At 45.0% G+C, this 70664-nt stretch overlaps 7 protein-coding genes across 9 annotated transcripts; all 7 read right to left on the reverse strand.

Annotated features, from left to right (window-relative positions):
* Nucleotides 1–8793: 8793 nt before the first annotated feature.
* Nucleotides 8794–10124, reverse strand: hoxc4a (homeobox C4a). The gene is made up of 2 exons (XM_076166846.1): nt 9686–10124; nt 8794–9167 (listed from the first exon to the last, which is right to left on the reverse strand). Exons 1-2 carry the CDS (start codon nt 10122–10124, stop codon nt 8794–8796), a joined length of 813 nt encoding a protein of 270 aa, XP_076022961.1.
* A 10112-nt stretch (nt 10125–20236) lies between these two features.
* LOC143013311 (homeobox protein Hox-C5a-like) lies at nt 20237–22336 on the reverse strand. The gene is made up of 2 exons (XM_076166888.1): nt 21829–22336; nt 20237–20551 (listed from the first exon to the last, which is right to left on the reverse strand). Exons 1-2 carry the CDS (start codon nt 22334–22336, stop codon nt 20343–20345), a joined length of 717 nt encoding a protein of 238 aa, XP_076023003.1. The 3' UTR covers nt 20237–20342.
* A 1863-nt stretch (nt 22337–24199) lies between these two features.
* hoxc6a (homeobox C6a) lies at nt 24200–25347 on the reverse strand. Of its 2 annotated transcripts, none has more exons than XM_076166894.1 (2): nt 24954–25347; nt 24200–24513 (listed from the first exon to the last, which is right to left on the reverse strand). In XM_076166894.1, the coding sequence occupies exons 1-2, from the start codon at nt 25345–25347 to the stop codon at nt 24200–24202; spliced, it is 708 nt and encodes a 235-aa protein (XP_076023009.1). The 2 variants fall into 2 exon arrangements, with proteins under 2 accessions (XP_076023009.1, XP_076023008.1); XM_076166893.1 differs by having other exon boundaries at nt 24951–25347.
* A 10633-nt stretch (nt 25348–35980) lies between these two features.
* Nucleotides 35981–38148, reverse strand: hoxc8a (homeobox C8a). Of its 2 annotated transcripts, XM_076166877.1 has the most exons (3): nt 37713–38148; nt 36425–36427; nt 35981–36309 (listed from the first exon to the last, which is right to left on the reverse strand). In XM_076166877.1, the coding sequence occupies exons 1-3, from the start codon at nt 38146–38148 to the stop codon at nt 35981–35983; spliced, it is 768 nt and encodes a 255-aa protein (XP_076022992.1). The 2 variants fall into 2 exon arrangements, with proteins under 2 accessions (XP_076022992.1, XP_076022993.1); XM_076166878.1 differs by lacking the exon at nt 36425–36427.
* A 5303-nt stretch (nt 38149–43451) lies between these two features.
* Nucleotides 43452–45251, reverse strand: hoxc9a (homeobox C9a). The gene is made up of 2 exons (XM_076166876.1): nt 44708–45251; nt 43452–43696 (listed from the first exon to the last, which is right to left on the reverse strand). Exons 1-2 carry the CDS (start codon nt 45249–45251, stop codon nt 43452–43454), a joined length of 789 nt encoding a protein of 262 aa, XP_076022991.1.
* A 7118-nt stretch (nt 45252–52369) lies between these two features.
* hoxc10a (homeobox C10a) lies at nt 52370–56161 on the reverse strand. The gene is made up of 2 exons (XM_076166189.1): nt 54829–56161; nt 52370–53010 (listed from the first exon to the last, which is right to left on the reverse strand). The coding sequence occupies exons 1-2, from the start codon at nt 55544–55546 to the stop codon at nt 52733–52735; spliced, it is 996 nt and encodes a 331-aa protein (XP_076022304.1). The 5' UTR covers nt 55547–56161; the 3' UTR covers nt 52370–52732.
* Nucleotides 56162–62881: 6720 nt separating this feature from the next.
* hoxc11a (homeobox C11a) lies at nt 62882–65337 on the reverse strand. Its single transcript, XM_076166892.1, has 2 exons — nt 64563–65337; nt 62882–63184 (listed from the first exon to the last, which is right to left on the reverse strand). The coding sequence occupies exons 1-2, from the start codon at nt 65320–65322 to the stop codon at nt 62952–62954; spliced, it is 993 nt and encodes a 330-aa protein (XP_076023007.1). The 5' UTR covers nt 65323–65337; the 3' UTR covers nt 62882–62951.
* Between the last annotated feature and the right edge of the window lie 5327 nt (nt 65338–70664).

Consider the following 70664-nt stretch of genomic DNA (forward strand, 5'->3'; position numbering starts at 1 on the left):
TTGGTTTCTAACTAATTGATCGGCTCGTTTCAAACGGTTTATCCGCCTTTAAATAGAAGCATATGCTTCTAACTGTCGGGGTGTTAATAGGACTCGCTGGGAGCGGACAGACAAAGGCTTTGACACAAAGACAAAGGGGCCAATCATTAGAGATGTATTTCTATAGGACAGTTCCATGTATTTGCATTAATCAGGCATCACGGTGCGGTATAGCAAACGTCTCCTCCGACGTGTCAGACGAGCAAACAGCCTTTTTTTTGGCCGGTAAACATCCCGTTTGCTGCTTGTCTGTGTGGACAAAGAGCAGGAGGGAGAGTGAGAGAGAGAGAGAGAGGGAGAGAGAGAGAGAGAGAGAGAGAGAGAGAGAGAGAGAGAGAGAGAGAGAGAGGTGCACTATGGAGGCTTCACGCGCCAGTCTGCAAGCCCCAAGCCTGCGTGGATCGTGTAAACACACACTTACACACACACACTCAACACGCACACAGGCCAGGTAGCTGATCCGTTTAAATCAAATAGTGATTTCTACACTTTATTTGTAGAGATCAGTGATGAATATTTGGGCCAAACGCGGAGCAAAGTGAGGCCTAACGGAGTCCCACTGTGGAAATATCTCATCAAAATATAATTACTAAATCTCAACAATGTGAAAATTATGTAAAGTTGGCTAATAAAAAGAAGAATGGAGCTCTCACAGGTAGCCTGAGATTATTTAATGGTGTCTGCAAAGCACCTTTCTAAATGAGAGGCTCCTTCACGGTGACGCTGGTTGAGCTCCATGCGCCATAATCAGCTTCATTCTGAAGCAGCTCTGGATACAAGTTTCACTATAACAAAGCTGTGGAGCAAAGCCTCTTTAGATGTCTCTCAGCAGTGATGGATGATGCACTCAGGCGAGCAGAGGAGCCTTCCTTCTCCTCCGTCTCACCCCTGCCACCACAGCTTTTACCTGAACCTCCACGAATGACTCACAGCCTGCTTAGGATAATTATTATTTAGTTTGTTAAAGGTCCCACCAAGGACATAAACAACACACACTGACTTACTGGTAACCAGGAAGTATTTTTATTATTATTTTTGTAGCCACTATTATTATTATTATTATTATTATTATTATTATTATTATTATTATTATTATTATTATTATTATTATTATCATTATTATTATTATTATTATTATTCAAATCGTGCTATTATTGCTAGTAATAATAATAACAGTGATGATGATGAAGATGAGGATGATGAAGATACATTTTGTTTAATTGTACGTGTTTGGAGGCTTAAAATAAAAATATATCATCATAAAAAATCGATTCAGTCCTGATTGTGACCTTGAGTGCTTTCATCTTTTTAATGACAATAATTAAAAAGGTACTTTTGTCTATAGACCTCTTCAGTCAGTCACTACAGTGAATTGAACACGATTATTATTAGCGCCGTTATTGTTGTTGTTATTGTTCTTCAGGTGTACCGGGCCGTGTGTGTGTGTGTGTTCGTGCAGTGAATGAAATGGGCTAAAGTAATTAAATCCGCAGTGTTTTCCTTGCCTCACACCCTTGAACACACTCTCTGAATTGGAGATAGAATCTATGATATACTGGCTCAGCAAGACCATAATTTAGCTCCTCCGCGCCTCTACCACAATTCTCCGTGAACTCTGTTTGAACCGCCTCGGCGGCAATAAATCATTTTTCTCTCTCGCACAAAAGCGCGCTGGTCGCTCTGGGTGTCAAGCTCTTACCTTCCTTTCTCTCTCTCTCTCTCCCTCTCTCTCTCCCTCTCTCTCTCTCTCTCTCTCTCTCTCTGCCTCTCTCTCTGCTGACACAAACAAGCAAAGGGACCGTCGATAAACTTTTATTTTCCAGACTAATAACTTACACTAATGGCTATTGGAGGATCGGGAATGTGTGTAACTAACCACAGGACTGGAAAATCTCAGGAATGTTGCACTTATTAGAATATTTCTGAAAACGACATGCTGCTAAAGCTTAAAATCTTGATTTGTTTGCACGCACGGATCTGCGTGAGTGCGTGTGTGTGTGTGTGTGCGTGTGTGTGTGTGTGTGTGTGTGTGTGTGTGTGTGTGTGTGTGTGTGTGCAGGGCGCTGTAGATAAGAGCAGGCTGAGAGAGCTGAGGGGAGAAGACGTTAATGGGCAGAGGATGCTGTCGGTTAAAACGGTGCATACAAATGGCGCTGTCTTGGCAGAGCAAGGGGAAGATTTATGGGCCCGGTGCCCTATATTGCTGTAAACAATGCAGAGTGAAATGAAAGGAGCGGAGTTTGCAGACTGCACTTCATAAGTGAGGAAGAGGCGCGCTGTCAGTTCAGCAGAGCGGCCCTGAGTGTAGCCGGAGCGCAGAGGGTTAATGTGGGCCTGCGGGTCCCAACTGGCCGCTTCAGATGAATGGAAAGCGTCAATACAAAGAGCGGAGGACCCGAGTTACCATGACAGAGTGCAGAGGAGAGCGAACAAGGACGCAGAGGACCACATAGACCAATAGAATATTTACATTCTTAAAATAATGATACTGCTTTATAAAATATAAATTAGACACAATAGTCCTATTAAATCATCTGTCTCTATACTGCCTTACACATCATGTATACAATGTGTACTACTTAAAATAATTTATGGCACAGCCTTCACACTAATATCATATTTAGATTGAATTTTAACTCTAATCTGTAAATCAATTATAATGACATGAGTGCAGATGAATGTGTGTGTTACTGTGGAGAGCACAATGGATGAAGGGACAACAATGCATGAAAAGGTTTTAGGAGTACAGAGTACATATTTGCTTATTGTGGCCTTCTGTAGATTACACAGTATAGTACTATGTGTAATATTATAAATAAAAAGTATGTATGTATAAATACCTATATATAAATATATACATATGCATGTTACACATGAAATGGGATTCAAGCATTTAGATATGTGTAACTGTGTACAGTATATCATTTGTGACATATACATCACAAACATCATTTCATATTCATATACAGTGTTGACGAGTGCCTACATGAATAATTAATTTATGTACCAGTGTAATCATGTTACATGTTTGTAACCACGTATAGTATGTAAATGTAACACACACATAACACTTTCTGTGCATCTGTATGTAAATGTGTGAATATCTGCCACAGTGTATCACTGTAAACATGTTACATAATATGTTTACTGACAGCATTGTGATCATTTCTCTACATGAGGAGACTGCAGGCTGGTGGCTGCTGCATGTGCATCAGTTTACTTAACAGAAGGTCAATCGTAACATACCATGTATGATATGTATACAATCTGAATATCTCTGATTATATCTGTAATTATAAATGAAGAATATTTAGCAGGAATGTATTATTTCAGATGATGTTTTGTTGTTGTTTTGATGCATTTCAGGCAATAAAAATCAAATTGCGTGTGTTTCATAAAATTAATGAATTCTTCATTTTGATTGAATATTACTGAGAATGCAGAATGAAAAATATTTACAAAAACCAGCTGAAATTTGTATTGTACGTTTTTGCAAATTTCCATTGCAGCATGTAACCATGGTGATGTAACTCATGTATACTGCACACTGTAACAATGCATCTAACACCATATGGAACAAATCATTCAGAGCAGCGCCAAGAGTTCAGTTCTCTTTCTGCCTCACATGTGCAACTGGTGGGCTGCACACACACACATACACACACACACACACACACACACACTGCAGAGTGAGTTTGGAGAGCAGATGAAGCTTCACATTATGGTGGATCTATAGTGAGCACAGCCTCATATTCAGATCACCTCTGCTGATGCAAAGTGAGTAATATAATGATAACTCAGCGCTGTGGCTGCCTGGGCCTCTGGTGATGACTTTTATTCCTATAAGGTGCTGGGAGTAGCAGCATACAGGCTAACAAAGAGGCGTTATGATGTCATTTAATTTTATCCTGCCATCATGTTGTCAGCTGGGGCATCCCAGGGTTTGATCCAAGCTGTCTGATCTGTTTGCCAACAGTGGCAGTATATCATTCCAACATGTCTGATGGAGTTTTAAAATCTAGTTCTACGTTAATTCATTCCAAAATTTAAATTCCCTCTCTCTCAACACATACAACACACACACACACACACACACACACAGAGACACACAAAGGAGAGACATGGTGCATCTGCTCCCTAGAGTGAAGTGATGGGAGGAAGATTTACGGATTTATGACACACCCTCCTCTCTGGTCAATGAGAGAGAGAGAGAGAGGGAGAGGGAGAGAGAGAGAGAGAGAGAGAGAGAGAGAGAGAGAGAGAGAGAGAGGGGGGGGGGGGAGAGGGAGAGAAAGGGGGAGAGGGAGAGGGAGAGGGAGAGAAAGAGGGAGAGGGAGAGAAAGAGAGAGATAGAGAGGGAGATGGAGAGGGTGAGGGAGAGGGAGAGGGAGAGGGAGAGGGAGAGGGAGAGAGAGAGTCCCTGGAAAATAGCAGTGTGACCCCTGTTTCAACTCTGAGCCTTTATGCAGCTGCCATGGCTGCCGTTTAAACAGACTATACACCATAATACACTCCACACTCAGAGGCACAGCCAGAGTGTGTGAGCGAAACACACACCTGAGACAGACAGAGCCATAATAAAGCAGGTAATAAAGCACAACACCGTCACAACAGAGGATCACTCCTACTTCCTATGTGTTCTCCTTCAAACAGGAGGATGGGCTGTTTGGGTAGAGTTTATATATCTGGGGGGGGGGTCGAGAAAGGGAGAGAGAGGGGGAGGAAGAGAGCGAGAGAGAGAGAGAGAGAGAGAGAGAGAGAGAGAGAGAGAGAGAGTGTGTGTGAGTCCTCTCATAAATCACGGGCAGCCTGCAGCGGTGCAATGTGAGCTGAAAATCACGCGTGATTCAACAGTCTGAGGTCCACACAGCAGCCAGGATGTGTGAGTCTGAGTTAGTGCGAGGGAATTTAAACAGAGGAGATAAAATATAAAATAAAAACATAAATTTGTTCAAAGTGGTGATGTGAGTTACGGGGCGCAGAGAGGCAGATTAAAGTGGGAATGTGGGAATGCAGGAGGTAAAGTTTCACAGGGACTCAGAGGATAAACATGAAGCTGCTCCGCTGCCATGGAAACACGTGGAGCTTTGAAGTCACGTCACGATTATTCACGAGGTGACAGAAGAGTAAAAAGCACCAAATACAGCCTGATAGTTTTTCCTTAAATACTGTAATGACTAATGTCAGTAAGTTTCCATTACAGAGACACCAAAGGACGTAAAGACTGATTCATGTCTGAGCTCAGCGTCACAACCATCACTTTAATCACACGGAAATTACGCACGAGATTATACGAGATTTAACGTGGTTTCCTAATCAAAACAAAGATCACGGTGTCCTGTGATCTGGGAAGAAACGTAGAAGTGTTTTGGAAATATTTCCCCATCAATCTTGGAATTTTGGCCAGAATACATTTATTATAACACAATTAATCAGAACATTAACCGAGTCAGACTTTCCAACTCGTGACGCCTGTGAGACATTAACACATTTGTGGGCATAAGCCTCACAAAATGTCAACAATCAGTCAAGTTCTCGATGCCTCTTTTTGTGTGTTTGGTTTTGTTATTATCACAGTGATTTCTGTAACATATTGCAGCTTGTGGTTGGACAGAGTAAGAATCCATTTGTCAGCAAAAGGTTACAGGCACATAGGCAACGTTTCCTCTCTTCTGAGGATCGTTTACATGTGGAGGAATATTTAAGTGCAATCCAGGCGTGGAGTGTTTGGAAAGTTGGCAAAGTCTAGAGTTAGAAACAGAAGGATGAGGCCAAAAACTAATCACAATGACCAACTTACCCAAAACTGTCAGAACCCTCTATAATTGGCAGCTTACTTTTAAACTCAAGTGCTGACCTGAGACCAGTTAGTCCCTGAAGCCTCACAGAGTCAAGATGATGCTGTGATGACTGATGGAGGCCGGAGGTTTCATTGGAAATGCAGGAATTTTGATGTCTATTTGGGGAATTTTGGTGAAATTCTAAGGTGAAATGATGAGGGGCAGTGAAAACAAAAGTCCCATCTGTCATACTGCACTTTAACAGACAGAATAACAACTATAAACTTCACAAATGAAAGTCTGAAAAATGCATTATATAGTCAATATTTTACCCACAATTCTTATTTTGGCATCCAGGTGCTCAGATGCTGCACAAGAAAGTCCTGCAGGTTTGTTGGGATGGTTCAGGCCTGTACTGGGTCAGACTGAAGACCAACAAAGGGGGCAACACATACACTGCTACAGGCCTCTATAGGGGCAGAAAAACCCACAAAGAAACCCGGGGTCGGGGGCTGGGGTGGTGGTGGGAAGGGGGGTACACGCACACACACACACACATACACAGAGCCGGTGTCAGGTCACAGGGTGGGAGAGGTCGCCCCTCCAGACTGGAATGAGCCTAATGGGACAGAAAATGTGTCCTCGAGGTGAACTCGGCCTTCTCCCTCCTCGGCCCCCAAACTTCAATCAAGCACCTTTTCAGCCTCGCGACATGGAGGCGACAGGCCCGAGAAAGACGCTGCGGCTGCGGATTCATTTCTCCAATCTGTCCGCCAACATAAAGGCTCCGGGATTCATTTTTCAGCGACGTCTCCCCGCCATTCTCCCCTTTGGCTTTGCAAACCGCCACCGCCACCCAAAAAGAACCGTTACTTAACCGTTTTCTGCCACGGGGATTCGAACGCAAAGTCACACGTAAATCTTTCCCGGCTGTGTCTGAGAGGGACCATGGATGTTTGCTTTGCACTTTGATGTTTGCTTAGATGAAAATTGTCCGTTGTTTGTTATTTTCCAGCACATTCTCAGTGCTCTGTAGTGAAAGATTGATGATGAAGAATACTTCTGCCTTTTGTGCCGCTCGCCCCCCACTAAGAGAGGCATTTTGTAAAGTCTATTCATGTCACCATTTCAATAATCTATCAAATTCTTGCGTGTCTTTTTCGGGGTTTAAGTAACGTTTAAACTTTACACACAAACACACACAAAATGCCAAAACTGCATTGGATTTTAAAGCTAAGAAAATGAGAAGGCAAATTAATAAACAGGGAGAAGAGAGAGAGAGAGAGTATATATATGTGTGTGTGTGAGTGTGAGTGTGTGTGTGTGTGTGTGTGTGTATGTGTGATGTATTTATCAAATGGCTGCCTGCATTCAGTGTAACAGGCCTACAGTGGTAAACAGTCGTGCAGTGTGTGTGTTGGTCCTCTTCCAGGACGATGACGTTGCCAGTGAGACGCACTTAGCGCCTGTTTTTGAAACAGAAGGTTCTGGATCATGGGAGCAAAAAGAGGAAGAGCGTTATTCCCACAAGCAGGAAAAACAAGATGATAAAAACATGATTCCTGCTTAGCCTGCACGGTACTGAGACGCTGAGCCTGATTTTGACTTTACACACCACCATCATCATCATCACCACCATGCTCAATGAGATTTAACGAAGACCACATGACGCATCACATTCAATCTATCTGCAATTCACGACTTTATTTTTGAACATGTGAAAAGTCAGTATAGTCGCTTGGAGCAGTGGACTAGAAAAAGCATCATGGCTACTAGTTACAAAATGAATAAGAAGAAATTCACAACAATCTATCAGCTCATCTCTAACACATTGCGAATGTCCTCTACTACTCGCATGCAGCTTTTCTGTTGCAGTCAGTGCAGAGGGCCTCAGCCTGCATCAGCCACAGCCTCAGCCTCAGCCTCAGCCTCAGCCTGCATCAGCCTAAGCCTGCATTAGCCTCAGCCTGCAGTCAGCCTCAGCCTGCATCAGCCTCAGCCCCGCACACTCACATGCACCGTGCACATGGAATTCCAGTTTGCAGATTTCAGAAATAAATCCAGACCGTCATGAGTGAGGTCTAAACACACACACACACACACACACAACACGCTCACACTGTGTATCTCTCTCTCTACACACACACAACCACACGCAGAGGATTGGCTGAATTTACTCCGCAAATGTCTGTACACATTGTTAAAGACGCCAGGATGAGCTGCAGGAGCATAAACACAGTTTGTAGACACAGTGATTCTTGTTTGCACACACAGCATCTGTACACACACACAATCAAATCACATCCCCTCGTATCCAAAACAATAGCAGACCTCAGCTCGCCTAGAGAATGAACTTCGACCAAACGTGTATAAAACTAGTAGACACTCACTGTTTTATTGACCAATATGATTAGCACAAGTACACTAAACTCCGTTTATTGCATTTCACAATAATCTGCTTTTTAACGGTCTAAACACAACATCAACATCACAAAACTAAATAGTAAATCAAAAATCCTGTTTCTGAAGTACACGAGGTAATTCACACATTATTATCCTAAACATACAAGTTCAAGATCAATGGTGTGTTCCAGCTTTTTATACCAAAAATAACTATTATTATTATTATAGTGATTTCCTTCCAGTGTTGTTTGAAATAAATAGATTGTGCATTTCACCTTCATGGGCATCAGGGCTAAAGAACGGCCCACAATAACATTTGGATAAAATGTATATTTTTTCTACTTTTTTTTCCTTCATTCAAAACATTTTAATAAAAAACATCATTTTAATTGCGCTTCAAATAAATTAAACCCTGTGTCACGTAAAAATAATCCATCGGTATTCGCAGTAATCCATGCTATATAACATGCATTTTATATAACTTTGGACTTAAAGGAAACCGCACAAGATAGCTACGAAAACAAAATATATAATAGTTCTATAAATAAGCAGTTCTTCGCCTCTCCGCGCCTTATAACCTGGTAATATCCTCGCCATGCTGCTGGGCTCCGGTGAGTTCGTCGGGGGCCCCAGTGTTAGTGGCCGAGGCAGCGGCAACAGCGCCGGCTGCTGAGGTTGTGTTGGCCCCGGAGGAGGAGGAGGAGGAGGAGGAGGATCTCACTTTGGTGTTGGGGAGCCTGTGATCCTTTTTCCATTTCATCCTGCGGTTTTGAAACCAGATTTTAATCTGTCGCTCGGAGAGAACCAGGGTGTGCGCGATCTCGATGCGCCTCCGCCGAGTCAAATAGCGGTTATAGTGGAATTCCTTCTCCAATTCTAAGACCTGCTGCCGGGTGTAAGCTGTCCGAGACCGCTTGGGCTCCGTCCCGTTGTAACTCGAGTTCACTGGGAAAAAAGGAGAAGTGGAGAGAAAGAAGGGAGGAAAGGAGGGGTAAACAAGAATGGCCTGGAGTGAGATATGTGCAGAAAGATTTATTGGAGAGGAATGTTTAGCTGCTGGAAGAATCTAAACGGGGAGTTAAGAACTTCTCCGCGTAATGAGAGGACACTCACATCCAACTATGGGCTAAATTATTAATGCAAGATTACAAAGCTCAATCTCTTTTTTTTCTTATTCATTTCTCCCCCTCTCTCCCTCTCTCTCTCCCTCTATCGCGCAATACATAACAGCAGAAGCCACATGGTGATACGGCTGCCCTGAGTATACCTCGGCTATAAAATTTATGGTGGGTGTAATTACCAATGCCGAGTCGTAAATCCGCCTCAATTGTGCCATTTCAAAGGCTTCCCCGCTATCGGAGCAGGGGCTGGCAACGAGCTGGGAGTCAGAGGGGCTGACGGAGGGAGGGAAAGAGGGAGAGAGAGCGGCGTGAGGGACATAAACACACACACAAGTTGCCTACCAGTGCTGACGTGAATCTTCTTCATCCACGGGTACACCACGGGCTGCTTGGACGAGGCGGCGCTGTTCGGATGCTCCGGGGTGGCTTGGTTGCAGGCGGAGGCTGCGGCCGGCGGGGTGGCGGGGGACATGGACAACTGTGGGGTTTCACATGACGCAGGCTGCCCTTTGCCTGCCAGCAGGTGCGCGGTGTGGGGTATTCCGTGTCCCCGTGCAGGCGTGTCGGGTTCGGGGATGCTTGCACAGTTAAACTGGCGCTCTTGGTAGCCCGCCCGCGGAGGATATAACTCTTGGTGGTGATGCTGGTAGCCAGTGTCCCTTGCGCGGCTGTAATATTCTGGACTATGCTCGGGGATGTAGTTATTTTGCGAATATTCCTCGCATGGAGGAAATTTCGGATCAATGTAGTTAGACTCCATCAAATACGAGCTCATGATCATTAATTTCTGGAGTGGAAAATAATTTTTCTAGCTTTGTCGTTTTTCTGCTCCATAAAGCCCTCCTACTTGCGAGCAGCCCTGTAAAGTTACTTTTACCACGTGACCCTGTGGCCCAATAGCAGAGGAAGAGGTAGTTCCCGGATAAGGAACCAGAGGTATTTAGCATACCTACAGTCGCCATTGTGGGCACAAATCTCGCTCTCTCTCTCTCCCTTTCTCTCTCTCTCTCCCTCTCTCGCTCTCTCTCTCCACCCCCCTTCTCCCTCTCCCTCTCCCTCTCTCTCTCTGGTTGTGTTACCAAGGTAATTGATCTTGGGGACAAAACTAGTAGCTAGTTGCTGACCAAGGAAAAAATAAAACAGGCAAAATCCGCTGGTCTCAATTATTCAGAGGGACAATGGGAGATCCACCAAGGATAACGCACAACAATAGAAAACACTCATTTTGTTTGCCTGTATGCAGCATGTAAAGGTTATCTGCTAATTAATGAAGGCACAGTATATATGCGCCTATATACTGGAGCAGCTCTGCTATGGCACAGATCATGGGCCATTAATACTGACATATAGAGCTGCATGGCATCATTGTTGGGCAATAATCATTACACTATATCAGTACAAATCTGTGTTATGACTCTGGGGGTCAGGGGTGACCTGGGGCCAAGGTGCTATAGGAGCTTTAGAGGAACTTTGTGTCAGTGTGGTGGATTTTTACTGATAATATATAATTACAGAGCAGTAAATGGTGAGATATCTGCCTAAATCTGCTATAATATGTTTCTGTTTTTGTTAAATGGTCTCAGTTTTTCTATTGTCTGGATTATTTATGCATTTTAAAATATTATCCATCTCTGTTAGCTGTCATTTTAATGGTTTTAATTGTGATTGTTGTTTATGTGTGAGTTGCTCTTGTGCCTGAGTTGTGTTAATGCCTCACCTATTTTAAGATTGCATCCTGCTGTATCAGGATATTCTTCATTTATAAGTCTCTGGTGTCATGTTTACCTTAGCATAAGAAGGAGTGACCGAAATAAGACAAAGGGAGCTTTATTTTGGAAAATTCTCAGTAAAAAGAAGCAAACAGGGACAGAAACTATGAGTAATCAGAGTGAAAACTGAGAAATTGCAAGAGTAAAACCAGTGGATCAGCTATAGTTTGTGTCACTTTGCATACAAAATGAAAAAGACAGAACATAAAGTACCCTGAATAATACAAATGCAAATACTACTTCACTGTTTGTCAACCTTCCAATTTATTGAGCGAGCATTGTGATCACATCCCAAACAACAAAGAACAAACAGTCAAGAGACCAAACCACTGTGATGTCACTGACCAGACATGATGTCACAGAGTAGACTATATCACAATGCTACAATCTCATAACCATGACAACCATGGAGCAGCATCCTCATCATGCTTGAGTCCATGACAACAGAGTAACTATATGATGTCACAGACCGAGAGGGACTGGAGCAAAGTCAATCTGGTGAGCGAGTATACAACCATTCTGACGCCTAAAAGTGGAGCGTTGCTGTATAGCAGAGCAAAGGTTTGGGCTTTTAATGCACCTTTGCACCACGATAGCCTGTAAGCGTAGAGGACAGGCTGCCCCCCCCCACACATACACACACATACACACACGCAGGGAAGAAGCCTGGATGGTGGATTTCCAAAAATAGACCAAATCTACTAAATTCAGACCAGTGTTCAAATTGTTTCATGCCATCAATTCTGCACATTCTGCTCTGTCAGAATCACTGCTGCTGGCTCTGTTCTGCACAGCTCCATTTCTCCTCAAGTCTTTGGGTTGTACTTGAACGAGGACTACAGGCTTTGTTATATTAAAAACACATCACAAGAGAATCTCAGGAAAGCTGCAAACCAATGACAAGGAGAGGCCGCTGCACACATCTTTTGTGTGTGTGTGGTTGTGGTGTGTGTGTGTGGTGGGAGGGGGGGTTGCAGACTTGACACTAACACAAATATTTCCACCATACACTCTCAAGCCGCCAGAACAGATTACACACAGATAAAGCGTAGAATACACACGCTGAAATGATAAAAAGTCATCAGCGTTTGCAGATGGAGCCTCCAAAGTGGATGAGACCCTGAACATCAGCCACACTGTGGAGGAGGATGGGATTCGACCTCTGCTTTTAGATTGTAAACAGACACTGAGCAGCTGCAGGAAGTCCTCTAAAGTCACAGACATAGAGACAGGCAGGCAGACAGACAGACCAGCAGACAGACAGATGAGCTGAGATCAGATTATTATTATTGTGTTTTAATGTGCAGATGATGATGATGATGATGATGATAATAGTAGTAATAATAATAATAATAATAATAATAATAATAATAATAATAATAATAATAATAATAATAATAATAATAATTCCAGTGGAAAAATCTATTAATATCTAGCAGCTATCAGAGCCACACTGAACACACACACACACACACACACACACTGAAATTTCTAACTATTCTTCCATTTTCAGTGCAATAATTGCACAATTTCGCAGTAAAAGCGCCGTGCAGTGGCATATTACTGCGGCTCTGCTGTTTGTGTAGAATGCGCTCGACATTTCTATTACCCCGAGCGAGGATGTTAGAGGCGTTTTATAGAGCAATAAAAGCCGTAAATCAGTCACTTTTAAACGACCCCTGGTTCCTCGCGTGTTTTACAGGGTCTGACACACTGGTAGCCACACACACACATGGCTTTACTCCCTGCACAATCTATGGCTCCCTGCACTGTGAATACACTGTGACTGGGTTAGTGCACTGCTAGTGTGAGCTCCCTCTGTGTGTGTGTGTGTGTGTGTGTGTGTGTGTGTGTGTGTGTGTGTGTGTGTGTGTGTGTGTGTGTGTGTGTGTGTGCGTGTGTAAAAGGCAGACAGACGCAGAGGACACGCGTGAAGAAGAGGATCCGTGGGGCTGGCGTGGCATTTCAGTTGCCCATGTATTCCTGTAGAGACGCATTTGCGATTGTTTATACTCCACACAAATTCGGTTCTACAGGGTACATATAGACAACTACTGTGTTTGCGTTTCGGGCTGCACAGATGATTTCTCAGGCAAACATCTTGTACAAGCAGATTAGCAGCGGCTCAGAGTGGATTTGCATGCTCCCGAGCAGTATGATAACAATAAAACAACACAGCAACAGCACAGCTTTAGAATGGAAATCCTACACGGAGCATGCGCAGAAGAAGAAGAAGAGGAGGAGGAGGAGGTGGAGGAGGTGTAGGAGGAGGAGGAGGATGCTGCCAGGCTCAGTGTTAGGATCGATCCCTCCCTCAATGCGTTTAGAAAAGAGCACTTTGACATCTTTTTCTCTAGATATTCCTACATAAAGCACTTTGAGCACCCACACACACACACTCACACACACACACACTCTCACTCCCTCTCTCTTTCTCTCTCTCTCTCCCTCTCTCTTTCTCCACATTGTGCCTTTGAGGTGGCTGCTCCTATATGAATATTCAGTCACAAACACGCAGCATACAAAGGGACGGCGTGACAGCACACATGAAAAATAAGTTTCCATTGTTCCCGAGCATTTCTCGTGGCCGCCATATTACCATAGTGACCGCTCTGTAACCCCTTCTGCCTGCCACTCTGGCGGCTAATGAGAACAGCCTCCGTGAAAAATGTAATATCAGACCTGCGAGGCTGTTTGGCTCTTATTAAAAACAGCAAACACGCTCCCAATTGTGAATCGATGGAATTGATTACAGTCAGGGATATGGGAGGAGGGAGAGGGGGGGAGGTGTCAGAAAAGATCTCAATCTTCATATTTTGGCTGCGTGGATTGATTGTTTTATTAAAGGAGAATGGAGAAAATGGCGATTTAAAGGCACAAAAGGGAGGAATAAAACAAGAACACACACGCACACGCGCACGCGCGCGCACACACACACACACACACACACACACACACACACACACACACACACACTCACACCATCATGTTCGCCATGTTCTGTTATTGATTTAAAAGAGGGAAAATCAGGAGAACCATAACAATTGTTTTCATTTGATTTTGTCTGATTTAAGGAGAAATGTTATTGCTAAGGACTAACAGAGGAAAAACAAGCAAAAAAAGAGGAAAGAATCTGCATTTGGCTGTGAGATTTTGATTGGAAGTAAAACCAGAAAGAAATCCTGTTAGTTTTTTTCATCGATTAATTTGGTTTGGTCATTGATTAAAGGAGGAAAATAATCATCAACAACAACAACCACAGAATAATAGAAATTGTGTTCACTGGCATCTATCATCGATCTAAAGATGGAGGAAAGAATCAATAAAAATAGAAACCAGGTTCATTTAGCTCCACCGTCGTAATCAGGAGGAAGCAACGACGACACGACGACACCACGAGTCCTTGAGTCGCTTTGCTTTTGGACCCCAGGACTCGCTTGTGTCGAGTCCCTCCATCGAGTCCCTCCATCTAGTCCCTCCACCGAGTCCCTCCTCGCCCTACATGCGGACGCATTTTCATAAGAGTGAGACAGGCTGACCTGCGGTTCACCCCGCGCGTTTGACTGCCTCCAATAGTTCACTGCCAAGGATTATTGATGGAGAAACAGCAATGAATTCTTTCTCCCCACAAATGGCTTTCAGATCGGGCACCGAGTTCAATAACTAGTTATAATGTGGAAGTAGAAAAAATGAGGCCCTCGGGCGGAATAATTTGATGTTTCATTTGTTCATTTGAGGAATAGTTAAGCTTTCCTGCCAAAAAAATAACAAGCATACAAGCGTGTTCACACATGTACGCGTGTAAAGTAAATAAATCTGTGGGGACGTTGAGTGTGTGTGAGTGTGTTTTAATTTGGTGGCCCATGCAGCATTCAGCTACGATATGAAAACCGTTACGATGCGCTTTTAATCAACCTCTTAACCTAATAGCCTTTAGCGTTCAGACTCTCCCCAGGTGTAATAACGTTAAGCTGTATTGTCCAGTTTAAAAGTTGTAATGAAGTGCAGACAGGCTGGTTTGGGTCTGAATGCAGCGGGGGAACAAAGGTGATTTTACGCACAAGCCCCATAGAAGCCATTGGCTGCTGCTGAGCCTCGGTTCATTATGAGCAGCGAGCTTACAGTGGGAAACACAATCCACGCGTGGAATATACACGAGTGCAACAACTCGACACATCATCTGCAGCTGTGGATTGGGTTTATTTGTTTTGGGTTTTTTTTAAGTTACATGGGATTCTTTATACGAACACCAAGCAGATCAGGTCAGACTTCAGAACCTGAATCTGAACCCGGATTCGTTCAGAATGGATCAGTACAGCTACTACAGGTGCACAGATGTGTAACACTTACTGAGATTTCCACGGTCCCACTCATTTCCACCGGATGAGTTCTCTGAAAAATAGAGGGGAAACGAAAATTAGATCAGGAGAAGGTCCGGGGTAGAATTAATTAAGATTTTTTTGGGATCCAGAATTAATTGGAAACTACAATATGTCAGGATTATATAGTGCAACATACTTTTATTTTATTTTATTTTATTTTATTTTATTTTATTTTATTTTATTTTATTTTATTTTATTTTATTTTATTTTATGTTCACCGATCGAACCTTTATAATGTTTATAAAATCGTAAACATCAAAGTTGAAAGGTACAGATGTACTATTTCTATAAGTAATTCGTTCTGTACAGTTCATACTTGCTTCATACTTGCTGATATCTATGAATATGCTACACGCAGACGTGATCAACAAATGGTTACACAAAAAAATCGAAAATCATATCAATCAGAATAATCGCAGAATTAATCGTGAATAATTTGATATTTTTCCGGGTTTGAGTGTCTTTTCAGGTAGAAGGCTAAACTGTATTGACATGTTAGTCTGCTCTGGTATGGAGGGAGGCGCCCTATAAAGCAGCAGAGGGACCGAGGACAGAAATTTAGGACATTTGGGTCATTTTGAGACACTTAAACCTGCATTTACGATCACTCTGGTGTTTCCTTCGGCGAGTGTCTCTATGAATAGAAACCTCCTGGACCTCAGGGCGGCTGAATTATGGCGAACAGGCAACAGAAAAATCACGACTTTGTCCTCACATTGTAAATAATTTTTGGCTAGGGAAAGAAATTTAAGAAAAAAAAAAGAATAATCCCGGAATGAGAGTTTATGGTTCTTGGTTTGGGACTGAGACAAAGGGGAAGTCTGTGCTCACCCGGAAATGACCTCTGCGGGTTGAATAATGATGATGTCAGACCCACAGGTCAGAGAAAAGAACACACGGCGCACAAAACGGATGTTTACATTGTTTGACTTTTACTGTAGAGATACTTGATCGCTTTGAAGTGCCGCCGCTCCACTCTGATCTGATTTAAACTAAGTGTGTCAAAGTGGAGAAGAGGAGGAAGCAGGAGGTGAGGAAGAGTCAGACATTCAGCTCCTCACACAGACAGAAAGACATGAGCTCACGCGCTTTAAACGGCAGGTTATCAAATATTTGTAGTTATTTTTCGAGATTTTAATAAAGATTTGATAGCAGTTTTAGAGGGAAAGCTATCTTATTTATTGAACTTTAAACTTAAACCACAAGAATATAAAATAAGTAACTACGTCTTCATCAGTATAAAGCTCGATATGGGGAAAAAGTCCAGAAAAAAAGTGAGGTGATTGCTGGACGAAAAGATGAAGAAGGACACTGATCCAGTTAGGACACGTTGCCCCCCAAACTGCCCCCTCCTCACCCATACACACACACACACCCATGCACGCTGGAGCGAGTCACACACTGCCCCCTATTGGAGGAGTATCATTGATCACACTGAACTCAACACACCTCAAACAACCATGCAGAAGTCTGTGTGTGTGTGTGTGTGTGTGTGTGTGTGTGTGTGTGTGTGTGTGTGTGTGTGTGTGTGTGTGTCCACAATGATGCTCCAATAGCTTCAGAGTTTGCTCATATTCAGCTTCAGCGTCAGAGGGAACAAAACATCAATTCAGTTAAACTTTGCCAAACAAGACTTAATATCAAAATTATCCATTTAGGGATTAGGGTTAGGGTTGGGGTTAGGGTTAGGGTTAGGGTTAGGGTTTAGGTGGGTTGTCAAACTTTAGGGTTTACCCTAACGATAACCCTAAGGTTTAATAACAACAACAACAATAGAAATAATAATACAACCTTCCTCTCTCTCTCCTCTTCCCCTCCTTCTGCATAGAAAATGATCTCCAAAATATCCTACAATTGTATGCACAGTGTCATGTAAAATGTTTGCTTCAATAAAAACAAATTGCAAAAAATAAATAAAATTATCAATTTGCAATTCCACGCATTGATTAAGGAAATAATGGCGTTTCTGTGCCGCGCTGCTTTCTATGACATATGAGCCATTAAATGATCTGCTTTATAGAACAACAGAAAATTATCGAGTTTAGAGGATCACATCCCCTCATCAGTCTGCAGTGATCGATTCATACACACGACAACAAGTAGGAACAGAGCGCGAGCACGGCGCTTTTCATTTTACTGTAAAATACACACAGCCACCTTTTATAAAGCACACACACACACACACACACACACACACACACACACACACTGGAGCTCTCGTATGGTGCAATGTTTACATTCAAGGTTGGAGTTCACGAGAATTCCAGCTGCAGTTTTCATTTACAACCCCACAGATTCACACAGAATACAAAAGTCACGTTTTAGTTGCAATAATTCCCCTTCATCTCCTTAAACCAACGTCAGAAAGTGCACGAGGACTGTGTGTGTGTGTGTGTGTGTGTGAGAGAGAGACAGTGAAGGGAGGGGGGGTTTAGGGGCGTGGATGCTAAATGGATTTTGATAGTTGTTCTTCCTGACTTTTCGTTTTGCTCACGGTCAAATATTTTTGCGTTACTAGGATCAACTGCCAACACACACACACACACACACACACACACACACACACACACACACACACACATACACACACACACACACACACACACACAACTGTTGAAACACTTAGAGGACTCACATCTTTGCACCCTTATGCACACTACTTATGCCATAAAACATACAGATAGAGTAAAGTTAATACAAACAGTATTAATTCTTATACGTATGATTCAAATAAGCATGCAGGTGAATCATGAAACATTCCCATTTCAATCTGACGCACTAGCAAACCTCTGGAAAATCTCTGAATATTCCAGCTGTTATTACTACAATAAAATCTCTTATAAACCTCCCATCGCCTTCCTGCAGCTAATTTCCAATCAAATCCAACTTGCAACCACGAATTCCGACGCTAAATCAAACAGCTTTTCTTCTTTTTTTTGGCGTATATCTGCAGGTGAGATATTCGTGCGCACTATCAGGCCTGCGTGCAAAGTCAAAAATGGACTTACGGGCGGGCAGCAGCGTTTCTCCTGTGGGTCCCTGCAGCGCTGAGTCCGGGGGAGCAGCAGAGAGGAGTTGCGTCCTGCTCACTGCCACAAAGCTCCTTTCTTCCCCCGCTCACACGAGGGCGAAACCGGCAGCTGCGATTCCGGACAGTTAAGATTATATATGATGTGTATATATCGAAGGTTTGTCAGCTCTTCCAGGCCATAAAACCCACTTAAATGACACCACGTGTTCCCCGCGCACCATTCACAGGCCCAGCTTGGGGCAATTGGCATATGTAACCTTGTAAACTTTAAAATACCCTAAAAGAAAGACATAGAAAAAAAGGGATTCGATACATTGTCCATAAGGTTATAGGCCCAACAGCGCGCAGGGAAAGTGGACGCTGTGTGCGCTCACCGTGCTCCCCTCTAAGCGTCTATAGGAAGCTTTTATTTTGAAAGGTGAGTCGATTTTTATTTGCTAAAATGTAAAACGTTAAATGTTAAACTGCATTGCGTAATAGCACAGATCTGGGGCCATGTGCGCGTGTGTGTGTGTTATATTTGGGCTGCTTGAGAGCGCGTGGGAGGCTTCTTAAAGTGGCCATATGGCCTCAGAGTGACGCGTCAGTCTGCGGCCGCAGGAAGCCCAAAGCTTTGCTCCACGTTGTGTTGTCGGCGAATGTTATCACAGCCCAGTAAGAGGCTTCCGTCCCCGGCCAAACAGGAAGCGCGTCTGCGTGTGGTGGAAAAGGGGCAATAAAGTTTTATGAGGGGCCTTAAACTTCAGTCCGCGTTTGTCAGTGCAGGGATTCCAAACCGGGACTGACGGAGAAACAGAAACAAAAAAGGGGGGATTCTGTTTTGAATGGCAACGAATGAGTAAATAGTTTGGTTTGGTGCGAGGAGAGTCAGCAATGTGAAGAAACGCTCAAATCTCTGCGGCAAAATAAGAGAAGTGTGCTGAGGAAATGCCTTTACTTTAAATGATGAGATTTTATTGGTTACAATCAACAAATATGCCATCCATCAATTATTCTATAGGCCTCGTGTAAACCACCGTCTGTAAGCTTACCAAGGGAGGAAATGGCTCCATTGCACATTACAATAATATCACACACAGATTGCTGAATTATACATAAAGATTTAGATTCACAAGGAAAAATGACAACAAGGTTGATGATGCGTTCAAAGTCACAAATCTCACATTCAGCCAAAGACCCTAAACTGCAACACAGGAGAGTCAAACTAAAAAACAAGGAACGTAAAGACATTTTTCGTGCTTCATCTCGGTTCGTTTTGTACCCGAGCCTGATGCAGCCCAGGCCGGGATCATGCCCGGGATGATCCGGGCTCTCCTACGCTCTTATCCTAATTACAAACACACATTATCAGTGATGCTGTGCAGCCTCCCGGTGCGCTGCAGACCGCAGAGCCGCAGCGGCGTGAAGGGGCTCGGATCCCCTTCAACCTCTCCCTCTCTTGTCTTGTCCCTTCCGTGCGGCAAAGTGAGGATATCATCGCAGCAAATTAATTTAGAAATGTAAACCGATTGATCAAAGTGAGTGATATTCAATACATTAGGTCCCAAAACTGCAGCGAGTGACACATAATTGGTGATGAAGCACACAAGAGCGGTGTCATGATGTCATTGCTCCTAGCAGTTCATCCGGAGGTCAGGCGGCTCTCTCCCTCTCTCTCTCTCTCTCTCTCTCTCTCTCTCTCTCTCTCTCTCTCCCTGTGTGTGTGTGTGTGTGTGTGTGTGTGTGTGTGTGTGTGTGTGTGTGTGTGTGTGTGTGTGTGTGTGTGTGTGTGTGTGTGTGTGTGTGTAGTAGTATGGTGGGCTCGGAAGGTGCAGCTCTTATTCCTTCACTTTGATCTTTGAGTCCTTCTTCCACTTCATTCGTCTGTTCTGGAACCAGATTTTGATCTGCCTCTCGTTCAGGCACAGGCTGTGGGCGATCTCTACGCGCCGGCGGCGGCTCAGGTAGCGGTTGAAGTGAAACTCTTTCTCCAGCTCCAGAGTCTGGTAGCGGGTGTAACTGGTCCTGGACCGCTTACCCTCCGATTCTAAAGTGGCATTAAAATTGGTTAGCGTTCAGGCATGAGCATTATTATTATTATTATTATGTAGAATTAGTAAAATTCTGGGTCACTCATCTCATGAACAGCAAATTAAAGCTATACCTCTACTGAAATCATGCAGACAGTGGAGGGAGGAAATCACCTGAACTGGCTAAATCCATTCAAATATAAATACTTGACTTATATTACATTACATATATATAAGAAAACCAATAACCTATGAGTTACGGTTAGTGTTATATTATATCTGAGTCTATTTGGAGCTTAAATCTGTGGCCAGTTTAAGCCAATATTAAGGACTCAAGTTTTAAATCCTCCCAGGCCCCCAAAAGAGTCAGAATAAAGTTAAAGAGTCATCATAAAAATCCGTGATCCTGTCTTAAATCTGTTCCTATACAGTAATACTCTAATAGATTGGACTCAAGAGTGTGTTGGCCTGTATGCACACACGCTGCGTGACCTCGGCCTGACAAACGTCAACACAAGCAAGTTTCACCTGATTTTGGAAAATACAATGTGAACCAATCGAGGGATTGGAAATTGGGGGGATTTTTTCCTCCTTTAATCTGTAGTTTGGAGTGACTGGGTGTGAGGCAGCAGGCCGCCAGATTACTGGACTTGGATGTAGCCCTGATATATTTTATTTACCAGGCCGCCTTGTGCTCCTGCGTGAGTATATGAGAGACAAAACAGGGGCTCAGCGTCCATCTGCAGCCTTTAGTCAACCAGTGGCTCCAAAGCTGCAGTCCTATTCACATCTTTAAGAGGTGAAAAGTTCACGATTGGGTCAGGCCATCGGTGTGTCCCAGAGTTCAATTTAAGGCTAAAGCTTGTGTGACACACTCTCTCTCTCCCACACACACTCACACACACATACACACTCACACACATACACACACACACAGCCTTCTGGGGAATGTAAAAACATATACCAAGAGTGAGAATATAAACGGTGCAAGGCAAAAACTAACACCAAGACGTGAATTTGTAATATTATTTCATAGTTTTATCACAGTGTGTTTCTCTTATCCAATTATACCCCCATAAATCACTCCGCGGATCACCTCTTCACCGTAACAGAGCAGGTTTACGAGCAATGGATGCCTTTGTCATAAAATTTATGACCGCGAGTTTTTATTATTTCCTGCGTTTGGCCTATAAAACTCAAGAGGGAAAGTGGAAGGAGCGAAAAGAGGAAGAGTAGCACTGAATAAGAGGGGCGAAGCGTCCTAGTGGCACTTTAGAAAGCAGACAAACTTTACCGTGGCTCATGTGCAGTTTGGTCATCCAGGGGTAAATCTGCGGCCGCGGTTCGCCGTCCTGACGCTGGCCCGCGTTTTGGTTTCGTTTGGCCGATTGCGCCCTCTCCCTCTCCGCGCTCCTCTCGCCCTCCTGCTGGCTCCTGTTGCCGCCGGATTTCGCGCTCCTCTCCGCCGGCTCCCTGTCCGCGCCTAGCCCCGGCAGCAGCGCGGTAGTGCCGCAGCCGTAGCCGAGACCGCCCGGGTCCGCGGACGAGCCGCCGGTGAGCATGGTTATCTGCGCTCCCGACGGAGGAAGAGTATCCGCATTGCCACGCAGACTAGTTTTCATCTCCTCCCGCTCCACAGAGGTCGTGGGGACGGGACAAGTGAATATCCCGCTCGCATTAACACCCTCATAGCGGCTGGACGCGAGCCCAGAGAGAGAAGGACCCTGATCGAAACTAAACATAGTGTTAGAAGTTGTCTCGCTTGTTTGCCTGAGATTGGAGCTGTCAACATAAGAGCTCATGTTCAACTATGAGCGACACTTTCTTGCTAAACCGAACAGCGCGGAGGGAATTTTGCGCCAGTTTCCTTATTTTTGTTGATCATTTCTTTGCTTTGTTGCCTCTTTTGGAAAATTCACAGCTGTCCGCGCTATAAAAAAAAATAATCCAGGATTTATAGGTGGAGTAAAGGCTTTGCTATCTTTTTTTAATTCTTGATCCGACGCGCGCTGCCCAAATATGGGGTATTTGTGTGGGATCACGTGCGCATGTTGGCCAGTCATAAATTGGCTTTGATACTCAATGGGGATATTGATGAATAGGGGAAACGTGTCCGGTAAACTTTGAGCTGTCGGGCTGTTGGGAGACCAGGCAGGGATCCGAGCAGGAAAAGAGGGCAGGACAGTAAGACAAGAGCGTCATCTGGTGTCTGGTATGGGGCAGGACGGTCAGGGATGGACATGGATCCCAGCCCCTGGCACCGGCACAGCGCGAGCCCTATGCACCAGTACAAGCACAACAACACCAATATCATAATAATAATAATAATAATAATAATAATAATAATAATAATAATAATAATAATAATAATAATAATAATAATAATATAGGGTGCGTTAAGGGGTAGTTGTAAATAATAGTATCCGGTTGTTCAAAGTTTATTGAAGCAAATTGTCGACAGACTTGGGGGGCTCAAGTCTGCGCTCATGCTCTTATCTGTCTAATTATTATGTGACGGGTTCGAATAGGAATATATGGAGGCTCCTTTGTGTTCCCGGTGCCAGTCTGTGCCAATATTTAATCACTTAAAGGTCAAAACCTTCCCACAATTCCGGGTCTTTGTCTATATTAGCCTCTGTGCCCTCCCCCCTTTCTCTCACACACACACATACACACACTCTCTATTTCATTTTCATCTCCCCCCTTCCCCAAACCAACAAAGTTCAAAAATAAAAATATGATTTTGATTCCAAACTTCCAAACACAGTGTGTGTGTGTGTGTGTGCGGGGGTATATGAGTGTGTGTGAGGCACGCAAACACACGACAAGACAAAGGTGAAAGTTTTACAAATATTTTATTCCATGATACACAATTATGACAAAAAACATGAATAGGTAAAGCCCAAACAATAGTGAAAGATCACTAGAATACAAATATCTGACGAGGAAAGCCAATGTGTCAAAGGAGTAAAGGGCTGAAAGCGCAATGAAACGTTATGAAGCGACTATCAAAGCGGCTAAATACACAGAAGTCCTCACAGGATTTACATCAGATGGGAATATTTGGAGTATATACAGGCGTGTGGGTCGTCGTGATCGTGTTTTATCCCGTGCAAATGTCCCGTGAAGACACTTTCATGTCTGATTCAAGTAAATGCTACGGTGTGTGTTGTGATCAGATCAGTGCCGCCCGCTGCTTTCTCGTCCTTCGTCCTTCCGTGGAATGTTAATGTACAAATACTGGAGTCACAGCCCGACCAGCACGTTGGGTTTTTTGGGGGTGAGGTGATCAAAGAGTTCACAGTGATGGATGGAGTGTGCGGGATTAATACACGGGGCTCTGTTTTCCACCTCTCCGCCAGATAGGAAATAACGTTGTAATTAATACTTGGTTGGTTTTATTTTGGGGATATAAGGGTGACGTTCTACGGAGACAAAGTGCGCTCCGGTGTCACACGTGTGGTTGAAATAATCTGGATTTCTAAGGCTTAACACTCCTGTGGTCAACATGGGAGATAAGTGGGAGAGGAGAGCTGCGGGGGAGCCATCATGCAGTAGAGTCGCTCTCAGGTCCGTGTCGGTTGATCTCTTTTTTTTTAGGTAGTTATGTTGGGTTTTCATGGTCACCGTTCGTCTCTCCTTCCTTCATTCCGTCCTTCCGTCCTCTATTCCTTCTTTTTGTCCTCCTCCTCGTCTTTCTCCTCTTCCCCTGCGCCACTGCGTTCCTCCTCCTGGGAGCCTCCTGTCTGTTCGCTCCCCGTCACTGTGGAGGTCAGGTTGCTCTCTTTCTTCCATTTCATGCGTCGGTTCTGGAACCAGATTTTGATCTGCCGCTCCGTCAGACAAAGCGCGTTGGCGATCTCGATGCGTCTGCGCCTGGTCAGGTAGCGGTTGAAATGAAACTCCTTCTCCAGCTCGAGTGTTTGGTAGCGGGAGTATATCTGACGTCCCCTGCGTCTGTCTGACCCGTAGCCCACCCCTGCGAGGGAACAACACACACGCACAAAAGTCACCCATTTAATCCACTACAAGGCGAGGAAAGTCACACATGACATAAATAAAACAGACTCGGACTAAGTTAGATCTGAGTGTTTAAGAATCACACGTGGAAGCTTAAATCCACACAGTAAAATAAGCACATTGGCGCTTTACGAGCCTGTGATCTCATCTCATCTGCGCGGCTTTTATCTCCAATAATCAAAGTATCATAAGCTTCTTTCTGCCTCACGCTTCTGGTCATAGACACTATTTCATTCCTAAAATGAAAGCTGTTTGTTTGCACATGTAAAGGCCCGTGTACAAGTCTAGGGGATACAGTAATGCTTTATGGGGCCATAAAAAGTAACTTACTCTCTTGGTAAGACATATCGTAAAACTGGCCCATTTCCTTAATTTATTTGTCGTAGTAAAACTCACCGCTGTGTGAGTTCATTCGCTGCATCCACGGGTAGATCGGGATGTTGGTCTTCTGGTCCTGGGCTCCTGCTCTCCCCTGGTCCAAACTGTACTCTTGAGCAATGTGGCTTTGTGTGTTAAGTCCCATGTTTGTTTGCCTGCAGCTGGGCAGCACGTCCTTGTCCTGGAGAAACACGTTTGATCCATATTCGTACTGAGCCCTGCCAGAGCCAAACACCACGTTATCTTGAGGGGAGTAGAAAGGTGCATATATCCGATTCTGGGTCACAGCGGCACCGTACGACGAAAAATGTCTGACTGTGTCATAGGTGGTGGAGTTGAGGGGAACGTTAGGCAGAACGTCTTGACCACCGGATAAATGGCAGGAGAGCGACGGGTTTGCGAAATACGAATTCATACCTTGGTTGTAACCCTCTGCAACTCTCCCACTTCTTTATCGGCTCTTTTCTCTGTAAAGCTCCTTTCCGCCTCTTGTCAACCAACCACACCTTTTCTCCCAGCGCCGCTTTTTTCCACTTTCCGTCTCTCAACCCGGACCGTGGGCTACTTTGACGATTCAATATTATTAATTTCCAATCTCCGGTTAAGACGCACAAACGCGAGTGTTATAGCTGAGGCTTGCCTCGGTGAGAGACAATATGACAACGTCAGCTGACCGGTCTCCACCAATTGAGAGGCAGGAGTTGAGGAGAAACTGTAGCTTTTAGCTCAGAGCTTGAACATTAGTGCTAAATGCCGATAAACACAAGGCAGAGTTGGGCAAAGACACCGAGCAGCCAGGATGAGACACACACACAAGAAATGACACAAGTGAACTTAATGGGACGACGTTGTTAATGTGAAGAGTGACGCAAAATGTGCCAAATGCCATTCAATGCGGGAGATCAAAGTGAGCACATTTGCATAAACTGCTTTATGGACACATGTGCACATGTGTCTTAAAGGGTCCATACCGGGAAATGCAGATCAACTTTATTTAATATTATATATGCTGCAAAGCGTTACCTCTGTGTGTGTGTGTGTGTGTGTGTGTGTGTGTGTGTGTGTGTGTGTGTGTGTGTGTGTGTGTGTGTCTGTGTGTGTGTCTGTGCGCGCGCGCGCGCGCGCGTGTGAGAGAGACAGAGAGGGAATGTGTGTGTGTGTGTGTGTGTGTATGTGTTTGTGTGTTTTTGTGACTCGCTTAATTTTCATTTTACAACACCACTGCGGAGGTCCAGTGTGTCCACGTTGTGCGCCCCGAGGACGCGCAGCTTTTACGCGGCGGCTCCGTGTTTGTCTCTGTCACGTCTGCGCGCCTATCTAACATACTGTTAATGTTTCCATTGTGTATGAATTATCTGGCATGTGAGCAATTTCAATGCTTTTGCTGTGGACTGGGGGAGGGTGGAGGTGGTAAGAATGCGTTTATGGTCTCTGCTCACTGAGGGCAATAAAGCAAGTGACGCTCTCCAGCTCACTAACAACAACTATCTCTGCAGCAAAGCCCTGCAACCCGAGCAGCGAGACCCGGGCTCAGATATGAGAGCAGCACACAGCATGAGAGGGGGAAAACGGCGCACACACACACACACACACACACACATCCAAGCCGATCTATGAAGATATTTCTGCCACCCTCTAGAACAATCCAATCATTTATGCGACTGTCCGGCTCACGTCAGGCACAAGCCTCCATAGGCCAGCAGTGCCCGGTCCTCATGCTCTCTATAGGCTCATTCCTCACAGGTACAGTCTCTTCAATTCATATAGCAATAAAGAAAAGGACGATGGGGGTTTTACGCACAGTGCAGAGTGAAAATATAGGGTTTTACGCACACATGTTGCAGTCAAAATACTGGATTTTACGCTCACATTAAGAGTCAAAATACTGGATTTTACGCACACGTTAAGAGTCAAAATACTGGATTTTGCGCACACGTTACAGTTGAAATACAGGATTTTGCGCGCGCAGTTTACAGTCAATATCCAGGATTGTATTTATACAAATACATTGTGTCAGAAGTACTTATGCAGACGCTCCATTCCTCATTCTTTTTTCCTGTTCAGATAATTCCACATTCCTCTGACACACACACACACACATACACACCCAGTGGAAAAGGGAAACCAGTAATTATCTCAGCCTAAAATGATGGGTTTGGAAACGACTTTAGAGTTGTTCCGCAAAAGTTAAACGCCTGTATAGATTATCTCTAAATCTATAAAACCTGTAAATCAAATAATCCGATGGAGGAGCGCTTGATCACATTTACTAAGGGACTAGAGTCACATTTTTTAAGCGTTACAATTTAATTTAAAACAGAAAATAAATCCAGGTTGTGGTTCACATTTTCTCTGTACTTATCGCCACAGACTATGTAACGGATATCCAAATGAATCAATACGGTTATTAAAATGTCTCTTCAAACGCTGCGGCCTATTGGTCCAGATCATTGATTTCTAGATTAGGCTGAATACTCGCAGCCTGGACGTGGAACTGTTTGCTCTGTTGTTTGGGGTCCTGAATAGCCCATAAAAGAGACAAGAACAAAGAGGAGGAAGTCGCTGGTGCCATAAAAGTTTCCCTTCACCTTATTCGTGGCCATATGTGACATCCGCATAGCGCAAATTTGGGGCAAATCAGGCGCAAAAGTTGGAGGCTATAATGACCCCGCTGGTTCCTCTCATAGAATTATATTATTGCTGCTTGCTGGGATATTAATGAATGATTGTATAGGCGGAAACAGCACATGAAAGAATGAAACAAAAAGGTGCCAGTTATGAAAGAATGACATCAGGGAGGCGCCTCACAAAGGAGCAAATATGGAATAAAACCTCTTCAATTATAATATAATAACAGAAAATAGCATAGAAATAAAGCGCGCGAGTGTGTGTGTGTGTGAGAGAGACGTGTTGGTCATTTTGTTTTGTTGCGTTCTGCGCTCGTGCTTGTTCTGTTTGCGCGTGAACGGTCGAAATAAAGATGTTAAAAATAACAATCCGCACTTCACTTCAACAACAAAATCTAATGAAATAATCTGGATTTTAAATTGGATTTTATGGCCGCTCATTAACATCCGGCGCCCCTCAAATCCCACTGTGACTCGGTGTAGTTTAAGGTTGTAAAACGCAGGCTGAGCAGTAAAGCTTGTGTGTGTGCATGCATGTGTGTGTGTGTGTGTGTGTGTGTGTGTGTGTGTATGTGTGTGTGTGTGTGTGTGGACCGGGGAGAGGCTGGAATGCCAGTGTGCAGAATTAGAAAGAAAGGTCATTCTTTCCCCGTGTTTTAGTGTTTTATTGCGGCCCGTAAGGCAAAGAACATGCGAGGCTCTGGGAGGGAAAGAAGAAGGAGAAGGAGAAGCAGCCGTTTGGTTTCCACACGATCTGTGAAGGGAAACGGCGCCTTAGAGCCACGAATGAAACCAGAGAGGAACAACGTGGAAATTATAAATATAAAAGAAGACACGAGTAATAAGAGATGAAAGTAATATTGTATAAAAAATTTAGTAATTAAGAGTAAATGCTGGAAAAATGTAGCAAGATGCAATGAAGCTGAAATGAAATGATCCCAAATATGTGTCCTTATTATTATTATTACATGTGTATATTATTATTTTCATCATCATTATTATTACTATTATTATTATAATTATTATTGTTATTATTGTTATTTACATGTCCCCTTTACATTTTAATTCTAAGGCCTATATGACTTTGATCAGAGCCCCGCGCGCCTCTGCGTGCGCGCGCATGTACGTAATGCGCCATAATATTCCACATGTAACTCCAGCTCCCCATATGGAATCTGTACGTCTTCCACATTATGTCCCTGGATGTAAACACGGGAGATGAGGAGGAAGGAGGCAGCCTGCTGAGCCCTTGATGCGTTTCTCCTCCTCCTAAACTTTACTAATAAGGAGTAATTCACATAGTAACAACGTCAAGCCTCCTATAAGCACTTTACCATCGTCGGCTGGTCCAATTAATGTCCGGAAGTGTAGGACTATGTGCTCGTTAAGCACTCAGGAAGCTGTTGCCCAATGAGCGCATGTTGATCCACACATCATAAATTATGACCATTAGTAGGCAAAACTTTTACCCTGTCAGGGTTTGTAAAGCGGGGTTCTAAATGTGGTGACGCGGGCAGATTTGTGACCTCGTGGAATTTGATGCGAAGCTGTGTGCGCTTTAAAAAGATCCGGAGAGAAACAACAACAGACTGCATGATGTTTGCTTTCATTTTATAGGAAAAGTTGCACACAGCTATCCAAGTGGTATTAAATCTCTCTCTCTCTCTTTCTCTCTCTCTTTCTCTCTCTCTTTCTCTCTCTCTTTCTCTCCCTCTCTCTCTCTCTCCATAGTGTCGAGCAGCAGAGAACTCGATCCATTGCAGCAGCAGCAATGTTTCATAGAAAGGAAACGCAAACAAAGGGGCAGCAGAGGGTTTGAAAGACTTTAAAGGAGAAGCAGAAAAGCCATAAAACCAATCATTCCATTTTACAAGATTGAGACGGAGCAGCGCGAGGAGACGTGAAGCCATGACGTCAGTTCATCACACACACACACATACACACACAAAATATATTTCTGTCTGCAGACACACTGACTCACACATAATGAGCATTTTACCGAGCTGCAGAACCCGCGTGCTGTGACTGCAATAAACATTACAGCTTAATATACACACAAGGATACACACCACCATCACACACACACACACACGATGAGGATTTAGGAGGCCTCTGGATATTGTTGCATTAGGCTTTGTTTGGGATGCAATAAAGTTCAATTCACCACCACTCTCGTATTTCTTTTCACACACTTCCCCTAACACACACACACACACACACACACACACACACACACACACTGCTCTGCTGTGAATATTGTCAAATCTTTGGGTTAAACACATGTGTGACATATCTGGACAAAATTTGCTCACAGACTCAAACCCCACGCGCCTGTGATTAGTAAATCACACACGTGTGCTGCGTTCAGTCACGTCGGCATGGCAACCATGTGTATGTTGTTGCTGCTGTTGCTGCTGTTAAAATTGATGAGAATAATGTTAATGTTGTTTGTTTTGTTGGTGGTGTAAATAAAATGCAGGGCTGCATCTCATCACCATGTCGTGTGTGTGTGTATGGTTCTGTTTAGCACAGATCACCTCAGGATAAATCACAGACACATCTCTCATTCACTGGGTAACAACAACAGATCACACACACACACACACACACACACACACACACACACACAGAGAGAGACACACACACGCCCCTCAGTGTCACCGCCGAGGCATTTGCACTTCCTCGCTGGCAGCCGCGTATCAGCCGGACCAGCTGACATCCGCAGTGAGCCTCCACTGAACCCAGCGGCCATAAACAACAAGGAGCAACACCCGCCCACTTCCACAACACGCGGCCCCACTGGTCGCTAGGGGGCACTGCCGGGAGCTGGTGTGTACGTGTGAATGTGTGTCAGCGCGTGTGTGAGTGTTTGTACATACGCGTGCGTGTATGTGTAGGTGTGTGTGTGTGTTTGTGTATGTAGGTGTGTGTGTGCATATGCATATGTATACGTATACGTATAGAGCTTTGCACAAACAGGATATACAGGAATCCACGTAGAAGAAGAAGCAAAGGGGAAAGAGGAGGGAGGGCGAGGCAGCAGCAGCTCTGTGTTCAGCCTGTCACTGGCTGATCAGAGGCCTGTGACTGATTACAAAGTTTGTGTGTGAGTGTAAAGCAGAGCGTCCTATAGGGCAGCAGCCTATAGAAGCCAGAGCTGTCAGTAAAGCATTACACGCTGATGGAGGAGCCATCTAGAGCGGCCGCGCGTCACAACACAGGCCAGCGGCCCCATCAGGGTACAGGTCAGGTCAACGTGGGCACCAGCAGCTCTCCCTCTCTCACACACACGCCCACACACATTTTAGCACAAGTCACCATTTCAATCCAGCAAACACAAATACAACCCGCACATATCTGAGTCAAGGTGTGTGTGTGTGTGTGTGTGTGTGTGTGTGTGTGTGTGTGTGTGTGTGTGTGTGTGTGTGTGTGTGTGTGTGTGTGTGTGTGTGTGTGTGTGTGTGTGTGAGATGCCATCTTACCCCACATAGCTCCTCCGCGGGTTGTGGTCCGGGCGCAGCAGCAGAGGGGTCACGGTGGAGCTGGCGGGGATTAGACCAAGACGCCGCGCATCTCCCTTGTTTCTCCGGGTCTAGCCGCCTTGACACTCCGGTGAGAAGGATCCGGAGGAGGAGGAGGCTGGGAAAAAGTATTTTATCGCCTCGCTTGCTGGCTCCTTTTTCCTTCTCAGTCGCGGCTTTATTGCCTCCGGGGAGGGGAGGGGAGGAGTGGGGGGTGGATAACCGCGGGGCAGCGGCTGGCAGAGGCGGCGACTGTCCCGAAGCTCCCCCGCTGTCAGGAAGTCGGAGACCGGGTGACTGTGACAAGAAGCACCGGCGACAGCACCGTGCGGTGTTTTCACGGGTTGTGAGAGGGAATAAGAGGTTCTACGCCCCGGCTTACGGCTGCTGAGAGAAGGGAAGGAGCAGAGAATAGACAACAGCATAAAGTTCATGTTCATAGCGCCCAGGCCACGTGGCTGCGCTCAGCCAATCACAGCGAGGATCCAGTCGTAAACTTTTATTACTCAGCTGTAAATTTCTCCCTTTAACAACCAGGAATGTTTGCACCCATCTTTCCTTTTCCCTTTTTTCGATCGCACAAAAACTAAAAAATGGCCTCACCATAACGCGCCACAGATCTGTTGTGATCTGAAGTCATAGAAAAAGGCGCAAAACGTCGACGTGCGTCAAAAAATAATAAAAAATATGACAGTTCTCCCCTGGTGGACGAGCTGTGTGGCAGGATGTAGGAGAAGACACGAGGAAAGAGGAGGTATAAAGGAAAGGAGAAGAAGGAAGAGGAAGAGGAAGAGGGGGGGAGACAGGGCTAATTACACAGCTACACAGTTACTCTGGTTTAATTCCATGTTTCAGCCGCCATTATCAGGATGAGCGTCGCACCAACATGAGCGTGAACATGATGTGTGTGATCAGGTTTAGTCATGGAAAAGCAGGTGAAGAGGAGAGAAAAGAGGCGAATCGGGTATCGAACCCATGACTAGAAACGAGCTCAGATATGATCCAGAGATGCCAGGAAGAGCAACACATAGAAACGCAATAAAAGGACAGAAATGGGAATTTTTTTTTTGGAGCAGATGAATTGTGTCAAAATAGAGCTGAAACAGAGGGTAAAAGAATAACAGCAGATCACGTGATGCAACAGAAGCAAACAGCATTAAAATATAGCCAATAAAACAACAACACCACGCTTTGAAATAGAAATAAATCATCAACATGTAGTTGAATTAGAGCTCATATCGCATCACACACACACTCTCTCTCACACACACACACACGGCTGTGCGGTGCGTGTCCCCTGTCAGGACCGCGGCTCCACACTGAGTCCCAGCACATAAAAGCTAAAGATGTGGAGCCATCCGGGCCGCGTCTTTACACCGCCAATAAACTTTACAGCAGCTACACTAAACTTTATTGGGAATGTCAGCCCCGTGTAAAAGCACACACACACAGACACACATAATGGCCCCGTCCGCTCTGTAGAATGGCTGTCAGTGCCACCGACACTTCCGGAAATTTCTAAAGCAACACCGCACAGGCAAATAAAGGGGAATAAACACCCCCCGAAAAATAACAAAAGCTCAGGCTTTAAGGGAAACAGGAGCAGAAAAAGGCCCAAGCAGTGTGTGTGTGTGTGTGTTCAAAACCTGGACTCACTGCAGAATAACAGTAATAAATGAATTACAAGAAGGAACCTGTAAATAAGCCTATATGTAGATGTGTGTGTGTCTGTGTCTGTGTGTGTGTGTGTGTAATATCAGATCCATTATGCAGCTTTTTGCTCGATTTATTCAGACAAAAACAATTTTTTTTGCACATTTAGACTCAAACAGAAGCCCCCCTGTTAGATGCTTCAGTCCTGTAGAGTCTATCTGTGTTTTCTAATTCTATGAGTTGATTTGGAGGATACCCGGCACGATTTCACACACAAACGTTGCTAAATTGTAATTTTTCTCTTCATCGAATAAGTTGCTTGACTGAAAAATTTTCTAGGCAAAAATAAAAATAAAGAAAAGAAACTACAGACGGCAAAGAGCTGAATGAAGCGAATAATCTGTTATGTTGTTGTAATAAGTTGCAAAATTACATTTAAAATGTCCTAATTCTTTCCAAGGCCATAACATGTTAACCATATAATCTACTTATAGATAAAAGCTTGAAAAGAAATAAATACTGAGTTTACTGGAGATCCCTGCCCCTCACACACACACACGCTCACACTCCAGCCTCTATAGCGAACATGTCGGACATCCGCTCTGTCCCATATTGACATGAGATCAAACAGCAGCTGACAGACAACATAACTGAGGCCCGTAAACACACCGTGATGACAGTTGCATACATAGGAAGCGGCTCATTTTAATAATGTAAAGCAGCTGAGGAGCCACGCTGCTCTTCACATTAAAAGCACAACTACTCTAATCCACTTTTTCTTTAATGTTAAATTTTGCTTTAAAATCAAAGACTTCATAAGGCAGGAGATCAATTTAGAAGATCTGAATAAGAAGGATAGAGTCTCCATTAATCGAACATATCGGTGAAACTTGTGTGACGGGTTCAGTGGCCTATATTGTGGTGCGTTTACGGCCACAAGCTGCTGTTCGTGTATTTTTGTGTCAATTGATCCAAACGGTTGTGTCTTGTCTATTAAAGGCCTGGTGGACACGATATGGGCTCAGTGCTGCACTTGGACTCGCTGTGATTCGTGTCGGTTCCCGGGCACCGATACCAGCACCTTCCATGGCACACACACACGGAGAGACACACACAGACACAGATAGAAACAAAAGCCTCCCAAATGCTTTGCCATTATTTAGGCCGATTAATATGAAGACGCCGCGGCAGATGTTTGTTCGTATCATCTGGACCACGCAGAGCCCATCAGTCATCTAGAGCTTCATTAAGAAGAAGCTTCCCGTCCTCCCAGAAGAGAGGAACTTTCTTATTAAGAGGATGAATCAAACCGGGCCAGACTTCGCAGAGGGCGCACGCTGTTAATGGGATCCGCAACCTTTCCTTAAAAGGGAACAGGGCGACATTTGTAAACGCACGTCTGGCTTTTTGTTTTTAATAGAGTAAGTTTGAGAGTGTTGATGATGAAAAGTGGATTTAGGAGGCGCTTCGGTGCGTGATTCTGACCTCCCGCCGCCCAGCCGAGAGACGCTTCTCTGGCTCAGATGGGCACCGAGGAAGACGCGCTTTGGCATTTCTCCATAAATGAGCGCTTGTATGGTGAAATCATTAAAAAAAAAATAAAATTCCTGCCTATGGAGACTTCTTAGGGTTTCCATGGCAGCAAAAGTTTGGAACAATAAACCAGTGGAGCGATGAAAAGGGAGTGAAGCGATGGAAGCCGATCCAACATGAGTGTGTGTAGTTCCGATAGGCGCGTCTGGGTGTGTGTGTGTGTTTTTTTTTTGTTAAGTACAAAGTGAGGAGAACATGTTTGTTGTGAGCCATCTTGTTTATTCGTGATTTTACATCCACAACAATGGCGAAGGGGAAGGAAAAGGCGGGGGGGGGGGGGGGGGGGGGGGGGGGGGGAGAGAGACACATACACACACTCTCACACACACACACACACACACAAATCCGTCTGTCACAGGAGAAACACCAGGAAACGAGCATATCTGTTAACATCAATATAGAACAAGACGTACATAAAGATTATATTCAGTGCAAAAAACAACTACGCTATATCACCAGCACGTTAAAATAAGAATCCCTCACTTTTTTTTTTAACTCGTTTGTAATTGTAGCAGGTATTTATCAGACACAGTCTCATGTGCGTAATAGGCAGTTTTAGTTGTTGGGGGACAAAAATAGCTTTTAAATTCAAAAACAGAGCCTTAAGTGTGGAATAGAAATTCTGCATATAGGCCGAAGCTCTGAGTTTAGTAGGTAGTGCCGTGGTACAATCTCAACATGGTGCGCTTGGCTTGGAGCTAATCGTCTTCCCATGAAAGAAAAGAAGAAAAAAAAAGAAAAAAAAAAAAAAAGGTCTTCAACAAGTGTATAACTGGTGTGTGTGTATATCGGGTAAATGCTACATACATAACTTAATCATATAAGGTTGATAGATATATATAACAGTTTCAAAATAAAGAACCATATGAAATCTCTATAATCAGAAATCTCTATTGCAATTCCCCCAGGTTTAGGTAGCATCAAAGGGTTTCAAACGATTGCATTTCCCTGGTCATCCTATATAGAAAAGAACGTCTGAGGAGCCATTCACACCAAAACGAGTTAAACAGGAACAGTAACAATTATTAGAAGAATAAAACGTGGTGGGTTTGTTGACACGCGCGCACACACACACACTCACACACGCACGCACACAAGCACACAGGCTGGCAGCCCAAACGGAGCGGCGTCTAAAGATGATGGTGGTGATGAACACTCAGTGGGACGTATAGGGCGCTTGGACGGTCCCGTGATGGGGCTTTTTTTTTTTTTAAGTTTTTTCTTTTTTTTTTTACACGTATATTGGGGCTATTATCTATTTACAACACGTTAGATCGTATTGGGGGCTGATGCGCTTTTTCTGTTACAGTTACTAAAAAGAAAAAAGGAAGGTTTCATCATCAAAAATGTCAACGAAAGTTATATTTTTTAAAGGAAGTATTAGCTAGAAGCCGTTTCCCCGTTTTTAACATGCGCTTTTTTAACGTAAAAGTCTACAGGGGCGGATGTGGGAATTTCGTGTTTTTTTTGCCTCTTTATGACAGTAATACGGTGGGATTCCTGTCCTCTCTCGACAAAATGAAAGGGTGGAGGTCATAAAGTCGACCCTCTCTGCCTCCTTGTGACTCTTCCTCCGTTTATGGGACCTCGCTCTCCCTCTCTCTCTCCTCTTTTTCAGCCATATAACCATAAAAAAAGAGGTCGACCATAAAAATCACTCCTTGGCCTCCTCTTTCTCTTCCGCCTCCTTCTCCTCGGCCTCTTCCCCTTCACCGTCCTCGTTGCCCTCTTCCTCGGCCTCGGCCTCGGCTTCGGCCTCAGCCTCGCCTCTCTGGCCGGGGAACTTGTCTTTGTTGTTCTCCTTTTTCCACTTCATCCTCCTGTTCTGGAACCAGATCTTCACCTGCCGCTCGGTGAGGCTGAGGGCGTGAGACACCTCGATCCTCCTCTTCCTCGTCAGGTAAGGGTTGAAGAGGAACTCCTTCTCCAGTTCCAGGGTTTGGTAGCGGCTGTAGGTTTGCCTGCCGTTCCGCCTGCCGGGGGCTTGAACGAAATAAAGCCAGAGGTTAGCAGAACTGACCACGGCCACTAAAACATGCAGATGACTGCTAATTCACTCCACATTTGGCCTTTTCTCCTCTTCATGAATACTAATAACCAGCTGCTCAATTTATCCACTCATATTTACTGCAATCCAGAAGGAAGATCCTTCATCTGCTGGTTAATCTGCTTTAAATTACAGTAATATCTCATAGATTACCCAGGAGAATCCCTGTAACATTGAGATATTTTAGATGATCATATTTCTGTTTGTGTTCTTTAGGTGGCGGTTACATCATTATCAGCAGAAGTGACAAGGACTTTTTTTTAGGTGAGTATCAGTTAATATTGTAAATATGAGCAAAATGTTCCAGGAGAAATCCATACATTCAGACTGAAGGTGGGAATTTAACTCACAACCTGACTAGAGATTAATATGATTTTCCACATTTGCAGCTGGGGTCTATATATGCAAGTCTTTTAGTCACACACACACACACACACACACACACACACACACACACACACACACACACACACACACAAACAAACACACACACACACACACATTCTCTTACAGTGACACAGTGAGGAAAATGAGAAAAGGAAGATCAGGAGAGAGAGAGAGAGAGAGAGGTGAGCTCTGTCATAACAGATGAAGGACATGATGGCTGATGTTTTCAAATCTATCATGGGCTAGAAAGGGATCTGTGCAGGTGTGTGTGTGTGTGTGTGTATACATGTGAAGTCAATGCGGGTTAATCTGAATAATGTAGAGGTCACAAGTGGACCTCTAGTCTGGGCCATATTGGGCCTGCGTGGCTTCAAAACACCTTAAACGTTGTGTTCACAAGGTGCTCAACCTTCCTGTCACTGCTGCTGCTGCTGTTAGTGTGTGTGCCTGTGCCTGTGTGTGTATGTCTGTATGCTCTACCTCCATAAATTGTAAACTGTGACTCCCCTCAGAGCATTTAGAGTTTGTGAAATATCTTATGAGAATGATAATTGACTTCAAAGAACTGCTGTCATGAGCTGTGATCAGCAATTCGGCGCTAAGAGGCACTTTGACGTGTGAGCTGTATGGACATGTGGCTGCAGAGGAGCAGCGCCTGTGAACGCGCCTGTATGTGTCCTATCATGTCCCTGCACTTATTTCGCTTTATAGCCCATACACACACATATACACACACACACACACAGACACACACACACATACATACATACACACACACGCTATAACTGCTATTGCTAGGGCATATTTACCACGTATATGCACACATAAACATACATAAACACACACACACACACACACACACACTCACACACACAGCGAGAGACGCACATGCGCGCGCACACTCACTCACGCAGGCAGAAAGAGAAAATGGAAATAATGGTTCGATTCTGACCGTGGGGTCTCATCCAGGGGAACATAAGACTGGGAGAGGAGTTTTGATTTAAGTGGCCTTGTCCTTCTCCGGGGTTAGAGCTGCTCGACGATTTACAGTCTGGGTATTGCGCTAGGCTCGCGTCTTGCTGGGTACCATAAAGCGTTTGCCTCGGAAGGGCTTCGTATCCATAAAATTTGGTGGCGTCCCCGTGGCAAGCCAGCGCGCAGGGGTTCTGCTGGTATCCCGGGTTGGAGATCCCCGTGGTCCCGTGGTGGAAAAAGTCCTGCACATGATGGGACGGGTGCTGGAAGCCCGGCGCGGCTGCCCCGGGTCCGTACACCAGCGTGTGGCTGCGGGCAACGCTTTGTGGAAACCTGCAGTCGTAGTAAGTTGGCTCCAGCGACTCGCCGCCTTTGTACTTGGAAAAAAGAGGGTTAACAAAATAAGAGCTCATGTTTGGTGAGCATCAAGCAGACGACGGGTTCTCTCTCTCTCTCTCTCTCTCTCTCTCTCTGTGTATCTCTGAGGCTCTCCTGTAGGGTGATGGCAGCCTTTTGTTTAGGGTCCCAACTCGCACAGCGCGCACAGGCAGGCAGGCAGTCAGGCAGGCAGTCAGTCAGTCAGGCAGGCAGACAAACCGGAACTGGGCTGGAAACGCTGCTTGCTGCCCCTTTGGACACTCGACGGCAGCTCAGTCTCTCTCCGAGCCGAGCCGATCCTCTCTCTCTCCGGGTTCCTCTCTGGCTATAGTCGTCAGTGTGCGTCCCAGGCTGCGCTGCACAGGCTCACACCCGGCTCATGTCCCGCGTGTGTGTGTGTGTGTGTATGTGTGTGTGTGGTGTATGTGTGTGTATGTGTGTGTAATCGTAGCTGAACGCTGGAGCTTCTCCTGCCGGCTCAGTCACAGGCGCTGCTGCTGCTCTTTTCTTTCTTTTTCTTTTTTTCTTTTTTTTTAGCTTCCCACCCAACCACCCCCACACCACAAGCAGCCCCCCTCTCTCCCTCCCTCCCTGCCTCCCCCTCCCTCCCCTTACTCCCCCCCCCCCCCCCCCCCCTCCCCCCACCACCACCTCCCTTCATCTTTCCACGGCTGGTCAGACGTGGTGGGCCCTATACGAATATATCCACCTTGAGAGGAGCTGCACTAATCATAACCAACAACCTAAGAGGCTTTAAACGTGATCAATGTTGTGTTTATCGCGAAAAATCGTGATCAATAGACGCTGGAATGGGTTAAAATGTAAAGCTTATGAAACACAGCGCTCCTCCACTTTCATAATTTATAGTTTAGGGAAGCTTTCATCTTTATGAATAGATAGAACTGTTATGGCTTGACGTTATAGTCCCCTTATAGACCCCATTGAAGGTTAGATCGTCATTTCTCCAATGTAGTTGACCTTTTGTTGGTTCCAGTGGGTTAACGCGGCGTTTGGAGGCTCTTTAAGACCAAAGGATGAGGAGCAAACACACACACACACACAGACACACACACACACACAAGTATGCAGGAATAGGAACAATACGCCGCAGGCTTGTGCGTAAAAAAGAACCAACAAAGCAAAGAGGCTTATTAGTGTCCCGTTTATCACAAAATCATGATCGGTAGACTCGTTTAACTGTTAAGAAAATAGAAAAGTTGTGAAACACAGCGTCTGTAAATTTGTACTTTGGATTCATTACGGAGGCAGGAAATGGTTAATCTTTATGAATACAGCCTATTGAATACAGTCGTTTGTAGAATGGAGTTGACCTATAGTGCGCTGCAGCAGGTTAAAGGAGCGTTTATAAGATAGAGAGAGGAGAGAGGAAACACCAAAACACAGAGGAATGGACGCGTTCACGCTGCGGGGGCTGTGCGTAAAAATGACATAAGCAAAGCCCCAAAACACACAGCCTCTGCGGTGTCATAACGGAGGCCAGGGCGACACACAGTAAAACACCGACACACACACGCACACAGGCAAATATAAACACGACCTCTGGATGCTCGCTGCTGCCACTGACTGACCCCGTAAAAACCGGCGAGGATCCGCAGTAAATCTCCCGGACCCGGAGTTCATAAAATTTTACATTGGATGTTTAGCTGCAATCAGCGCGCAAATTCCCAGCTCGATACTTTGCGTGCGGCTCACTCACCAAACACGCCGCTGTGGGTTTGTGAGCTTTTACTGACGTTTTATACGCATCATCGTAAAATATGAAAGGCGCACTGGGCGAATTTATAGCGCATTCACACTCTATAAATATGCAGATTGACACTCATTGTTACGCACTTCATGGGATCTTTGGACTGCAGAACAACTACAAGTGTCAAATATGAGGATTAGAAACAAACTGGGGATTCTATTGTTTATATTGGACTGTGTTTTATTTACTATTGGTATTAGTGGTATTATTGGAATTAATGATGTTAGGTATTGATGTTATTATTGTTATTACTGGTATTATTGTTATACTGGTATTAGTGGTATAAGTGGTATTATTGGTATAAGTGGTATTATTGTTATTAGTGGTATTACTGGTATTATTGTCATACTGGTGTTAGTGGAATTATTGGTAATAATGTTTTTATTGTCATTTGTCGTATTAGTGGTATTATTGTTATAAGTGGTATTATTGTTATAGGTATTATTGTTATTAGTGGTATTGATGTGCTGTTGTTGTTGTGTATGTCATTATGATCCATTAAAGTCTTTGTATATCTGAATATCTTGTCTGACTACTTTTTGGCTTATTTGTTTTGCTTGCATGTAAATGGATCCTTACTTGTAAAATTCATGATTGAGATACAATTTTTTTTCACACAAAATCAAAAGGTGCAAATGTAGTAATATATTGAATTATATTAAAGCTGTTAACATGTTAATACTATGGTACCTGCACAATCTGCTACCATGAGCACATGACGTAATTAATAAAATACAACAACACCACGTGACAAACAGGTGGACTACCATCATTATTTATGTTAAAATGAACAATATGAAATGGCAACATCTGAAAGCTATAAAATGGAAACTAAGCAGTTGAGGAATATACAATATACAATTGTACCTAATATAATCTGCCAAATATATTTCTAATGCCAAATACATTGGAAATATAAATGCTGTTGCACATTTAACTACCAAAAACAACAAACACTTCACTGCATTCCGGCGCGGCGCTTTGTGGACCGTTAAGCAAAACGCGTGTGTGTGTATATGCGTTTGTATGTGTGTGTGCGTGTAAGAGCGTATCCGTCAGCGTGTCATCGATAGTTCAGCTTTGCATGTCTGAGCCACAGCGCCGCCACGCGTGGACCAACAGCGTCATCTAGCGGCCAGACGCGTCCCGGAACGCGCCGGATCCCACCAATCACAGGCGGCCTGGGATGTGGACAGCTGTGCTCCTATGTCCCAAAGCGTGCGTGCATGTGTGTGCGTGCGTGAGTGCGTGCGTGCGTGCGCGGGTGGGTGCGTGTGTATGTGTGTGCTACATGTTATCAAACGCTTTATTGAAGCAAAAGACTAAAATAAATGCGGGTTTGTTGCCACAGACACACACACTCTCTCTGTTATAGACACACACACACACGCACACACACACACACACGCACACACACACACACACACACACACGCACACACACACGCACACACACACACACACACACACACACACGGGAAGGCTCGTGTCTTTCCAGGCAGTTTTTTTTAAATCGATCCGGCGCGCGCTGTGTATCTGTTCCTATCGTTCTATCAGAAATAACAGAGACCCGCAGCGCTCATATTTATGCACAATAACTATCGATCCTATCCCAACTAATTGTAGCCTAATAGACCTCTCCTGTGATGAAGTAGGGGAAGGGGGGGGGGGGACAAAAGTCACCTCCGCAGCTCCCCTTCTCCCCCTTTGAACGCGTCCAGCGGCAGCAGCAGCAGCAGCAGCGTCCATTAAAGCCATAAAGTCATTTAGCCCAGACGTCTAGCCAGGAGCCCAGTTTGCTTTGTTCGTCTGCATTTGAGACAAACAGCCGAGCAGCAACCAGGGGCTGTAAACGCGCATTTCTGTTCGGCCTGTGCGGAAATGCACCGGATTGCGCCTTTGAAATGATGCATCCTGTCCGCATTGTTTGCCACCACAAAAAGGCAATTTAGGCCGATAGGAAACAAACGCGAGACCTGGGAAACTGTCTCACGCCCCAGAGCTGTTTGATTCTAACCAAACCACAACGCAAAGACCTGGAGGTGATTTATAATAGGCGAGTGCTTCTAAAAATAAATTAATGAATACAAATAATAATATTAATGCTGAAATGTAACAGGCCGGCGCGCGCTGCTGTTTTGTATTTCCATAATAATTTCAACATTTAAATGATTTATGCAAAGAATTATTTCAAAATGGCCCAAGGACCCTAACGTGTCTGTTTCTAACTCTTACATAAGTCACATGGAATTTAAATACATTTGTTATTGTAGCTAAACCGCGTTAGTAAGTCAGAGAATAGTAAATACATGTATAAATAAATATCCTCAACATCTATATGATTTTTCTCTTTGTTTGATTTAAGCTGGACCTCTTCTCCTTTAAATAAGGTGGAATAAATGTAAACACGAGAACAGGAAGCGAGAGAGCAACATTAGAACCACTAACAGCTCATACAGGACAGCGACGTGTTTACAAGAACACACACTAATGCTGCCTTGCTCAAACCTCAAAGGCCAAAGGAAATTTTCCAGCCATTTGCACAGAAGGACAAGATAGAGAAACAGACAGGCAGGCAGAGAGGTAAAAGCTCATCCGGGGCCTTTACTGCACTTGGAGGAATGCTCGAAGCATAATTATTTAGAAACCATCCATCTGTGTGTGACGTGTACAGTGTGAGAGCGTGGGGATGTGTGTGTGTGTGTGTGTGATCACTTGGTGGTTTCTTTAATGAAGCCAAATATGAAGCAGATATGGAATGACACCCTTGTGGAGCTTTACAGGCCTTCCCGCGCCCATTTACGGAGCCCGTTTGTTGGGCAATAAGGCAACAACAGCCGAGTGACAAACAACACAAGCAGCGGCACGTATAGTGAGGAAGTTTATATTTGATATCTACACTCTAGTAAACTCGCATATAGGCTACAATCAAAGGAAAAGACGATGCACCAATAGAATACAGCAATAACGACTATCACAAAAATAAAATACAAGACAAAGAGAGTTTCTGTACAAAATACTACACCTGCACGCGCACGCGCAGAGGAAACGAAAGGAAAGAAGGAAAGAAAAAAACAAAACATTCACGTCATAAATTATTGTTGTTGGTGAAATTCAAAAAGAATTCAAGTATTTTTCTTCTTTTCTCTCTCTCTGTGTGTGTGTGTGTCTTCGGACGGTTTTCAACTCGTCCAAACTGCACTTGTGTAATTCTCCACACTGAAAATGTGTGCGAGAGAGCGCACAGTGTGTGTGTGTGTATGTGTAAGGGTAAGAGTGTGTGTGTGTGCGTGTGTGTGTGTGTGTGTGTGTGTGTGTGAGTGTGAGTGTGTGTGTGTGTGTGTTATTTCTCTCTCTGAGGAGAAATAACACAATCTGCATCAAAACAGTCTTGGAGTTTAAGGTTAATACAAAATCCCCCCCTTGAAAAAAATAAAAAAAATAAAAATGTGATAAATATGAAGGGGGGGGGGGGGGGGGGGGGGGGTCACCGTGTGTGTGTGTGTGTGTGTGTTTCTGTGCTGTCCGTGTCACGAGTGGTTATTGTTTCAGTCCCCCGCGCGCGTACTCGTTATTGATCCTTGCTGTCGCTCCTCTCCTTGTTCATCTTCTTCATCTTCATCCGCCGGTTCTGGAACCAGATCTTGACCTGCCTCTCGGTCAGGTTGAGCACGCGGGCCACTTCGTACCTCCGGTCCCTGGTCAGATACATATTAAACAAAAACTCCTTCTCCAGCTCCAGAGTCTGGTACTTGGTGTACGGGCACCGTTTCTTCCGCGTGGATCGAGCGTGGATCCAGTTGGCCACCGGGTTATCTGCGGGTGCAAAAGACAGCAACACAAGTGAGGATGGGGAAGATACACAAAAGCAATATGTCAGCCATCCCCCCCCCCCCCCCCTGAAACTATACCACTACCACAGGAGCGTGGAAAGCCTTTACAAACAGGCGCTAAGATGAAGAGCTGCAACTATTCTGCAGCTCCAAAAATGAAAACAACGTCAGCTTGAACAGAAAGTAAATATACACGTCAGTAGTAAACTTCTAAAAGGGGAGAATTTGTGTGTGAGACTATCAAAGCCCCGCGCTGATTTGGCTTCCTGTCCCCCTTAACTTCTGACTAACACCGTCGTAAAATACTCAATGCGCTTATTCACTTTATTGGCCCATAAAACGGCCCGTGGTTCAAGCCTTTACAGGTCCGCCGTCCCCATGCATTCCTCCAACAAGAAGACGAAGAAGGAGAAGGAGAAGAAGAGGCACGTTGGATTTGTTTTGGAAAGGATATATGCAGGATATGTGCATATTTCTGGCCCCATTCTTATGTGTGTGTATGTGTGTGTTCTGACGTTATAATAAAGGCCTGTGCCTGTGTGCGTAAAAACAGGATTGAGCGTCTCCTTATGGTTTAATGTGCCGCATATAATGGCACTTGGGGTCAGAATATGCTCGTAAAAAAAGGGCCTTCTTTGGTGATGAATATTGATCAGTGTTACACGGACACCTTGCGTGCGTATTGTCAGATCTGTGCCACATCCTTTTCCAAATTCAACGTCCTTTCCTGCACGTTTGAGTCCATGTTTACAGCCCCGGTGTCTGGGTTTATAGCCCCTATATTAGCCTGGTGGCGTTTGTCTTTTATAGTTCCTAAAGCTTTTCCCCCCCTAGCAGAGGGCAGAGCAGAGAGGAGGGGGAGAGTGAAACAGCATATAATTTTACTTTATGCAAGGCGTTAAATGCCTTTAAGATACATCATCTCATCTAAACTACCAACCGGTTGTTAAGGAAAAAAAACACAGACAAAAGGAGTAAAGGCGCTTGAACTTACTGGGATCGAGCTCCGGCTTCTCGTCTTTATGTTTCCCTGAAGCCAGAAGCTCCGACTCGGGGGACGGAAGACTCTGCTGCTGCTTGTCCCGCATGTCAGTGGACGAGCAGTAGAGATAATCCGGGTAGGTTCTCCCGCTGGAGCCGAGGCACTCGCCGGCTCTGTGCTCCTGGAAGGCGTCCGGCTTCAGCCCGAAGTGCCTGCCGCTCCCCGGGTAGCCGTGGAAAGGCACCGCGCCGGATATCGGCTCCAGCCATGAGCGCATATACCTCGAGTCTGTGCCTAAGTGCGGTTGGTGACTATACGGATGGTAGACCACGGAGGACTGGGAGTGCACGGGGGCCCAGGAGGTGGAGAAGACGGGAGGCTTGGGTGCGAAGCTGCAGGAGGGGAAGTCAGCGCACTCCGGTACCAGGGTCGTCGGACGAGGGCCGGCTGGGTGCGAACCGGGCGCCGAGAACCGAGTTGCGGCAAGGACATCCTCGCTCTCATGGTTGATCAAGGAGTCCACATAATAATTACTTATGGGACCCGTGGTCGACATGTCGAAGCCTCCCCGACTCTTTTACATGCATCCGATTATTATATGGAGTGTATGTGTACTTTTTTATCTAGCCATAGAACAATCAAGGCAGGTAATTATTTCTCAACGCTTCCCGGGCTGCGATTGGCTGCTGGGCGGACACGTGATTATATTTACCCCTGCAAAAATTGTACAGTGGATCAATGCGCCAGTCATCCCACGGGACTCCGAAGCGCGTAAATCGGATTAAAGAAGTCGCTGTTTAGCTTCTCGTTCCTCCACGGAGGCTTCACGGGGGGAAACGCTCGGCGAGAAAACGCGTCCGTGCGGGGGGAAAGCGCCTGTGTGACGGGCGGCGTCAGCGGCGGCGGGATGCGGCGGTGGGAGTGTGAACAGGCGCAGCACAGACCTGCGCAGACACACACACACACGCAGGCACAGATCGGAAGGCACTATTTGATGGCGTAATAAATCTCCGTCTGGGCCAAATCTTACCCCGGGTCTGCTGTTATTGCAGCCCACGTTACCTTACAGTATTTACCGGATGCTTGACCTCATGTTTGTTTCTTATCAGTGTAACAACATGTTTGATGTAGTGGAAATGAAGCTATTTTTTGATAAGAAGAAGGACAAGAGAAGAAGAAGCCCGTAAAGCACCAATACAAGACACGGGATGCGCCATCTATAAAGTTTACACTTAAGCTTTAACGAGGACACAAAAGAGCAAACATGTCCTAAATGGGACTGGAGCAGATAGCAGAGGAGGGGATTGAGATTCTTGACAGGCAGCCCACAGTGCAGCGCGGCTATATCCGGCGAGTGGCCCGTTCATGTTTTTATGCCCCATCAATAAATTTTAACGAGGACCATTTGATTGTTCATAAACGCGTCGTTAATAAGGCTGCGTTTGAGTTCCCCGCTTAACATAAAAAAACACACCCCAGCGCCGTGTGTGTGTCTGTGTATGTCTGTCTCTCTGTCTGTGTGTGTGTGTGTGTGTGTGTGTGTGTGTGTGTGTGTGTGTGTGCGTGAGGAGCAACGCAACCAGAGAGGGGGCCGGAGACAGGCGGGAGGCTGCCCGGCACAGAGAGGTAAAAAGGTTCGTTAAAGGGCTAATAGATGAAAGCTATCATAGCGGGGATAATGTTACTGTTGTACCTAATGGCAGGAGTTTACTGTAGCACCCTGACACTCACATGCTATATAACACGTCACTTACTGCAGCAGGCACTTTAACAAGACAGTAGTTTTCTGCCGAATTTGAGCTAAACACAGCGAGTAAAAGTGCTGCCAGGAGGTAAACAAATAAGGCCGCATTAGCGTCACACACACACACACACACACACACACACACACACACACACAAAGCTTCATTTGTTATAAACTTATACACACTGTGGAGGTAATATGAGGAGGTGAAAGCAAATCAAAACTTAACTTTACTGTTGCAACCTGATGCTACACACACACACGCACACACACACACGCGCATCCCAATACAAAATGAGCTTATTGTCGTAGAAAAACGTTTCATCACACACTTTTTTTGGATATACAACCTTGGTAACAATCGATATTTCAGTCCTCTAATATATAATATTTGTTTTCATGCATTTTCATTCATTTGTGATCCAAAAAAATGACTAATTTTGCTTCTATGTTGCTAGACATGACGTCACTGTCCGGAGCCTAAAACTGCATATTGTTTGGGATCAATCCTGGCGGAATGAGGGTGGATGTGTTTGGCGCGCGGCCCGCCGGATGCACATCTCCATACATTAGCGCGGTGACGTGAAACTAAATGTAATCTGCGCATTAGTGAGAGTGATGCGAGTCACGGGGCTGAGTTCAGATTCAAGCATGAAATGTAAACGGCCAGACGGCGGCACCTTCAACCCGCGCGCTGAGGAAGAGGAGGAGGAAGCTCGGATGGATCTCTAAACGTACACACACACACGGGCGCAGATGGTTTACTGAAGGTATAAGTTGAATGAGATGATTTTACTTGTGTGTGTGTTGCAGGTTGATGTCGCCATTAAAGCGCCTGAAGAGCATTTATGGCCACAAATATGGTACGTGACGTCTATAACCGAGCCTTAAGTCCTGCAGTGAATCCCTTTTAAATAATATATATTTGTGTGACGTATGTGTTTGTACTGGGGTGTGTGTGTGTGTGATTTTGCCTGCACACTCTGCAGTGTTATGTATTATTTATTCCACTTCCCTCCCGCCTGACACGCTCAATGTGCCATAATAAAAGCTATAATGTGACGTATATAACCACACTTTGTGTTGTGTTTTTTTATTCTGGCTGTTTCCGTTTCCTCCTTCATATTTCAGTCTGACCTACACATTACACCAAACCGCCTCTGCTGCCTCACTTAACCTTTGTTATGCTATATTTTTTATTCTAAAGCTTCCTATGGAGAACTGAACACACAGTGGGCATCGATCGATTATTTATAACATGCCGTCCAGTCTCGCCCATTGAAGCAGCATGTGTTGGTATTTGATAGATACAACTTTGAGTAAAGGTGAATAATAGAAATAGAACAAACGCCTGGTTTAGTTTCTTATACGTCTCCAGTATTGTATTTTAATCGATTGTCAGGTATCTCGATCATTTATCGATGATAATGGCGATGACACTTTAATATGAAAATATAAGCAGGGGTTTGATGTATTAATTTATAATTTTTTAAATTCCGGATGATTTAATTTAACGCAGTGTGAGAGATGGAGAATCCCGCAGATTGACACTCGGGGCCGTAAAGGATGCTGGGAGCGGAGCAGCTTCACGCGGCGGGCGCACCGAGACGTTTAGTACCGAATAAAAGGAGGCTTAAGTGTCGGTGTGGATCCTGCAGAACAAACACACGGACCGGGAACTTCACGTTTGCTATTTATCTGAAATAATTTGGAGGAAAAACAAAAATGTAAAGCAAGCGTTTGAATCATTAAACGGTTTAAAAGGGGCAGAAATGTAAACAACAAGATGTGTATCGTGAATTAGCTCGTATAGGTGAACCAAGAGCTGGGAGACGCTGCAGAGAGCCTATAGATTAATAATGTGATATCTACAGTATGGTTGTGAGCTAGACACTCAGAGGCTGATTGTGTGTTGACTACGTTTAGTAAAGCAGATGTGACGCTGCCAATCACACACACACACACACACACACACACACACACAACCAGTTTGTCTCATCAGCACTTGTTGGATAAGGAACAATGGAGGTGGATTGACGGTTCGCATTTATATGATAACTGTCTTTAAAAATAGCTGCAAGTGACACGTGACGATTAGGTGTCATGATAGAGTGTGTGTTTGTGTGAAATGTGTGTGTGTGTGTGTAATGTAATAACATGTGACATGAAATATGACAAATAAATACAGAAATGAATTTATTTATCAACGCCAGTCAGACACCAAAGGGCCTTCATTGTCTCTCTCTCACACCCTCTCTCTCTCACACACACACTCACACACACACGAAGGCACAATGCAGCAATCTAAACCATCTATAGGCGACATTTGGTCCATATTAGCGCTTAAGCCGCATATGGAAAATCTAAAGAGGAGAATAACTTCCAAGTTATTTATAACAGCACATGTGCAGGATAAAGGGCCAAGGTACACACACACACACACACAGAGAGTCCAGCACGCTAATAACTGTGACACACACGTACACACACACACACACACACACACATAACACGCTTCTCAGTCATACATTTAGCTTAACGTTGCTTTCCAAAGCTCACATCTCCATCAAACTATTTAATTAAATTCCAGCGTTTCCCGCTAATAAACAAGCAGAGTCGTATTTCTGATGACGGCGATGCGCGTGCGTGGCGCAATAACGTAAATATTCTGCATTATAGCGATTTAATATAATATGAAACAGCATTTTAAGCTTAATGGAGGAGTGGATATGACAGGACACTATGCCACAGGAGCAGAGTATTTATTTATGAGTGTATTCTTATGTTTAGTTGAGATTTTAAGGGGATATACATGAAACGTTGGAGTCATTTCGAGTTGCATATTTCTAAAAATTAAATAAAAGCAAAAATCAAAACATTCTCATGAAACTGTGAGCGACGAATCTGGATTTAATTTCACAAGCTGCACCTCAAATAAATCAAATGTAGCCTAATTAGAGCACAGCAAAAGCGCCGCTGCAGCGTGTGTGTGTGTGTGTGTGTGTTTCGAGTGTGTGTGTATGTATGAGTGTGTGTGCGGCGGTGGCGGTGTAACACATTTGGCTCTGTGGTTCACTAAAGCCTCCAGTTCCTGTTCGCCCACTACAAAGTGTCTAAATGGTTTTATGCCTCTATGGTTTGCGTTGTCTCGGGCTGTTTCCAGCTGTAAAGTCTTTGTCAGGGACGCATTCCACGGGAGACACGCATTCACCGCGCTGAATGAAAGTGACTTTGGATTCCAGACTGTCTCTCTCTTCCTCAGGGAGGGAGGAAGGAAGAGGGGGGGGGGGGGGGGGGGGGGGGGGGTTAACACACTCCCCCCTGAAGGAAGAAGAAGAAGAAGATGCTGACTGCGACAAAAACAAATCTCAGCTATACACAAGTTTGCATGATTGTTTTGTTATTGCTGTTGCTCTTTAAATAATTTTTAGTGTCTGTTAATTGAATTTCCGGTGTAGAGCCTATTTGACTCATGCACACACATGCACACACACACTCACACACACATAGAGGAGCTCTAATAGATTTTCTCTAATATAAATTGGCTCGTCAGTCATGTGAGTCGCATTGTGACCAATTACGCCGCCAACACATGAAATAAACCACAGCGCAGAGCAAGCGAAGAAGAAGAGCCAGAAGAAGAAGAAAACCCAGCATTGCAGAATATTTACCTCCCTCACATTTTAATATCAATCATTATTGCATTGTTGGGCAGTTAATTCAGCTAATTAAATACAGAAAACACAACAAATACACACCCAACATCACAATTTGCACAAAAGGCGAAGGAGAGAGCGCGATTTAACACAAAGCAACACGACGTGTTGGATCAACTCTGCATTTTTGTAAAGACACAAAATAATTAAAGTCAATTAGTGAAATCACACATGTAAGGAGATAATTGGCAATAAAGTCACAGTGGGTGGCGTGTGCATGTGTGTGTGCATATGTGTGTGTGTGGGTAGAGGCGAGATTCAAGACAACATTGTCTAGCGTGTCTGTGAGTGGCTGTGTGTATAACATTCCTTATTATTTGCAGAGTCAGCAAAGTGTTTGCTCATGAACACAAGTCAGGGAGACAAAACCAGCTTAGAGTAAAGTCAACAATTATTTTGAATATTCTATCTATAATATTCTATCATCTATCTATCTATCTATCTATCTATCTATCTATCTCTATCCCTCCATCTCTCTATCTAAAGCCGCCGTGGTGCAGCTGAGGCCACTAAAAGCTGCTGTCAGAGGTCTAAAACTTTACCCCATGTTGTTTACAACCCATTCTCCTCCTGAGAGCCTGAGGAGGTTTTACAGCCCCGCCACAAAAACATAACAGCACAGAAGAAGAAAACGTCTCTGTCCAAGGTATTGCAGCTCAGTTCATTTACAATGCCATTTGCGGAGGCCCGGGTGCCTATAGGGGGTAATTCAGCGGAAATTGTGCCCTTGATGAAGACGAACTGACGTAATCAAAGCAGTTTCTTGTTGCCGAGCCAGGAAGCCAACCCCAACAACATGAAACTACCTAAACCACGCTTCAGCTGCGCGCAAAAGGGGTTAAAAATCCGTGGAAAAGCCAATTGAGGATTAACAAAAAAGAGCAGCAGCAGAGAGAGAGAGAGACAGAGACAGAGAGAGAGGGAGGAAGGCGAGTAACACACACAAGAAAACACACACACACACAACTTCTTCATCACACCGCGTCACTATCTCCACTCCGATCAAATCTCATTCCATTAAAAGCTTTGCAGCAGCGAAACAAACAACAACAACCGAAGCACCTCCAGCAGCAGCAGCAGCGGCGGCGGCACAACACGCGTCACTGAGCAACTCCACAGCGGCGTAAATCACCACAAATCCCCGGGCTGATATTTCACACAGGAAGAGGAAGAGGACGAGGAGGGGGGGGGGGGGGGGGAGGCAGCGACACATAGCAACAAAAGACAAATATATATCAGCAATCGATAATAAATCAATACGCAGCAAAAAGAAGGAAGTAAACTCCAGCATGAAGTCCCCACAGCGCGCCGCCACCGTGTGCGCGACGGAGCTGTCAGGCGAGCGGCGCGCTGACAGATGCGGCACGTCCGCGAAAACAGGAAATCACATTATTACGTAAAAAAGAGAAAGGGGGTCCTACCTTCGCTCCTCTTCCTCCCCGCAGACTCCATCCCCGCTGCGTTCACTTATCCACGTGTTAGCGCGCGACGCTTCTCTTCCTTTCTTCTTCTTCTCCTCCTATAGTTGTTGTTGTTTTTGTTCGCCGCCGCCTCCGCCGCTGTTGCCGCGTTGCTGCCGCGCTGCCACCGCTCCGCTCCGCTCCTCCTCCTCCGCCTTTATCCTCCATCTTTCCCCCCCAATTCTCAGCTCCATTATCCCGCCGTGTTCGCTCTGCAGCTCCCCTCGACTCGGCTCCTCCACTGGATCCATGCAGGCACATTTGCGGTGTGTGTGTGTGTGTGTATAGGGGTGTGTGTGTGTGTGTCTGCTGCGTGGATTAGCCCTCCTCCGCGCCCCGCATATACACACTCTCTCTGTCACACACACACACCTTTAAACGCATCTTTACTGCTGCGGCACATTATATTTGCAGATCATAAAATCCACCCCCAACGCTTTCCAGGGCGAACCTGACATTAGAATTTTATGACCTTGACTTACTGTGGTCACCTGGATAATATTTAAATCAACGTTATGGTCTCTCGCTTCTATTAGAGCTGCTGTGATCTGCTTCTCTCAGCCGCAGTGTCTCTCCCTCCCTCGCATCCATGCCAGGGAGGGGAATCAGGGGAAGGACAAAGTTAGTAATACCTTTCTTATTTTCGTCCTTCTCTTGTTTTTTTGTGTCTTTCACGCGTGAAAATATCACCCACAATAACGCCGCCCACGTGGGATAAACACCGGCTGTGTGTCTCCTTTCATCTGATCCGTCTCATATCAGATATTTACAATTCTCTCCTATCTGCACCCCTCGGTGCACGGCAAGTGTTCACCTGCAGACCCCCACCCCCCAAAAAAAAGTCTGGCGGTGTAGCAGGTTGTAGTGTTCACGTATACTGGAAGGCACGGTGTGTGTGTGTGTGTGTGTGTGTGTGTGTGTGTGTGTGTGTGTGTGTGTGTGTGTGTGTGTGTGTGTGTAAGAGAGAGAGAGTGTGTGTAGATAAATAGGAAACTGATAAATGAGCAATCTTGCATGCATGTGTGTGTCTGTCTAGTATAGTTATCTCTCTCTCTCTCTCTCTCTGTGTACGTGTGCGTATGTGTGTAAGTGTAAATGTGTGTGTGTGTGTGTGTCTTCAGGTATAGTTGTACACTGCACTCTGCTCCCTTTCGCGGCTCTCCCTGCTTAGCTTCTTCAGCTTCATGCGTCTGTTCTGGAACCAGATCTTGACCTGCCTGTCGGTCAGGTTGATACTCCGGCTGATCTCCAGGCGGCGCTCCCGGGACAGATACATGTTGAACAGGAACTCCTTCTCCAGCTCCAGCGTCTGGTACTTAGTATAGGGGCACCGCTTCTTCCGGCCGCTCTTGGCCCTCAACCAGCTCCCCGTTGTCTTCTGCGCGCATGAATCATCTACACGGAAGAAGAAGAAGCAGAAGAAGAAGAATGAGTCCGAATCTCCATCATAGATCAATATATTAGAAGCAGCGCGCGCGCCCTTTACGCCACATGATCTCAACACACACTCACATGCACACACAGTCTGAAGCTGATTCTCTGGTTAAAACTTAATGATGCGAAAGAAAAGGCGCTGCACCTTTTTACCAGGTGTAGACTCTCCGTGAGCTCCGGATCAAATGAACCGAGCTCATCCGGCGTCCGCTCCAAACTCCTACTGCTCGAAAAATTGCCTTTGTGTGATCTACAGCTATAATTAGATCAAATCAAACCGGGGTGTGTAAGCACTTCTATTGTCTATGTTGGACCTCAGACTCTCATAAAAATTTTATTACCTTTGCACACCGGAGCCGAATAAAAAAAAAAAATTTGGGAGGTTCGTCCCAAATCTGAAAAACGTCTCAACGGCGCGCAAACGGAATGAAAGTATAACGGAGGAGAAGAAGAAACGCGTGGAGATAATGGCGAGCACGTGTTACACATTTAGTTAGTTTCTTGATTAGGCTGTGAACTCTGGGGAATAACACGCGCGCGCGCGCGCGCGCGCACACACACACACACATACACACACACAGACAGGCAAGTTACAGTTATAATTACTCTAATGTGCACTCAGCATGTGGCCCCCCACATTTAATCATTACCTAAACATTTCATTTCATGGGATTTACACACACACACACACACACACACACACACACACACACACACACACACACACACACGAGGCGCACTAATTAGCAAAAATTTGGAAAATACAATAAAATAATTGTTCGTTGGTTTCCGTGCGTAAAAGGCAATTAGCTCTTTTCTAGAAATTATAATAGTAATTTTTAAAAATCAGTTGAGACAAATTAACCAGGAGCTCAGTTGCGCCCCAGATTATTGTAATAACCGCTATATTCTGTGTGTTGATGTATTATATAATTTGTTATATATTATATAAGAGTGTCGTGAGATTAATAATTAGTACAACAACAATTATAACAATGGAAATAATAATTAGTATTTTATGCCCCGCCTCTTTAAATCTGCGAATATTCGCTTTTAGGTCTTTTTAATTGCTTTTCGTGCGTAGTCCACCCGCATAGTCAAACGAAATTAACTCATCCCGCTGAGCGCACAGAGGATAAAGGAGAAGAGGACACACACGCACATACACATATACTCATTCCTTCATATTATGGGATGTGAATATGCTCAGTTAGCCTCCTGTAATGTGTGTTATTAATTGTCCCGTGGACGCTGCGGTGGAATATTTCAGCTGAATGCATTAAAAGGGCCTTTACAGCATATTTGGTGAGTAAAACCGTCTTGTTTAACTGGTTAGCAGAGTCCTATAGCTCTGACGATGTAAACGAGCCATGTAAGAGAGACAGAGGGTGTGTGTATGTGTGTGTGTGTGTGTGAGAGAGCGTGTTTATTTCAATGATAACTGCCCATCTCACATTCTCACATTAATGGAAAGGTGTTAAATGCCGCGGACGCCATAATCTCCTGCTGTCACACATACAGCTACACATACAGCCACACACACGTCCAGTCAGCCTGGGCTGCACGTCCGCATTATTTGGCAATCACGCTGGGTAACGTGACAGATCCACGCGCCCTGCTCCTACATGTTTTGGGCCAAATCATCCGCCAATCAGCTGCTGGCTTGTTACTATGCATGTGATTATGAGTATACATGTGTAGGTGTGTGTGTTGGTGGGTGGAGGTGTGTGTGTCTGTGTGTGTTGTAGAGTGTGTGTGTGTGGGGGGGTTGTAACCTACCCTTTATTTCCCCATCGGAGTTGTCTGAGCAGCTGTCACTCTTGGCCTTGTCTTCCTTCTCGTCTGTCTTTGGATCCTCTCTCGGCGGCTCCTGTGGTGATTTGCTGCAACTTACTGCCGATTCTGACTCAACAGATGTGGCCAAGTGGGTCAGGGCCTGACCGGAGGAAGAGGAGGAGGAGGGGAACGGCTGGAGGTGCTGCTGCTGCCGGTGGTGCTGCTGCTTGTGCTGGTCGTCGCCTGCCTGCGGCCTCTCTCCATTGTACACCTGGAAACAGCCGCTGGATGAGGAGGAGGAGGAGGCGGTTTGCTCGGGCCGGCAGCTATTGTCCCCCAGCCGGATGTAAGTGGCCGACTTCCCCTTGCCACTTTCCTCCTGATAGAGGCAACAAAACGCCTCCTCTTTGACGCTGCCCGCTGGGAAGGAGCAGGGTTGTAAACATGGGGCAACAGGTTGCTCGTCCCTGCCGGGTTTGGAGCCCGCCGGGGTCCATGGGGACAGGTAAGGCGCATCCTGGAAGGCGCTGAGTGGCGGGGCAGAGAGGGGAGATGCCGGTCCAACCTTTGCCATGTTCCTCATCACCGAGTAGCCGTACTCAGCAGCCGTGTGGAGGTACATTCCCGGGCTGCCTGAGTAGCCCTCAGCCCTGTAGGAAGATGATCCTCCCATTAAGGAATCCATCAGGAAGTTTCCGGGCGGACATGACATCTTTAGCATTTGGGATACACTTCGGGTTCGGTTCCGCGCTCCGCCGCTCTGGACTCCGGGGTTCCTCCAGGAGAACAAGGACAGTAAGATGCTGACATCTTTTGGAAGGGGGTGCAAAAAAAAATATCACTAACATAATTATGGATGCTGAGAGACAGGTCACGTGGCTCTCAGACCAATAGCAGCGTGGAAGTGGCCTTGATGCTCCAGACTGCCGTGACGTCAGCTCGGTCAAGTTGGGAAACCTGAAGGGTTTTGCGTGGAGCAAGAGCGCCACCTAGCGGGCACAGGCCGGTTAGGACAGCGGGCCCACAGCGGCGGAGACAAAGGACGGGAGCTGCCGCAGGGCTCTTTATGGCTCCAATACGAGGCTTTACAAGGTTTTAAGTCTTTTAAAGTGGCGAAGTTGCGAGATTTGTGGAGAGAATGCGGGCAGACAGCGCGATTGTTCGGCCATAATGGCGGCGGTGACGCGCGGATGAAGGAGCGGAGGATTTGTCATCGCGTACAGTACAACGGTGTCAGTTTGTTTGTTTTCATTATGTTTGCTTTGTTTGGTGCCGTGGATTTATACAAAGGTAAGACGGGCGTGTGTTAGTGTGTTTTAGTGCGTGTGTGTGCGTGGGTCAGACTTGAACGAGCTGCATCGTCAAACTCTGAGGGATTTTACGTCAAACTGCAGAGTTTAACCCTTCACGAGGAGGAAACAGCGGATTAAATGAGGATAAAAGGCTCCTGTAGCTCAAATTAAACCGTGATGCGTTTAAGGACCTATTTCACTGTGATGCTGTTGGGGATTTAATGGAACATATAACTGAAGAACGAGCTGTGGAGAAAAAAAGCTTCATCCTGTTTTTAACTCCTAAATCTATAATTGTACTGAAACATTGTCTTTGTTTTAATGTTACACACACACACAAACACACACACACATAATTACGTTACAATTCGTACCTTTGCGCTGACTGGGTTTGGATTGTCGATGAAGCCGTAAACTTGACACTTAAATTGCGTTTCTCCTTCAATTTGGCTAAAAAAATAATCGTATTTGTTGTAGTTTTGCAAGATTGTGGATTAATAAGATTTATAATTCTAATCTGAAATAAATCTGAACTCGTGTGTGATTGTGCCAAGCAGTTTTTTTTATATTCCAGTTTTGTGTTGAACTTTATAAACTTACAGGCCAACAAACTTATCTGATGTAACTTTTCTAATATACTGCTTGTTTTTATGCTGTTTATTGTTTAATGGGTTTCTCCGGGTTGTTGTAAATTGTATTTCCTATTTCTTCAGGGGAATGTGTGTGTAGATTACATATGGATATCTCATCAAAATGGATGCGTCCTGCACACACACACGCAAACACACACATACACACACTCTCACTGTAGTTTGTGACCTTAAAGTTTTTGAAGTAACTCTTCCTCTTCCAAAGCATGTTGTATTTTTTTTGTTTTTCACGGTGTAAAGTCGTGATTTGTGGAGGTAAATAATGACGTAACGAGCTTAAATCAGGCACAGCTACCTTGACTTTCAGCAGCGACAATGAAGCCAGAAACAACAAAAGGCGACGAACATTCCAACGGAAACTACTGGAGCTCATGTTGGAAAGAAATTCAGACAGACAAATAAATAAATAAATATATCACTTTAAAAAATGTGATGTTGTAACGTGTACACATGTAAATGTTTGAATATCTCGGTAATAACTATGTAATATGTTAGTAATGCGAATGTGTTCTTGTAAAAGCAAGGTCATGTATTTCAATTCTTACTGCCTGTGCTGTGTTCAGTGTGTGTGTGTGTGTGTTTGTCTGTGTGTGGGTGTGCGTGCGTTGTATCGAGGCTGTTGGATCCACTTCAAAGAAATCCACAGTTACTCGACAAAACACAGAATTAAATGGCTGTTTGAGGTTCATATCGGATTGGAACTCGCTGCTGTTTGAAAGACGAAACCTTGACACGGAATCTAAAATAAAAACCCGTCCAAGATCAGATCACGTGGTGCTTGTTCTTTTTGTGTGTGTGTCTGTGTGTGTGTTTCTGTTCAGATGTTTTATATGCAAATATTTCACTTGTGTTATTTTAAGTAGAATCCTTCCTGCAGCTTTGAGCTCTGCGGCGTTTTGGCCTTTAGTGACTATGTGGTGTGTGTGTGTATGAGTCACTTCTTTTTGCTATCGAAGAAAACAACAGCTACGATTAAACATTTGTGGGAAAGTTGGAAAAGTATGGCGTATGACCTCAGTGTGTGTGACAGTGACACGCAGCTTGACTATAATCAGGTTTGGCCTATGTGTGTGTGCGTGCGCCCCCGTGCGTGTTCCTGTGTATGTGTGTGTTCAGTTCAGAATCATTTTCAAAGGCAAGGCCAAGATATGTTCTATATGAATGTGTGTGAGTGAAGAAAACACACACATACCGCTGCACTTTAAGTTGCATACATGTTCAGTGTACAATCTGTGTTCTGTTGTCTGTGTTTCCCCCCAAAAACAATGAGATCAAACAAACTGTCGCGTGAACAGGAAATATATTAAACGTGTGTGTGGAAAAAGCGCGTGGCAGCAATAGGTGAGAAAAAAACAATAAATGACATGATATGAAATGATAATAAAATATAAATTCCGAATATCAAATGTCTTTTTTGAAATAATTTTAAACCCAAGAAGAGAAAAATGTTTCATTATTTTATTGTTTGTAATCATAGACACGAAGGCGTAACTGCACTATGACACACCGACACACACACACACACACACACACACACACAGCAATAAGAACCGAGGTCAGGTTTCAGAGGCAAACCTGCGTGTATTCGACTGTTCTCCACACCTCGGCGGAATGTCACACACCTGCAAAGTGTCGTAGCGACAAACACACACACACACACACACACACACACACACACACACACACACACACACACACACCGGTGGTACGAGAGTGAGAGAAAAATGAGATTGCCTTGATGGAAACATTTTGGGTGCAGTTGTGACATCAGAACGAGCCGATGAAGTCTACTATTAAAGACAAACACACGCACACTGTCACGCAGACGGTTAGATCGACAACGGGTATAGTCAGTTACACTCCCGTGCACACTGAGTACTTTTGCAACAACAGCATCGCATGCAAATGGCAATGGAATACTGTCCAATTTTAAAACGGATGAGTGCGCAAACGTGTATTTTAATGTGTATCACTCACTCAAACACATTTCCCACAGTTGTGTTGCTAGCAAAAGTGTAGAACCACACACACCCACGCACACACACACACACACAGAGGGGCTGGGTGACTGTATTTCACTGCGGTCTTTACACTTGTCTAAACTACAGCAGCACTTTCGCCACTAAATCGCGTCTGGATTGATCGCCGAGCTGCAGGTCGTTATTGTAGGGCGGGCAGGTAGAGGCCCGGAGAGTGTTGTGGCCCACACGGCACGGTAGCGGCTCTTGAACTCATTTTGCTCCCCCGGCAGCCTGAGTGGAAAAATAAAAATCCGTATTTCCTAGAGTCTGAAGACGCGAGGAGGTTTCAGCTTTGCATCCTTCACTCATGTTCGCTATTTATGAGGCCTGAATCATGTAAGTTCTTAATTAAAGACACGACTGGAAGCACAGCGGTTGATAGATCTACCCACACCCTCTCTCTCTCTCTCACACACACACACACGGACACAGGCGGAGAGAGCAGAGAGAAAATTGAAGCGTCAGTGTGCACATTTGTGTGCAAACCTCGGTTGGTGTCGAGGCTGAAACAGGCAAATGTGAGCCTGTGAGCTTCTCCACAGTGATTTGGTTGCAGCTCGTTTTACAGCGTCGAACTGTTTTATGGCCCCATAGAACAGGAGAGGTGCTGTGATGTGAGTAACACACTGTAGTATAAAACATTCAATAGCCTATAACCTTTAGATTAGCATTTGCAAGGGGAAACACGTGGATAAAGTCCACAATTAAAAGGTAAACACGGCGACAATTCACAGATAAATGAGGAGAAGGAAACCAAAATAACCATTAAACCAGTTTGGATATTTGACAAAATATCCTGGAAATATCCCCCATTCATAAAATACAATAAACATTTTATTATCGTTATTATTATTTAAAGTAATTCCCGAATTTATTTTATGAGCAGAACAAAGCAGCGCGTGTTTTCCTGCTATATTCCGTAATTATAATCCATCACAAGTTTATGCGCCTGTGGGGAGAATCATAACATAACTGAAATAAAGACGATAGAGGAGAATATATGCTTTAAAATGCAGCTAAATATTACATAAAGTAAATGAACAGCAGCGCGTGAGGAACGTTTACAGGCTCGATCGAAAAAAATTAATTGGATTCCTAAAATAATTGATCAGATTTTCACGCATGCGCAATGATTTTTCCTTTGGACCTTTTAATGTAATTGAACCGTGTGTGGATCCGCTCATTTGCATCAAACACACGCCGCCATTTTCTTCTAAATGTGCACCGGGAGCTTCCACCCTCCTAGTCACGTGAACGCATCACAGCCACACAACAGGGACGCTCTCTTGACCGCTAAACTGCGCCGATATCACCGTGCGGCCGCATCCATCTCAAAGAGGAGGGGGGGGGTCTGAAACCGCAAAACAACGCGGAGGCCCCTGGAGAACCGTGGCCCCCAAGTGGCTGACGGACAACACACACATGCACAGGAGCATCTGCAGAGCTGCGTTGGTGACGTTGCGCGTTGGAGAAATCCTGCAAATGACCCACGTCACCGTCCCAGGGCCAAGGTTGGTGGGTGTGGCGAGAGAGCGAGGGGGGGGGGGGGGGGGGGGGCTCTTTCCAATAGCCTTGATCTCCGCCGCGCGCATCGCCTCTCTTTTGTCAGCAGAGCAGCCCCCCTCCCTCTCTCTCTCTCCCTCCCCCCCCTCCTATATGGCAAAGAAACGCGTTTTTGGTGAGGAAGAATGTTAAAGCTTTTTAACGCAACCACACACATGCAATTTGATCCAACCTGAAACGACCTCAAGTGACCCTAAATTAACCATTACACACATAAGCCAACAAGAGACATGAATGGAAGGATTGTCTCTCTCTCTCTCTCTTTCTCTCTCTCTCTCTGACACACACACACAAATACACACACTGTGCATGTGCAAACAGGGCCATTTCGACTGAGCACAGTTGCATGAACACATCGGCATTTTTTCTTCTTTCTTTTCAGAAAACAAATATCTGGCCTGAACATTTGTACCCCAAACGCCCCACGCGTGGAAAAACACATATATTTACATTTACAAGCAAAATAGGGCCTATTTCTTTTACTGGCAAAGTTACCTGCTAGTAACTTCACCCGAGGGGTCAAAGTTGGTTGGTGTGTGTGTGTGTGTGTGTGTGTGTGTGTGTGTGTGTGCACATTCCACGTTGTGTTCCCACTCGCTCCCATTGGCCCGTTGCGCCGCTGCGCACATTTCCGGGCTAAAGGGGCTCCGTGATTCCGCTTTATTGCGGCGGGTTAAAGGTGAAGGCCTTGACATTATTGAAGTTCAAAGACTACATTTAATTATGAATTGCAGTTAATGCACACGTGCAATCACTGTGCACATATGACGAAACAAACACAGACAAAAAAACCCTGATCATCAAATATTCCCTGTTCTAAATATGATCTGTTCACGTGATCCAATTAGTCAACAAATATTGATTGATTGATTGATTTTTATTATGCAAGTGTAGCATTAGAAGGAGCTTAAACCAAACCAGGCTGGCTACATTAGAGCGACAGGACAGACACAGAGCATCATGAGGTCGCTGAATTAGGCCACATGACACATTCAAAAATAAAAATCCATCCTCTGGGAGAGGGAAAAATTAGGAATCGCCGCTATTTTCCTCGCAATCACAGCATGTCTTGAGCGCCCGTGGGGGGGCCGGGGGCGGGAGGGGGGGGTTTGTGGTTGTGGTTGCTTTGACGTTGCGGCAGGCCGAGTTCACGTCGAAGCGTCTTTGAGCAGCAAAGTTTTCCCCCTTCGGACATCCAGACTGGCTTGTTTACTGTTTACTGCGGAAGTGAACGCCATTCCCCCCGAACAGACGGTGCAATTAAGACAGGGGGGGAAAAATAGGCCATTTAGTGCCTCTGTCTTTATGACGGTGTCTAGACGACAAGAGTGGCGATCGCGTTTAGTGGGCACTAAAAAGAGCTTAAATATTCCACTCTGTCGCTCTGTACATCTCCTAACATCTAGAGCAGTCGGTGCCTCTTCCTTAGACACGCTTTGCTGCAAAAAACTCGAATCCAAAAACAGACTCGGAGACATCTAGCGAGCCAGCGAGTGTGTTTGGTGTGTGTGTGTGTATGTGTATGTGTGTCTATGTGCGTGTGTGTGTGTCCTTGGAAATTGGTCAAGAAGAAAAGTTGCCAAATATTGCGCAAAATATCGCTTGTGCCTCTGTTGAGATGATTCGTATATTAGCGATAAATGCATCGTGATATTTTGTTGTGATTGTTGTGATCGTAATGGCACAAAAAGCACATAGTCGTTGGGATTTTTGCCTATAGGTTTGTATTTATTACATATTATTATTATTATATTAATGAATACACAGGCCGACAGTCTGCTTCTCCTCTGTGGAATCAAAAAGCACCAAGGTTTCTTTTAAGCAAAATAATTTAACGAGTGCTGGCGATTTTTTTTTCTTTTTTAAAGCTGTTAAAAGTTGTGTTGGGCAGTTGACTGAAGAAAAAAAATAGCAGCAGGGGGGGGGGGGGGGGTCAAGATGAGGGGTGGGGGGTCAAACATGGACCTATTTACAGTCACGAATGCACATTGCATATAGGCTATTCTGTACACTGGGTGGGAGTGTGTGCGTGTGTGTGTGTGTCTGTAAGGAGGCTGGGGGTTATACTTTCACAGATTGGACGTCACAGTTCTCGATGGCGAAAAAAAAAAAAGAAAACCAAAAAAATGCAGCCTGGAGATCCTCGCTATAATTTGTTTTTCAGGCTCTGGTCGAGAAATAATTAGATAATGTTGGACTATATACATGAACCAGAGCGTATATAAGGGGGAGGGAGGCGGGGGTATAGGGCTAAAAGATGTCTGCGCAATACATTTCATATTTTTTTAACAAATGATGCGTCTATATGAACAATAGAATAAACACAATGGAGAATGGTGATAAATAGAGGGACATATTCAGGTATAAATGATTATTCTACAGGCCTCTCTCTCTCTCTGCTGCTGCTGCTTGCTTGCCCGCAGACAACAAGAAAATGGCGACTTTTTCCTCCCCTTTGCTGTCCACTTTAACATTGCACGGTTGGGGTAACGTGGGCTCCTTTAGAAAAACAAAAAAATGCCCACGATTACAATTGAGTGAAACAGGAGCAGGAGGCCTTAATGTCACTGACCGCGGCGGCGACACCCTGCGCGCCCGGCTCACAGTAAGGGGTTTCCCGAGAAGTACTGCAGGCGATCCCTGCTCAGCTTCTTCTCTTTCATTCTCCTGTTCTGAAACCAGATTTTTACTTGGCGGTCGGTGAGGTTCAACATGCGGGAGAGCTGCAGCCGCTTCTCCTTGTTGATGTAAACGTTGAAGAAGAACTCCCGCTCCAGCTCCCGGATCTGGAACTTGGAGTAAGGACACCGCTTCTTCCGTGTGCGCGGCGTGCCTGCATTCGGAGAAACACCCCAACAAATAAGAATATTAAAATAAAATCAAGGGGGATAACAGGGAAGGTGGTGGGAATTTAATTCTAAATAATGCAATAGATGTGGAGGTTAAGGAGGGGGATGGAGGGGGGGTGGAGAGAGAATCTAGGGGAGGCAGTGATGCATTGACCAAGCAAAGTAGCTTACAGGCTATCAGATAAACCAGAGAGTTAAAATATCCCAAACGCTTACGACTAAATAATATCAACTTACAGCGTCTAAGTACGTGTTTATCTGTTATAAAAATACAACAACAAAAGTATATCACCGCATTATGTGCGTCACATTCCTCTGCTGCTAAAATAACAATTTACACTATCTTCTGGCACTCGCCTCGGCCTGCATGCTGCCCTGAACCGTCCTACCAAATACATGACATGCTGCTGCTGCCTTTATTGTTCTTTTTGTAGCCTCTATCTGCAGCCCCTATATATATATGTGTGTGTGTGTGTGTATGTGAGGCTAAACGCTACAGGGAGCCGGTGCTGTGCTGCAATCGATACCGGCATCTCAGCACATCAAATCAGGCATCATTCTAGCTCCGGTTGTCGGTCGTTCCGGGGGCTCGATAGTAACGATAGTAACGTAAAACGGCGCACAACTGGGACGCAAAATGGAAGCAGGAGTGTTTTGAAGGGGGTAGGAGGAGGGTGGGCGGGGGGGAACCTGCATATGGAGCTTTACAGGGGAAAGAGCAGAAATTGCAGAGCTGTGCATTCTCCCCTCATATGGCCGGAGCATAACACTGCTGCCTGCCTGCCTGACTGCCTGCCTGCACTGATTCATGCAGTGTGTGTGTGTGTGTGTGTGTGTGTGTGCGTGTGTCACAGAGGTAGTGTGTGAGGTAGCAGATATATAGATAGATACACACACACACACACACACACACACACACACACACATAGATATGGATATACGCATTTCACCGTAAAGTCTGTAATAGTGCGAGCAGTTATTCTCTGTGCGGGGAGAAGAGACGCCAGCAGCGATGTTCTGCCCAATTGGCTTTTACTCGCGACAGCCCAACGAGGAAAATCCCCCTTAAAAATGCCCAACGCAAGTTCACGATCAAAGTGAGCGTTTGTCACAATAGCTCTCTGTCTTTAAAACATTTCACACACTGTCCTCATACACACGATCTGTGTATAACATCCTCATTTTTTTCTTCCAAAGCGCCTTTTTCCCATCGTAAAAATTCTTCTCGTTGCAAGAAAGAGCTTTGTAGGGTTATAATAAAATCCTTTGAATGCTTATAAAACTCCACATAAAATCTGACCGACAAAACACCGGGCTGGTCCCCTTAACCTTCCCCCCATTTTACTGCCTCGGTATACCTACTCGAGTGGCTGCTCTTGCTGGCGCTGCCGTCCTTGGTCGTGGCGGAGGAAGACGTACACGAGCCCGAGTTTGTGTGCTGCTCCTCCTCATCCTCCGGCTCCTTCTCCCGCTCCGGAGCTCCGGCGTCGGAGGCTGCGGGCTGCTGCTGCTGCTGCTGTTGTTGTTGCTGTTGTTGTTGTTGCTGCGGCTGCTGCTGCTGCGGAGAGTCGCTTTCCAGCTTTCCCCCCTCGCCCTTTTGTAAACAATTGTCCGACTGATTGTCCGTGCTGCTGCAGTACGCGGTCTCGAAGAAGCGGTCGAAGCCCTGCGGGAGGACGTTGTTCTTCCCCACGCCGGAGTAGAAACCTGTGGAGGGGTGATTGGAGCCCGGGTGGGTGTGATGGTGATGGTGGTGGCTGTACACGCTCTCGTTCTTCATAAGCATTTCTGTCATGGTGGATGGCGGAAGACAGTCCCTATGCACCAGATCCTCTCCCGAGTAGCACGACGCGTAGTTGCCTCTGTGGTGCCATTTGCTGGCCGGGTCCAAGCCGTAGGAAACTTCCCGCACCGGCTGGGACAGATTCGTGGAATAAGGGTAGCTGATTTGCCGGGACGGGGCCTGCGGAAGGAACGAGGAGACGGCGGAAAACTCGGGAACGTAGTAGGTGCAGCTGGGGAGGTAGATGTTAGACGCGCAGCCCGTCCTGTCCCCAAACTCGGATGTCCGGTCTTTGCGCGTCTGGGAGCAGAAGTTGCCCAGATTCACCGAGTTAAACATCTTTCTCTCCTCTCTCTGTACTCCCGACTATAGATAGATGTTTTGGATACGAGCTGCAGCAGAAGGGAGAAATTTGGGAAGGCGAGATGACGCGCAATCCGTCTAAGTCGCCCCGCAGACACGTGATCGAAAGTAGATATTGTCATATATCAATTTGGAAGAGTTGGATGTGTAGGAGTGGTTGGCTTTAGGTAAGATCCAGGAGGTTCAAACGAATAATTCTCGAACACCACAGGGGCTCCAGGAAAACCAGTAACAGATTCCTGTTTGCTGCCTTATGACAATTAGAGCGAATATGAGCTCTGTTTATGCTCCCAGGCTAGTGGCGGCTAGCAGAGCAGCTTAAGCTCCTTAAGCAGCCTGAGCACAGACTGCAACCTAATACATTTTAGAGAGTTATGGGAGTTTTACAGGTAAGGATTACTGCTATTACTATTATTACTATATACTATTACTGTTACTATATACCATCACTATTCTATTATTGAATTACTCTCCCCTCCTCTCTCTGGAGTACTATTGGCAATAGCATTTATGTTGTGTTTTGATGCTGGAAAGAGGGATTATTATTACTGACACAGGCACATGGACACAATGGAGTGAAAGCAGGTTGTATAGTCGGCATGAATGCGGCCCAAATTAGGTCCGAAACCGTTAAAAAAAACCAATCCCATGAGCACCATTATCCTTCCACTATTTACAAGAAGTTTCACAATCACAGTGGATCACTCGAGTAAAGCCTCCAACTCACACACACACCGGCCGGGACATTTTCACACATTAGCCTGTGAATGCAGAGGTCTCCTCATGGGGATCAGACGCGTCCAACATGGGATTTTTCTTGTTGCTTTTTAGCCCCTTTTTCTATTTTAGAATGGCAGCTATGACCCTGCTGCACACACACACACACACACACTCTCTCTCTCTCGCTCGCTCACACACACACACCCACCCACTGTTAAAACAGAGATGTGTAGAAGCCTGGTGTGTTTATTTTTAACTAATTTTCGGAATCAACCCCTCACCAAATGTAAAGCCCCCTTGTCAGATCAGAGGTGGGCAACTGCGTAATTATGCATTTGATACATAATCTAGTCAGAGGCAGCTGAGCCCTGCACGCTGAGGCTGAGTGCAGCATACACAGTGTGCTCGGCCCACTCTCTCCCTCTCTCTGTCTCTCTCTCTCTCCCCCTCTCTCTCTCTGCGTCCACTTTGACTTTGGATCATGACAGAGCCCACGGAAGAGGAGGACGACAGCAGCAGCAGCAGCAGCTCCATGCAGCACCGAGGTCCTGGGACCAAGCATCGCCTCCGTGTGGGCAAAAACTCATAAGGAGACATAAACACAAACGCAGACAAAGCTAATTATTCCCCTCAAAGTGCTGATTTCAGCACGATCCCTGCAGTTTGGGGCAGTTATTGACAGCTTCCAGAAGAATATCAACAAAATATGGGAGGCAGTCAGGGTGGCAAATAGACAAATTGATAAGGAAAGTCTCCTTGGGCTTATTTGTCGATAAAATTTAATGTTTTGGGTGCAGCATATTTTCCCCCAGTATGAGCCTGGGCTCAGCCCGCTGTGTCTCAGCACTATTGACCAGCAGCATGAATGGAGATGCACTTCTCCCTCTAAAATTAAACAAGTCCCAGCTGATGTGCAGAGCTGCGAAGATCATTTTTTATTTTCCACTAGATCGTCGCTGTTTATCTGCGATCTGGATGCCTGATAGAAAAAAGACGAAGATGTTGTTTCTTTTGAATAAATTGTAATAAAATGAGCGGTTCGGTTGAAAAGATGCGCCTGCGTGTTCTTTCCTGCGTCATTGTAAACTTTTAATTGTACTGTCGAGGGCCGTTTTGGAGCCTTTATGGACTAACAGATACCATCACAAGGTGAAATTAATATGATGGCCCTTTGTTTATGATTATAGGCCACTTCCTAAATGTTTCAATAGACTGCTGAATTATTATCCGATATCCCAATAACACCAGCGCCTCCACTAGGATCACTTATGGGACACCTGCGTTGTTTAAAAATAATGGAAAACAAAGTGAGTGTGTTTGGTTCTTCCTCTGTGAGCGGGATCTTCATCAGGCGTGTTGGTGCAGAAAGGTGGCGTTGGCATTAGCTTGTTTACTGCCCCAACAGACAAAAGGTTGACTCACATGATGCATCCTGCATCCAAGTACAAAGAAAGCAGACAGCTGTCCAGACACAGCACTTGAATTTGACCACTAAAATCCTCTCTACCTCCACCATAAACCCCAGAATGGCCGTAGTAACGTTAAATCCCTTTGTTCTATAGAAAACCGTAAACAGCGAGAATGAGAGGAATTTGGATTTCGGTAATATAGCTGCTAACATATTTAGCCTCTTCAAAAAATAAAATAAACACGCATCCAGGTGTACTCACTCTGAATATATGGGGCACGCGTGTATTTATTCTTATTAATTGTAGTATATTTTTTATTTAGTTTTGGATGAGTTTATATTGGAATAATGCAACATTTATAGGAGTATTTATGGAGCTATAAAGCGGCGCTGTCGCTGTTTACACATTGTAGCAAAGCCAAACATTTGCGTCAAACTAACCAAAATTACAGACAGTGTGAACATGACAAGTGAACGCAACAAAAAGCGTTTGACTGATTAGAGCCGTCGTGGAGTCAAAAACTCTCCCTGCGTGGTGAACAAGTAGCTTTCAGGTCCACATTCATGTCCACATCCCGGCCCTGGAAGCCTGCGCGGACCCATGCTGCGGCGGCAGTTCCACACATTAAACGTCACATTGTTTTGAAACACGCATAAGTGCATATTGTGTATTTAATCAGAGTGTAAATATTAAAGGCGTTAAAGTTAAATGTGTCTTGTTTCTGCGCCTCACTAACATTTCTACTTTCACTCCATCATCACGCCAGATTAAACTTTCCCCCGCAGTGATCAGACAAAAACCCGCAAAGTGTTTGTGCCGCAACGGAGCAAATAAAGTGTGTATGAATGTGTGTGTCCAAAACAATGATGTCAAGTCATTTCTTCCTATAAACGTTAGTAAATGAAGCCTATTAGCAATAATGTGTAATCCGAGGGGATAAATAATGAATAACGCAGTAAAAAGCATCGAGTTAAAGCAGCAGATTCATGCAGGTGGATATTTGGGTTAAAAGCTACAGTGTGTGTGAGAGGAATTCAAGCTTTCAAATCAAACTTCTGTGAAAATCTGTCGCATTATTCGTCATCATGTAACAAATATGGCCTCTCCAGTCTTTCCGTGGGATTTTAACCTTGTCACTCCCTGCCTCGGTGCATTCACACACGCACACACACAGTGGATTAACGCGTGTTTACTTCACACACATGGGGATAGACGCCTCGCAGCAGCTGATGGATATTCTGCGAGCAGTAGGACCCAGGAAAGTTTTATCTGCTTGCACCAAATCAAGCAGGAGAGCGTTTGCAGACTTTGCACGCAAATGGCTGAATGTTAGTGATCTGAGCCGAGAACATTCGATCCTATAATGACTGTCCCAGACCAAAAATAAGAACAATAATAAGAACATTGCAGCTTTTAATCCACCCTGTGCAGTACTGGGTGTTGCCGTGGAGGTTCTCAGGCAGAGGTGTCACAAATATGCGCCATTCTTCGCTTAAATATCACTGTTGGAACACTAACTTTACGACTCTCTCTGTGTGTGTGTGTGTGTGTGGAATTTAAGCTATGTTTCGCTACCTCGCACCATAATTACAACGCTAAAGCTGCGTCACCCCTTTGTTGACAAGAAGAGCTACCGGTTCCAAAAATGGCGCATTAATTACTGCGTGACTGCTGGGTAGAGTGTTTTGGATTAAAAACACAATAAATCCCAGGCCAAATGATGCAACACACACACACACACACACACACACACACACACACACACACACACACACACACACACACACACACACACACACACACACACACACACACACACACACACACACACACACACACACATACAATGGGCGCATTTCACCAGGAAGCTGCACAGTTAGCCGAGGTCCGGGTTAAAAGTGGGGAGTGTGTGTGTGTGTGTGTAATCATATTACTGTCCCCTCATGGCCCAGAGAAGTTTAATTGGATGTAAGTCGGGCAGTTAAACTTGCGTGTACGAGCCTCGAACACTTTGAAGCAACACTAAAGCGCCGTGTTGTCACTGAACGCACCGTGCGTGAAGCGCCGCACCGGCAGCAACAGCAACAGCAGCAGCAGCAGCAGCAGCAGCTCCGGGATGAGGCCGAGCTGCCGGTGCGTCCGAGCGGATCTCCAGAGTGTCTTTGCCCCCCAAACACCGCGACATAAAGCTTCCACAACTACCGCTTCACTGCATTATTAACAAATATTAAATGATTTCACACAACAAACAAAACCCAAAGACTACACATCCTGTCTGGGTTGTTTGGGACGCATCACTATACTCGAATATCTCCAATTAAGACCGGATGCGGATGAAATAAGCGTTAGTGTTTGATATGGAGTCTGTGCGCGCTGAGGTCGAGGCCCGTCACATGACTAAATATTTATAAACATTGAAGGAATCCTCTGTTAGAGCGCAAACACATGCATAATATTCACGACGCCCTTTTATCAGCGCGTCCAGTGTTTATGCACAATCCAGCGTCCCTGACAATCAAACATTAACTAAGGATGGTTAAGAAATTACGCACAATTACGCATGAACCTTTACGCACAGATTAGTTTGGAAACCTGTCGATTAACAGGCGAGATAAACAGTCTAATGATAATATAACAGCTTCTCATATGGGAAAGATTATATCATTCATATGTATTCAGTCAATAGATACAATTATAATTATGCAGATTTGTAGCAGAATTAAACTCCCCACTTTGTAAATTAAAGCCTCAAAAGGCCATTTTTCTGACGCAACGTTGTCATGCTGCAATTATGAATATTATGTAAAATATTATACTTAAATATTCTGTAAATAAAACAGAAAATTAGGTAAATAAAGGAGGATACAGGAGGCTACAATCGAGGAATTCCAAACTAAATATAGTTGTGATAGTAACTCTGATCATGTGTGTCTCCTGGTGTGTGTGTGTGTGGGTGTGGTGGTGTGTGTTGAAGCTCCAGCTGCACGGAGATGATCCACACTCGGAGTTTTTTTTCACACCGGGGGTCAAAAAGTATTATTTTAGTCTATGCTGCCTCGCACCGCACCAGCACCTAAAATAGAAGCTATGGGTTTCGTGCTACAGACTCGCATATCGCTCATCTGCCTGCTCAAACACTTAGAGCTAATGTTTTGCTTTGTCGTCTGAGCTGCAGATTTTCCAAACGAT

Source organism: Genypterus blacodes, unplaced genomic scaffold (genome assembly GCF_046128005.1).
Source record: "Genypterus blacodes isolate CSIRO-AG114 ecotype Tasmania unplaced genomic scaffold, CSIRO-AGI_Gbla_v1 ptg000156l_1, whole genome shotgun sequence".
Lineage (NCBI taxonomy): Eukaryota > Metazoa > Chordata > Actinopteri > Ophidiiformes > Ophidiidae > Genypterus > Genypterus blacodes.

What these genes read in the sequence shown, in the direction of transcription:
- hoxc4a (XM_076166846.1), bottom strand. Translation starts at nt 10,124, where the DNA reads ATGATCATGAGCTCGTATTTGATGGAGTCTAACTACATTGATCCGAAA. An exon ending in GAAGATTCACGTCAGCACTG is followed by an intron (nt 9,168 to 9,685) that starts GTAGGCAACTTG and finishes CTTTTTTCCCAG; the next exon opens with TGAACTCGAGTTACAACGGG.
- LOC143013311 (XM_076166888.1), bottom strand. Translation starts at nt 22,336, where the DNA reads ATGAGCTCTTATGTTGACAGCTCCAATCTCAGGCAAACAAGCGAGACA. An exon ending in CAAACTGCACATGAGCCACG is followed by an intron (nt 20,552 to 21,828) that starts GTAAAGTTTGTC and finishes ATGCCACTTTAG; the next exon opens with AATCGGAGGGTAAGCGGTCC.
- hoxc6a (XM_076166893.1), bottom strand. Translation starts at nt 25,347, where the DNA reads ATGAATTCGTATTTCGCAAACCCGTCGCTCTCCTGCCATTTATCCGGT. An exon ending in GCGAATGAACTCACACAGCG is followed by an intron (nt 24,514 to 24,950) that starts GTGAGTTTTACT and finishes GTTCCCTCGCAG; the next exon opens with GGGTGGGCTACGGGTCAGAC.
- hoxc8a (XM_076166877.1), bottom strand. Translation starts at nt 38,148, where the DNA reads ATGAGCTCTTATTTTGTTAACCCTCTTTTTTCCAAGTACAAAGGCGGC.
- hoxc9a (XM_076166876.1), bottom strand. Translation starts at nt 45,251, where the DNA reads ATGTCGACCACGGGTCCCATAAGTAATTATTATGTGGACTCCTTGATC. An exon ending in GAAGCCGGAGCTCGATCCCA is followed by an intron (nt 43,697 to 44,707) that starts GTAAGTTCAAGC and finishes TTGCACCCGCAG; the next exon opens with ATAACCCGGTGGCCAACTGG.
- hoxc10a (XM_076166189.1), bottom strand. Translation starts at nt 55,546, where the DNA reads ATGCTAAAGATGTCATGTCCGCCCGGAAACTTCCTGATGGATTCCTTA. An exon ending in CTCCGATGGGGAAATAAAGG is followed by an intron (nt 53,011 to 54,828) that starts GTAGGTTACAAC and finishes TCTTCCGTGTAG; the next exon opens with ATGATTCATGCGCGCAGAAG.
- hoxc11a (XM_076166892.1), bottom strand. Translation starts at nt 65,322, where the DNA reads ATGTTTAACTCGGTGAATCTGGGCAACTTCTGCTCCCAGACGCGCAAA. An exon ending in CAGCAAGAGCAGCCACTCGA is followed by an intron (nt 63,185 to 64,562) that starts GTAGGTATACCG and finishes CTCCGAATGCAG; the next exon opens with GCACGCCGCGCACACGGAAG.